The sequence below is a fragment of the Vicugna pacos genome, unplaced genomic scaffold (assembly GCF_048564905.1).
Source record: "Vicugna pacos unplaced genomic scaffold, VicPac4 scaffold_21, whole genome shotgun sequence".
Lineage (NCBI taxonomy): Eukaryota > Metazoa > Chordata > Mammalia > Artiodactyla > Camelidae > Vicugna > Vicugna pacos.
Genome location: NW_027328742.1, coordinates 9,183,505 through 9,255,158, shown reverse-complemented (window position 1 = coordinate 9,255,158; position 71,654 = coordinate 9,183,505). Strand labels below are relative to the sequence as shown.

Genomic DNA, 71,654 nt, shown 5'->3' with positions numbered 1-71,654 from the left:
GGCAGCAGGGAGCCGCCGCTTCCACACTGACAGCTCCGCACCCAGCGGCCATGCTGGTTCACTTTGAGGTGCATGAGCTAGTCAACCCTTTTTTTATGTCAATGAGGTGCATGAGCTAGTCAACCCTTTTTTTATGAAACAGGTTTTGTGTTGGATGATTTTGCCCAGCTCTCGGCTAATGGAAGCATTCTGAGCACGTTTAACGCAGGCTAAGCTAAACTGTGATGCTCAGGAGATCAGGTGTTTTAAAAGCATTTTCACACTATTTTCAACCTAACAATAGGTTGGTTTCTTGGGACGTAACCCCGTCTTTGGACGTCAAGGAAGATCTGCATAGGAGATTGGTGGAAATGAGCTCAAAGAGATAGCATTGGGGATAAGAAATCTCTAAGCATTTTTTTACACAAATTTGGCCCATCTAAGTGTTTTACATATTAAAAAGTAAATTTAATCCAAATAATAAAAAATCTTAAAATTAAATACAGATACAAATGAACCAAGAAGCATATCAGTATAATAATCTCATCATATGTATTACAGGAATTTAGGTAACTTTTAACAAGTATCTTAACTATATCTTTACTAGAACAGAGTCCAAAGACAAAAAGAAATTCAAAGACACCTTGAACTTGACTTAGTAACTCTGCTGATAACTTGGTATCACGAAGGTAAGGCTGACCTGCTTAGTTTTACGATAGGTCTGGCAAATGAGTTAACATGTTACAGTTGCTGGCAATGGTGGGAAAAGAAGGGTGCATGTAGACTTGGAACGAAGACATGTGAGGAAGAACTCTGCGCTTTCAGATTTGATTTCATTTTCAGAATAAAATATTGAAAAAAAAAAACCCAGCTCTATCCGCTGAAAGCACTTAGAAGGAACAAGCCCTCTGAGCAGTGAGCGCCCAGAGCACACACAGGCTTCTCAAGGGCAAATGTCACCTCTGGGACAGAGGAACCTGGAGGCGAGCCCAGGCCCTGCCGTGGCAGCAGAACCCAAGGGGGTCCTGGGGCCAACACAGCGCAGGAGTGGGTTTGGAGTGCTTCCAGTGACCAAGTTTGGGTTCTTTTATTAAAATTACAAGAGAAACACTACAAGAAATGACACAGACAGTTTACACTTCAGACAAATAGAGGAAACATTCAAAACCTCGAAAAGGAAAACTCACGGGGCTAACTCACAGAGAGGCGGGGCTGACGGCGTCCGCGAGCCGCTCCAGCGCGCGGCGCAGTGAGAGCAGCGCGTGAGGTGCCGGGGTGTCGCCAGACACCTACGAAATCACAGTAAATGCAAACAGATTGCATTCGTTTATGAAAAGATGGAGAAATTCAAAATTAAAAAAGAAGAATGAAATTGAGGAGGAAAGGGGAAAAGAAGAAAAGAAATCCAGTTAGCTGAAGTAGAATTTGCTGTCAGAATACATCGCCTTCCCCATGCACTAGCTGTTTGAGCATAAAATGTTCTTTCCTGTCGTGATCCCCAGTATGCTTAACAATAAAAGCGGGGGGCTACATCCATGCAGCACACGCCATCGAGGTGAGCGTGAGCTGGAGCGGCCCTTGGGGGAGTGGCCTGTCACCTGAGCGGACGTGGGCTGTCATCGTCTCACCCAGAGCTGCTGCTTAGCACTTGCCTGCTCTGCCCCTCAACCATCTGTAGCTCTTTGAGTAGCAACAGAATACTGAAGGTTTGCTTTTCCTCAGTGATCGCAGGCAACCCTGAGGCAAAGGAAGAAAAAGAACAAATATGAAATATGTCCTATTTGCTAGTCTATTTTACCCCTGAAAAGAGAAAACTAAGAGGCCAGTCACTATGATGTGCCACGTGCTGGAGTCTGATACCCACTCATTCAAACGAGTACTAGTCATGTGTGTGTGTGTGTGTGTTGGGGGCTGAGAGGTGAGTGGATGTACAATAAATTGCTAAACGATAATTCTAAAATGTTACAAAACTCATCATCATAGGATAATTGACATTTTTGAGGAAACAAGATAGAATAGCCAAAATACGAATTTGTCCCAGCCAGAAAATACAAAAGCGATGGTAGTGCCCAGAGGAAGGGGAAGCTTGTCTCTAGTCAGAAGAATGCAACTTAGTCAAGGCACCAGTTTTAAGAGCATATACATAAGTTAAAAAAACAAAACAGAAAAGTGGCTTCAAGGATTAACTGTGCTGGAAACATGAGCCCATTGTCTTCCAAGTTTGCTCTGACGCTTATTCCCAAGATGAGGTGTTCTTTCTGAATGATGAAAATAAAAGTGATGTGAAATCGGAAATAAAGCCCCCCTCCCCCAATGATCTGACGGTGTCAGACCTCGCCCGGGCAAGCCCAAGGAAAACGACAGGGAAACACACGGAATTCAGAGCGCCAGCGTTTATCAGGGTCAAAGCAGTGTCTTTTAGGACTGCAAGTAAGCACAGAACATCCCACCTGACCACGGGGGGGAGTGAGGGGGGGCACACGAAGGCCCGAAGTGCACGCTTCTTCCCGGGAGGGCCCAGAAGAAATCTTTGAAATCTAAAGTTGTGGAAAGAAATGTGAAGTGGGAATTTAAAGACTTCATGTGTGAGTCTGCATAAAATCTGGGCAGATCCTGAAATCAAAGCAACTGAGAAGGCTCTAGCGGCTGCCCCGCAGCACGTGCTAAACACACGGACGGTGAGGAAACCTGAAACCCGACCGGGCAGGCAGCCTAAGTTTTTTCTGTTGTTCAAGTTAAAGGATTACGTGTTTGGTGTGTGGTAATCTTTCCCCCGATTGTTTTGTGGGAAAAACAGCAACAACGAAGTGAATGGCTTCTTAAGGAATAATTTCAGAGACAAGACCTTCGGGCTTTGATACTGTCAGTCGGTTTTTTTGAGAACTCACTAAGGGACGAGTCCACAGTGGTCCCAGGGTTTACAAAGACCAGAGAAACCCGGAGCTCCAGGTCTTGAATGGGTCACAGTCTGGGCCGCTGGGTGAAGGAGCGGCGGCAGCAGCAGCAAGGCTCAAGGCACCCAGACCCAGCCACTATGAGAACACGTGGCTCGGAGGTGACAACAGGTTAATCCTTAGACCGGGAGGAGAGCCAGATGCTGCCCAAAACTTGGAAGGAGCAGAAGCGAAATAAGCCTGATGCACCAGTTTAACTGTCAGACATCTGGGGAAATTCTTCAGTTCTGTACACTAGGTGCTGAAGGTACCAACATGCCTTTGAACAGACAGCTGAAGGAATGTGTTAAGACTCACGTAGTGCGTCAGGAGGCACCCCTGTGTCGGAGGTCAGGAACACCTCAAAATCAAACGAACGAACGAACGCACAGAGAAAAGGATCAGATCTGTGTTTACAGAGGCGGGTGGGTGGGGGGAGGCTGTCAGCAGGGACAGACTCCCAGTTATTAGATGAACATGCGTAACGTGACCAATATGGTGAACGACGCTGTGTGTCACACATGGCAGAGAGCGAACCCTAAGACGTCTCGTCACAAGGGAAAATCACCGCTTTTCCTTCTCCTTCGTTCTGGCTCTGTGTGAGGTGAAGGGGTCTGCTCGCCTTGCTGGGGGGGGCCTTCTCGCGACGGCTCTAGGGGACGTCATGCCGTGCGCCTCAGACGCACGTGGGCTGCAGGCCGGTTACGCTGCCGCAGAACTGGGAGGAGCAAACAGAAGAAACAAGCAATGAAGGGGGGAATTACTTTATGCCACCCCAGATTTTTGTTTTAAATGGCTTTTTCATCCCTGTCTTTACACTTGCCCGGGGCAGTAAGTGTGTTTCTGTGCCCCCTGCTGGCTTTTGTCCGAGAGGTTTAGTGGGGTCTGGGGCCATCCAGCTCCTGCTCCTCTTTTTGAGTTAATCTCAACATCAGTGGCAAAAAAAAAAAAAAAAAAGCTACTCTTTTCCTGATCAAAAGGAAATCTGAGGCCAGCCTATCATGGAATGGGCGTTGCCACCAGTGAGTCAGGGCAGAGTGGCCCAGGCTTACTCTCGTGGGTGGCTCGGATCATCACGTGTGGACTCGCGCTCCCTCCTGTCCCTCTGTACACATCATGTTAAGTCATCTGAGGATCACTGCCGGGCAGTTCCCATGAGCTCAGTTCCTGCTCATCACCCACGAAGATGTTTGCCCCCGAGCCGTGGTAAAAAGCACAAAGAACAGAAAGCCCTCAAAAGGAGAAAATAAAACCCCACTGAGCCAGCCCGCATAGTTTCCATGTCCCAGTCCCCGCAGCCTGACATTCCGTTCTTGTCGATGAGGGAGCAATATAACGTACACTGCTGTCACCATGGCTATTAATAACTTGGGTGGCGTCCAGAAGCGCACGGGCACAGGGCAGCAGCTGCCCTCAGTCGTCCCATCCGCGTTTAGCTGCTCCCTGTCCGAGGCCAGGCTTCTGTGTCTCCCGCCTGCCACGTGTGGGGCTTCTAATTCTCCAGTCACACAAAAGCCCTGATTAATGGTGATGGGGCTGATTTTTTTTTTTTAAAGAGACTTAGAAAGCCACAAAGGACTCTGAGTTCCAAAACACTCCATTAGCACTTTCCAGTCCTGTTTTAGAAAACCAAGGGGAAAAATGTAAAACGGAGTGGGTTGGAAAGGTTTTCCATCAAAGTAGAGTTGTAATTCTAAGTAGGAGTTTGGCATTTCCACCCCCTAATGGTAAGCGTGGTCAGGAGAGGCTTGGCTTCACTGTTTACAGCAAACCTTGATTAAATACAAACAGGCAAATGAAACCAAAAAAAAAAAAAGGAAAAAAAGAAAGAAAGAAAGAAAAGAAAAAGAAGACCCTCCAGAATGTCCTGTGGTCCTAACCCAGGAGAATTATCTTAAAGGGAAAAAAAAGAAAAGGTTTGTCAACTTGGCCATCTGTCTCTGCCCTCTTCCTCCCCATTTTCTTCAGCCTTTCGTCCATTTGTATGATTTGTCTGCTCTGGTCAGTCTTTTGAGTTTCGCCTTTTCAGAAAGCAGACACCACGCCAGCTTATTTTACGTTCAGCATCCATCACTGGGGGCTTTATTAAATGCTAAGGATCTATAATTGCACTGCAGTTCTTTGGGTTTTTTTTTTTTTCCCTGAAGTAAGGCTGAACGTCATGTGTCTGCATTTTCCTCTGAGCCTTGGGTACCAGAAGGCTCAGGGCATTAAAAACAGGACAGCCTGGGAGCAGGGACAGGTGATTATACACCCTTGGGGGCTTCTCTCCTGCAATTCTTTCCCCTCCTCCCTTCTGTTCTTGCTTCTATAAAAGGAGCAAGCACAGAGAAAACATCACATAAACTGACATCAGAAAAGCAAAAAGAATTCATCTGTCAGGAAGAAAGAGAAGATCTGACTACCGAGCAGTTGTAGCACAGTGACTAAGGGGGAGGATGCTGGCGGGAAACGGGACCTGTTCTCTTTCAAAGGGTCCGACTCTGAGCTAAGGGAAAACGGGCAGAATCTTTGAGATGCGGAAGCATCACTGGGAGATTACGTAACACCATCTGAGAGCAAGCCAGGTGGCATCTGGGGGCCGAGCCTGCAGATAGGAAAGCTGGCCAGGGAGACACGTTCAGTGTCTCTGCATGACTTGGAGAAGAGTCAGTGGGGAAGTTGACTCTCATGGAAGAAATTCTCATATTGTGGAAATCGTTCCACAAGTGTGAGCTCAGCGAGGCTGCAGTTTCTCCTCCTCTCTGTCCTCTTGTTCCATCTTTTTCCCACACCTCCTGTGGTTGAATAACGTTCCGGGGTTGTCATCCTGCATGAAGTCAAGTGGAGATGACCTTCTCAAGCTCCGTTATTGGAAAGCTGACTTGGCGTTAAAGGAGATTATCTCCTCCACTCTTTATTTTTTAACCCAACAGAGATACATGACTCTTATTTTTCATAGTCTGATGTTCTAATGGTTCTAATGTTTTGGGGGGGTTTTTTGTTTTTGTTTTTTTTTACAATAGATGCTGTGTTTCCTTCCTGGAAAGGAAGCCCTGGGAGGCAGGATCAGGGTCTCCTCAGCTTTCCCTCCACCTCGTCCTCTCTTGTTCATTCATCTTTTCTGTTCCTTAGAAATACCTCTAGAGTCACCCTCTCTAAGAAGCTCTCCAATACCTCGCCCTCTCGCCCACTTCCGGGCCATGGGAAGTGCCACCCAGCTGTGTACCGTCATTGTGGCCTCCAGGTAGGTTGCTGTCTAGTCACTGGTTTTGTAGGGATGTGGGGGGCAGGGCATTGTGGGGATGGAGACTGAGATGAGAATGGAGGGGAACTTTTTCAAAAATGACTACAATGTAGTCATACAGGACTTCTATGTCTGTCCAAGATGGAGGGGCAAGGTCTGGATTTACCTAAAACCAAACAAAAAAATAAACACAATATATGAAACAATGGCTTTCAAGACACAAGATGGCAGGCAATGAAGGATATTTGTCCCCGAGAGATGCGGGACTGTCCCTGAGAGGTGGGACAAATGGGATGAGATCTGAAGTAGCCTTCGCTCACTGCTTTGAGAGAGTTCCCAAGACACAGGTCAGGAACACAGAGCCTGGATCCAGATGGACACTGAATAGAGGAGGAGCCGGGGACCCAGTGATCATGGTTCACAGGACGGAGTGATGAGTGGGGTCCGCAAAGAGAGAGAACTCTGGGGAGCCAGAGGGCCCATCTCAGTGATTCAGCTGATCAGTGATAAGCGTGTGCATGTGAGAAACCACGCAAGGTTGGGAAGAATCACCCAAAGGATCGGGTCAACAGCAGGCAGCGCTCGCAAAGGGCCAGCTTTTCCCATGGGCTTGACTAGAAACCTCCTGGTTCACAGGGCACCGACCAGGCTGCGAAGGAGGATCCTGCCCGAGTGGGCAGGAATAACGAGGCTAACTTGAAGACCGCGACAACCCTGCCTGACATCACAGGAGGAAAGAGCAAACGGGTTCCCAGATAACTGAATAGCCCTGAACTAGACTGGAGAAGATCTGTGTGAACACACGAATACACAGCACCCAATGAGATAAAGTTCACCACCTCTGGCATCCAATGAAAAATCACCAGGCGGGGAAATATAGCCCCTGAAGGCAAGAACCAGCTGACTGACGCCGGCTCAGAAATGGCACAGCTGTGAGAATCAGCAGACAGGGACGCCAGTAGCTACTGCGCCTGCATTACACGTGGTCAAAAGTTCAAGCACATACATGCAAAATATAAAAAGGAACCATGTGTCTAAACTTTAGAGGTGAAAACTACAACGTGTGGCATGAAAATACGCTGGGTAGGATAAATGACCGAGTAGACATTTAGAAGAGGTTTAGTGAATGCTAACACTCAGAACAATCCAAAACAAAATAAAGAGAATTTTAAATGTATGTATGCAGTATCTCTGTGCTGTCAGAAAACTTCAAGCAGTCTAAAATATGTGCAATTCAACTCCCTGAAGGAGTGAAGGGGAAAGAAGGAAAAAAACCCCAAAACCTAAAGATATAATGGCTGAAAATTCTTCAAATGCTATGAAAACAAGAAACCTACAGACAGACACAGCAAACTCAGCGCAGCCACAGTATGAGAAACATGGCAGAAGCGAGGCCAGGTCACACCAGGCACAAGCTGTACAAAAACGGTGATTTAAAAAAAAGTGCAGCAGCAACCAGAGGGAAAAAAGACAGATTTTACCCCGAGGAGATCGAAGAGAAGAATGATTTAGATTTCTTATTAGAGACAATGCAAGTGACAGAATGGCCAGGTGAAATCTTTAAAGTACAGGGAAAAAAAAAAAGTCAGTCTAGGATTCAGTAACCAGCAAAATATCTTTCAAATGAAGCTAAATTAAAGCTTTTTTCAATCATACAGAAGCTGAAGAACTTGTCACTAGCAGGTCCCTGCTATGAGAAATGTTGAAGGACCGTGAGAGCAGAACGACACGCAGATCTGCATAAGGAGTGAAGAGCATCAGAAAGAATAATTACAGGGATAAATATAGAAGACATTTTAAATTATTTTTTAAATCTTTTAGAAAGAAGACTGAATATTTAAACAAAAAAATTAACAATGTATTGTGGGGTTTGTATCATTTACGCAGCTATGACAACAGCTGCACAAAGGTGAGAGAAGAAACGGGTGTGTACTGTTGTGAAGATTCTAGTCTGTGCCAAGTGCCGTGACACCATGGATGTTTCACTGTGGTGTGTTAAAACGTGTACTGTATGCCCTGAAGAAACCACAAAATGACATGTTAGATATAAATGGTATATCTGACAAGCCAACATAACAGATGAAATGAAACTAAATGAAATGAAAAAAAAAGACTCAACCTAAAAGAAGGTAGAAAAAAATGAAAAATGTTAAAAAAAAAAAAAACCAGATGGGATGAATTGAAACCAACCAGCAAGACAGTTAGTTTAAACTTAGCTGTGTTGATAATCACCCTAAAAACGAGTCCTCTAACTGCCCCAATTAAAAGACAGTGATGATCAGTTTAGACCAAAAATCCAAGACCTAACTTGATGCCGCATGAGGAAAAAACACTTCAAATATAAACACAAAAAAGTTAAAAATATGGAAAATATGTTATGCTAAAGCTAATAAAACTAGGAGAATAACTTAGTATCAAGGTAGATTTCAGAGCAAAGCTATCAGGGATAAAGAAAGTAATCTCATTAAAGTCTCAATTCATTAAGAGTTTATAATAACCCTAAAAGTGATGCACATCATAGAGATTATAAATACACAAGAGGTGCAAATCACATATTGATGGGGAGCATGAATCCAGAACATATAAGAAACTCTCAAACTCAGTAATCAGAAACCAAACAACTCAATAAAAAACAGGAGAAAAGATTTAAGCACACACTTCACCAAAGAAGATGTACGAAAGGCAAGCAGACACAGGAAGCGATGGCACATCGTTAGCCATCAGGGAACCACAGCGTGGTGCCACACCTGTTTTAATGGCTCAAATTACAAAGATTGATAGTCTGAAGTGCTGGTGGGGATGTGGAGGAACTCGAGCTTTCATGCGCTGCTGTTGGGGATGTGTGATTTTGGAAAACAATTTGGAAACTTCTGAAAAACATAAGCATACATCTAGCATCTTCTCCAGCCATTCTGCTCCTCTGTATTTACCCAAGTGAAGCAGAAGCAGATGTCCATGTGGAGACATGTACCTGAATGTTCACAACAGTGTTATTTCTAACGGCCCCAAACTGGAAAGAACTCAAATGGCCTTGAAGGGAAAATAGATAATGGCAGTATATCCTTACAGCAGAACACCACTCGGTGATGAAAAGGGAAGAACCACTGATCCACACCGCCGTACGCTGACTTTCAAAATGATTATGCTGAAGGGAGGAAGATAGACAAAAAAATTACAAAAAATATTATTCTATTTATACACATTTTTAGAAAACACAAGCTGACCTACCATGACAAAAAGTGGATCGATGAGGGAGGGGCAGACAGAATTACAGTGGGTCGTGGGGACATTTTGGGGGCTGGTGGATGGACTTGCTATTTTGATTGGTTTGACAGTTTCACAGGCAAACACATATGCCAAAACGTATCAAATTAATACACTTTAAACATATGCCGCTTATTGCATGCCAATTACATGGAATAAAGCTGTTTAAAAAGGAAAAGAGAAACACCAGTCACAGGATTTGGAAGAGTCCCTTTCAGGTGGTGAATGAGGTCAAGCTTTATCTCTGTGTATACTTGTCTCTCTCACTGGGGCTCCCTGAAGATTCATCTTTGTGCCCTAGTGCCCTGCGGAGTGACTGTCACGTGACAATTGCTCAGCTAATTCTTTTGGTGGGTCGGTCGATCAAATAAATCCATGCTTAGTCTCTGGGCGGCACCCAAGGTCAGGAGGCAATGCCCGGGGGAGAGGGCATGTGGGCCTAGGGGAGACCTGGAGATGGAAGGGGCGGCATTTGGGCAAGGGGAGTCCCTGGGGCCAAGTGAACCACTTTCCGTAACAAAGGAGTTGTTTTAGATATTTAACCTCCTGCGGCTGTGGGAGATGGCAAAACTTTTCACTGGGCTTCCAGGTTCTGGGTTGCCCCTTGAAGTCAGCCGAGCAGACAGCTGGGAAGGGACAGTGGAGTGAAGCGGAGAAGGTGGAGCCTCCTGGAACCGGCCAGGAGGAGGGAACCCACCAGGATGAACAGGAATCTTCAGTCTCTCACTGCCTCTGCTCCTGCGTGTCCTACCGGAGAAGCTGAGCCTTTGTCTTAGGGAAGAAAAGAAAGGCAATGGCAGTGGTCTTAATCACACGTTCACTTTGATTTCACTTGCAAAGTGTTTTTAAAAAATGCTTTCATCTACCAGAATTTCTAGCTCACTTACTGCCCAACATCAGTCTCCTACTGCACGGTTTCCCTCACCACTCCTTGTCCTCAACTCTTCTAAAGTTTTGGTCTCTCACTCCTGGAGCAGGCCAGGATCCAGGCACAGTGAACTATGATTTTGCAATTTTTTATATTCTATATATTAATGTGTGTAGTCTCATGGGGCCAGAACCGTGCCTTCTTGTTTCACAGCTTTTGCTTAGAAAGTGAAAACTCAGTAGACACTTTTTGTCTGACTGATTGGCTGAAAACTTGGAAAAGTCTAGGGACTTCCCTTCCCCTTGCTATTTGAGCAGGTTCCAAAGTTAGATGACTTCCCCATCTCTGAAGCAGGTGGGATTTATTTATTCAAAGTAATATGGGATTTCTCCAGATCAATATTGCAAAGTGTTCATTATCAAGAATCCCCTGAACACGCCTGCAAGTCTGAACTGCTGATAGGAGGAAGCGAATGGGTTTCTTCCAAGTCCTTTGAATTAATGCCAGCATTACTTTCCAAGTGACACTCCAACCTGGACAGTTCACACGGGCATTTTATGTGCTCATTACACGACATCGGGCACATGTCACCCATGAGAGGTCATTTAAATGAGCGGAGGGATGTAACAGGAAAAGCCTGGACAGTCAGAACCACCAGCTCATGGAGGATTTTCCATATAGGTGTAAAACAAAACTCATACTGAAGATACAATGGAAATCCAACTGGAAAGGACCGTGGAACATTGAGAGATACATTCCTGTCCTGAAATGTCATCCAATTAGTTCTCCTCAGATTCAAAGTATAATTTGCGCTTCAGTTAAAGGGTTTGAAATACGACACCGTGACTAAGAGCTGCCTATTAGGAACCTGATCATATTGGAGAGAGAGAAATTCAGCACTTGGTCTCATTTATATTCTGAACTGTAGCTTTATAAATCTTCTTCACCCTTCACCCAAAGTGCCAAAAAAAAAAAAAAGCTTTATTATGTTGATCAAGAGTGCTGGAGAAGGAACACAGTGTTGCTTCTGTGGGACGGCAGAAGCTGGTCCTAACTGAGACTGCAGAGCTAATGCCAGGTAGACGGCTGGGCTGTCCTGAGAATGGGGCAGGTCATCCTCAGGGGTTCCATCTCAAGGGTTTCAGAACTGGAAGCAAGACTCAAATACCTTAAGATTATTTCTCATCATAGCTGAATGGACACAGTTTGCTAGGTCAAGAATAAAAGGGGCTTTTGTTTAATTTTGGTACAAAGGTTCTCTCAAATTTGCTAAGCTCAGTGGTTTAGTAGTCTTTCCAGAAAATGACCCTTTGTTTGTGGGAAACTTAATCTTTTTCCAAGTAGTCTTAAAAATTCGAGGGAGATGCTCAGGAAGTGACAAAGGAAAGCGTGTTTCCTTAGTCGGCTGCCTCTGCTGAGTGTATCCTGGCAACAGACTAGCGTGTTGCTTTCACACGCTAAGATGCTCTGGGCAGCGCTGGTCCCTGTCACTAGGGAGAGGACGACGGCTGGTTCTGCTGCTCACACACGTTTTGAAACATCTCATTCTCTATTTTAATTATTAAAAATTAATCTGATAAAACCACAGTCAATGTGAAAAGAGTGAAACAATTTTCTAAAACTTCAAAGTGAAATGAGGGATAAATTAGGAGTTTGGGATTAGGAGATATACACTACTATACACAAAATAGATAAATAACAAGGACCTACTGTACAGCACAGGAAACTCTATTCAATATCTTATAATAACCTAAATGGAAAAGAATCTGAAAAAAATTATATATATATATATATATATATATATATATATATCCATATATATACACACGTATAACTGAATCACTTTGCTACATACTTGAAACTAATGCAACATTGTAAATCAACTCTACTTCATTATAAAAATTAATAAAAAAAGCAAAGTAAACAGAAAGAAATTTAGATGTAAAACAAGAGGCATTGAATCTAAAGTAAAAAATAATAATAATTCTCTAATAATCAAGTACTATGTTTGGGAGGATTTGTTTTAAATTTTTTATTGTTGGACGTGCAAACATAAAATAGAATGATAAATCCTTATGTGTCCGCACCTGGCTTCAAAAATCACCAATGCAAGATCGGTCTAGTTTCATTCCTACCCCGCTTTCCATTTATCCCACCCTCCTCATTATTTTGCAGAAAACCCAAGACCCATCATTTCATTTTAAAATATTTTAGCGTATGCCTCTAAAGTTCATGAAAGCTTATTTACACAAACCGATCAAAGTATCATTCTAAAAACCAGCCATAATTCTTTCAATGTTTTCAAATATACAGTTAGTGTACAAACCTCTAATTGTCTCATAAATGTCACTTTTTTTTAATAGTTTATATAAATCAGAATCCAAACAAGGTCCACAATTGTAATTGGTAGGTATATCACTTAAATATTTTATAATCTATTAATTTCCCCTTCCATCTATTCATTTTTCCTTGTAAATTCTGTTTGGAAGAAACCAAGGTGTGTACTTTCTGAAGTTTTCCCCAGTCTGGACATGACCTTTTTTCGGGTGGTTCCCCCAAAGAAGAACCATGTCAGTGCCCTCTGTCGAATTTCAGGAGCCAGGTCTGTTTACTCTGAGTTCACTAATAGTAAATTTTTTAAACAAATTTTCTTTGTCATTAAATAAATATTTTTCACAACATTCTTGCCACCTTGTAGGACAATGCCAATTCTTTTGTTTTCCTTTGGTTTTGTGGCCCATGAGGAAAATATACTCGTCTGTTTTCTCTTGAGAGTTACTCAGAAGGAGCATCGCAGTGAGTGTGGATGAAGAATTGTGGCAGCGAATAAAGAATTTCCCCCGAACCCCACCCCGGGGCCACTCCAGCCTCTCTTACGTATGACGTGTGACCAGATGCCGGCCGGCGGGGTGTGACAGAGGCCACTTCAGACATTTCTCTGGGCTCTCCTTCCCCCGTGTTTGAGATGAAAGAATCCCGGGCCCCTAATACACACTCGGAAGACAGCTGCCTGACCCTCATCAGACCGAGGCCTGAGGCGGACACCAGACGCTGTGTTAAGCCAGGTGGGATCTCGAGGTTTGTTACCTCAGTGTGGGCTGCCCTCGTCTGTCCTGACTGATCCGGAACCCGGGCACTGAGGTGTGTAAATATGTCGTTCACAGTCTGGCTGAGAACGTTACAAAATCCCTATTTGAGTAAGACTTCTGTCTCTAGTGAAATGAATTAATCAAAGCAGGTTTTATATATTAAAAACTCCATATATAGGAGTTCTATATACATAGACATGTGTATATACGTATATTTATAAAACAGTTAAACGTAAACATTTTCATCACATTTACTTTCAAATCTACATATTCATTTGACATCAGTGTATCGAAAGGGAATAAAATGGACGCTGGACACTGGGGCCAGTGTTCCTTTGGTCGACATCCAATCAGCACAGAAGAAGAAGGAGGAACATTTTAGCTAAACGTTTGATTTGAATGCAGTCATTTTCAGCACTGAAGGGAGTTTTCCGCCGAGCCATCTATTACTTTGAAGTGAGTTGCTAAAACCCACAGCGGTCGGCTGTCTCTGGGAGGATCTCCTGGGGCAGGTGGAGTTGGCCCTGGAGCCACCCCTTAGGAGTCAGTCCTTACACTCCCCGGCCTTCAGCCCCCGTACAGCATACTAAGTTATTTAATTAAAGCCTATTTCTGTTCCAGCTTGTTGATTGTGACATAGACAAGCTAAAACGCTGAAAAAGAAGATGCATTTCAGCCAAATGATACAATACAGACTCCCAGAAATTTAGCAACTGGGGCACGAACGTGAAGATGGTGTCAGCTGATTCCTTTATCACACAGATGAAGAAACTGTGTCACCAAAACCCAAGAGGCTTAGACAAGGACAGGACCCCGCATGCAGCAGGGACACTGACAGCTGTACCCAAATTTCTGACTCCTGGCTCTGAGCCCCTTTTGTCCCCATTTAAATAGAACATCGTTTTAACACAACTTGCATATGCTAAGTACACTGACTCATTACAAACCTCATTTAAATATTCATGGGACTCGGAATAAGCTTTCTTGTCACTTATGGACACGGGCAGCCATCTTTTTAAAGATGTAGAATAACCTAACAAGAGACGGGCTATCAAAATAGAAAGAGAATAAATTATGTTTTACGAACCTCGCTTTCCTCGTGAATTCACTGGGGAGGCTAATAGCCCCGTGCAGATCCGAGTCCTGAGCTCTGCGTCTGCACCGTCCCACCGAACACCACAGCCCCTACCCAACAACAGGTTCCGTGTGCTGGCCCTGCCGAGGGTCTCAGAGACGCTCTGTGTAGGACCAGGGGACTCGCCCGGTGTTGTTTTACCAACAGTTTCAACTTTAAATTTTGAGCATCCTGGGAAACCAAACCACAATAATCTATTTATTAAACCACTGATGTAAATGTACTTTCCAGTGAGATCAACACCGTGTGTTTTCTAGAAACACAAGTGGACGCCACCCCATCTTGTATTCATGCCGACTTATCGCCCCGACAAGCCCTAGGAGTCCATTTCAAACCTAACTGCTTCAAGGTGGCAAGAAATGGAAACATACAGAACACAGTCTGCTGAGGCTATTTGCAAAAGGAAACGCAGCCTGTCACCAAGCGTTCTCTGCTGCCGCGGTGTGTGGTTGCACCGCAGGAAAGAGAAGCACTTGAAATTGTGCAGCTTTGAGTGCACGCTTAGTGTGGAGGAGTGTGGGACTCACTGCACACAAAACTCCAGACCCAGCGGAAACGCATGCCTTCACTGTAGGGGGACAGGCACCAGGGCAAGAGGAATTCAGAAACGACACCACACACCCACTCTTTCTCTGCCCCGTACTCTCTTTGCCCTGACTTTTGCTTCCTAGTGACAAGCATAATTTTTAACAGGAATAAAAATACAAAATTATAAAATATGATTTTTATCCCCACTAAAAAATACACTAGGTACACAGGGCACCAATACCAAACATTTTTAGCACTTGATATATTAACACCTACAAAAATGCAACTTGTTCCTCCTTTGAAAACAACACAAGTTTAATTTTGTTGTTGTGCAGAATTTAGGGTAAGCCATCACACGGGCTACCCTGAAGAACAGAAGGGACTGTGTGAAATTCACATGCATGATAGAGGCAATGATGTAACATGTTGCTATTAGATTTTACTTTAAATTATGTTTCACATTAATACTTTTAAACTGTGGCTGATAAATAGATCTGGACAGAAAAAAGCTTCAGTGAAAATTTAGTTTTTGTAGTGTTTTTTGTTTGTTTCTTTGTGTGTGTGTGTTTGTGTTTCAGTTTTGCTTTTGATTGTGTGTGTGTGTGTGCGTGTGCGTATGTGCGCACGTGGAAGGTGGGATGTGGATTCTTGTTTCCTGAGGACCACTGAGTCTGATCCGGATTCGACCACACCAAGGCAAACTGAGACAAGTTAAAATGTGTCCAACCCTTTGACCTTCCAAGTCAGACACCGAAATAAAAAGCTTCAGGATTACATCAGAGAGCATGTGAGAGATTCCTGGGTTAAGGGGCGTTCCTGACGACCGCGAAGGGGCATGAACTACATAAGGAATCTATCATCACCGTTGACAGATGCATGTCATGGAAGGCACTGGGCTCCCTATAAAGAAAGTGAATACCAATGAATTCAAATGCCAGCAACCAGCCTGCTACTGGAGCCGCCCTGGACTCTGCTGCCTGTTTCCACACAGATAAGGACCTGCGTCTATAATGAGACTGAGCGCCCACACTGGCATGTAACTCTGAGGTAGAGCATGTGAGCACAGATCGTTCAGATCCCTCAGAGGGAGAAAGGAAAGCACTTTGTGCAATCTGACACTTTGGAATGTCGACGTGGTGCATGAATCACCTGACAGGCTTCGCCTCTGTCCATTTAAAGACATTATTCAAAGAGATTGTCTGCACATCACTGCCCAAAAAGGAGACTTTTCTCTTTCAAAATAAATAAACTTCTCCACCAACTTCTTGGCAGCACGTGTCATAACTATCGAATATGAGATAATCCATCACGTGTTCGATCCTTGTGGGTCATGAAGGATACGCTCTAGGACACCACAGGTTTGCCAAGGGCATGGTACCAAGAGACCGAAATCCTAGATTCTAGAATGTGCCAGCTGTTCCCCAGCAGGTGACCTTGAGAGAGTACCTGAATCTCTGAGCTTCCATTTCCTTCTTTGTTAAGGACTCCTGAATTTTCCTTCCCATAGGACTCTAGCGAAAATCAAGGGGAATAGTTTACGTAATAATGTTTGATGAAGTCTAATGTACAGGCATCATAATGACAGTGACTACTTCAATATTTTTATTATAAAAGTAGAATCTTCTGCAAAACAAATTTTTAGCTGAAGACATAGGAGTAAATGAGACTACCCAGGAGAGCTTTTGGTGTCATCCAGCAAGTGGAAAAAGAAAGAGAAGCCACGAGAAAGCCTCATGCTCAGGATTGAGGCCCACCCAAGAGCCAGCAAAGGAGGGTAAGAAGTGATGGGAGAAGCAGTGGGTATCTGGGCATGCCTGTCGCTATGGAAACCAGTGATGGAGAGGCACGGTCGTAGGCATCATGCAACAATGCTGGCAAGTAGGAAGAGCACAACTAAATTGAAATCTTTCGGTTTGACGGTTAGAAAGTCACAGCTCTGTTTCTATTAACTAGTTTTTCTCCTGGTCGTGGACCACAGGTCCCGCTTCGCCACGTGCCTAGTAGTTTTAACTGGATGCTTGACATCGTCCGTATCATCCAGCATCGTCTGGATTCCTGTCTTCCCTTCAGGAGCACTGGGCTTTGGCACTTGGAAGTCAATACCTTACTTAAGCATTAACCTGACCCTTTTAGTTGTTTACTGGAGTTTTTAGTGCCTTGTTAGAGTGGGCTTAGAGTTGTTGTTTTCAGGGCCGGCTTAGCCTCACTCCTCAGGGGGACCCTTCCGGAGCCTCTGCTGAATGCCCTGGGGGTTCAGCAAGGTCTCTGCACTCAGGCTGGGCTGAACTCAAATATCTCCCAGCTCTGTGTGGACCGCAGTAGCTTTTCTCGGCTTGCAGTTTCTTGCTGGTCATCATTCCTTGATAGTTGCTCAGACTAAGGTTCAGACAGAGACTCCAGGGAAACTCTCTGGTGGCTCCTTGTCCTCCACTATTCTGCCCCCCAAACTCCAAGCGCATGTTACCTGTGAAATTACCTGTGAACCAGCAGTCAGTTTCTCTGAACCCTGATCTCAGTCACCTCCTCTCAGGGAGGCCCCCTGCTCTGCTTGGGCTCCTCCATCCTGGGCCATGATCCAGAAATATCTTCCAGGCAGAGAGCCAAGGCTCCAAGGCATCACTTCCTACATATCTTTCCTGCCACAGGTTATATTCTGTGCCACCTTCAGTCTGATAACTGGAAGTCGTACATTTTGTATAGTTTCTGTCGCTGTTTATGGCCAGAGGGCTAGTCCAGTGCCAGACTACTGGACCCACGGCCAGAGAACTCAGGGGCCACCTTCAAGAGGCTTCCGTGAGGCAGTAATGGGTAAATCTGAACAAAAGTTTAAGGTTAATAGATGCAATATTGAAGGATGTCCAACATGTTAATTCACATGTGTACAATACAACAAAACTGAAATCCCATTGGTCATATTTAGAGGATGTTCAGAAAGCAACTCCTTATTTTGAAAGAAACAGTAAATAAAAGACATAATCAGAACTCACATGGCCTGTTCTGTAAGAATTCTGCCGCAGGGTAACTGGACAATGTACGAGGGAAACACATGCTTTACAGACACATTGTAGACAACAAATAAAAAAGGAATGATCAAATTAAGATACCACTATTTTGCAATTCCTAAATTATTTTCAGTCTATCTAGATAGTTTATCGATGTTAGTTTAGCCATCTTTACAAAGAGAAAGAGGCCTTGGACAGCCTGTGCCTTCTGATAGAAATATACAGCTCTGCCTCTGAGGCGGTTTTGCATAAAGTAAGATAAAATTAAACGACAATCCGGATCTCATAAAAACTCTGGGTCTAACTACCAATTTGCAGAAAATATGGGATTCAAGGAAATACAGGATTCAAGGCAATGACACAGCAGGGGTTCAGCAAAATGTGAACAGTGAAAAAAGAAATCTCTTCAGAACAAACAACCCAGATCCTTCAATGAAAAAATGCAAGGAGCAAAGCAGGGGCTGCACATTTACTAAAAGAGACTGCAGAGCTGAGTCAACCAATTGCAATGTTTGGACCTTTATGGAAATCCTGAATCAAATTATGAAAAAAAGAGAAAATCGGTAACGTTTAACACCCACTGGATATTTAATAATGGGAAGGAATTACTCTTAATTTGTGGGTGTAGCAAAGGTACTGAGATTACCCTTTGAAAGAGTCCTATCTTTTGGAGATGCATGTTGAAATATTTGTGGAAGAATTGATATGATGTGTGGGATTTGCTTCGAAATAGGGAGGAGGGGTGCAAGCTAGTATTAGAGATGAAACAGGACAGCCCTCGAGGTAATTTTTTGAAGCTGGGTGATTGGTACATGAACTTATTAGAATATCCTCTCTCCCTGCTTCTTATAGGTTTGAAATGTCCGTAACACTTCTTTAAGTAATGTCTTTAAAAGTGCCTTACCACTGATACTGCTTTAAATAAAAGAAGTTGGCGAGATCTGTAGCAATATAATAGATTTGTTCGGAGTAAAATGACAGTCAAGAGTTAGCATCGGCTAAATTCCAGAAGGAAGGAAAGACGGACGGACGGAAGGAAGGAAGGAAGGAAGGAAACCGATGCTTAATGCAGACATATCTTTCCAGTTTGTATAGAGTTTTAAAACGTCATGAAATAGTTTGTCACCCCAAATTACTACAAGTTAGTCAATTTTAAAACATTTTTTCTTACATCTCTGATAAGATGCCCCGAGTGGAATAACCAAGAAATCACATGTAGAGGAAGATTGGGCCCTTACCTCTGATAAGCTCCTCGCCGTTGAGCAGACTCAGCCACGACCGGCGCGTGTCTGCCGAGATGGTCGTCTTCGGGGCGCACAGCCCCCGGGGGCTCCTGCCTGTGCAGCCTCTCCAGGGAGCGAGCTCAGGGCTGCTGCCTGCAAAGGAGCGAGCCGGGTGGGGCCCCGCCGGGCCGCGCTCCCTGGGACGACGCTCACATCACAACCAGGGTGGGCAGGTGTGCTCACCAGCCCGCCTCCCAGCAGAAGGCAGCAGTGTCGTCTTCTAGCAAAGCCATACATCATCTTAGCAGGGCTGTCCTCTTCCAGTTTGTGTAAAGGCCCTGAAGGACTTACTGGCTTCCCTTGCTTTGAAAGTCTCGCACTTTTTACCGTGTCTCTTGGTTTTTAAGAATAGAGGGTTTATTTCATCTCGCAGACCTGGGTTTGTAGATCAACATACAGTGGTTAGCCTTGAATTTTTTCTCCTATTTTTATTGTACTTTCTGAAGTTCTACGGATTAGATATGCATGTGGATTAATAATCTGCTATTTTAAAAATATAATTGGGAAGCTACCACGTGGGTCGATTACAAAAGCCCAGAACATATACACAGCGGGCAAATCATTGGAACTTCCTGATCCTCAGCTGGATCTGTTGCTTAAAAAGGACTGTCACGCTTTCCCTGCCTCTTAAGACTGTTACAATGAGGAGTGTGACCAGGTGGACTCCTGATTGCCGTCAGTGTGCACAGCGCTGGGGACAGATGGAGGAGGATGACAAATGCCCCGTTGGTATTTCATAAGCACGTTTAGAACCTGGCCTTATTGAGCAATTACTAGTTGGCAGGTGTTATTAGCAGGGCTGTGTGCGTATTAAGTCTTCTAATTCCCAAACCATCCTGTGAGGTGAGTGTGAACATCTCCTTTTTAAAGAGGAGAAAACTGAGGTGGTGAGAGTTGAATGAAATTGCCACTACCCTGCTGCTAGCATGAGCCAGCGATAGGGTCAGGATTCCCAGTCCAGGCGCCTGCGTCAAGTGCTACATTCTACTGAGCAATTATTTGATTATTGGTATTTATTTGAAAGGCCTGGTAGGACAGATAAAGGGAAAGGCAAGTCCAGACGGAAAATTTGACCCCCTGTTAGGCTAACAGTTTGGTCCCTTGGGCTATGAAGGTCTGTTAAACACGTATGCAGAGGAGCTGAGTATAGATCACAGAGGAACAGAAACAGAAGAAATGAAAAGGACCATTTCTACTGCCCCGAGCACTTGAGATCCTCATGTCTGCAAGCCCGTTTATCAGAAGAAGAGCCTGAAGCTCCAAGAGGGCGTTTGACTCCCGTGTGATATCACCCAGTTATTCCCCTCAGAGGAACTGCCTCCCATCACCAACCCGAGAAGCTTTATCTGAATATTGTTTCTCACCAGGTATAGGAATCTTTCGAAGAGAAGGGGTGGAGAGTAGAATTTCTCCATCACACTATCTCCCAGGGGTGTTTTGGCAGTCCTCGTAAATGCTACCCCAGGCGGCTGCCCGCCTGACCCTTTGTGTGGCTTGAAAACCAGGGTCCCTGCTAATGGGGCAACTGCAGTCTAGGTCAGGAAAGGGCTATGAGCAGCCGTCAGTTATGTCACATCTCAGAGCTTCCCGAGCCATGGAACTCCTCCCTTGATCACTGTCTCCACAATCACTTTGACGTCATCTTCCTGGCTTCTCCTACATCCAGTTAGTTGCCTCTGGAATCCCACTCATACCGCCTGCCACGTTCTCTTCCCTTCCACTGCCAGTGCCACGGGGTGCATTTGGCCCACCCCCACCAGGGGCCACGGTCAGCTGCTCTCCAACCCCCATCCCCCAGGGGCTGGCCTGAGGCTGCCCACTAAGAAAAAACAACCCAAAGCACATGTGATGAATAGGATTTGCTATATTTGATAACAAACCAAGAAATTACCTGCTAACGAGTGACTGAAATGTTTATACCTGTGGAATTCTGATGACTGATTGCATTTCCAGATCTGATAACTGACTGCATCTCTAGGGAATAGAACATTTTGAGTCTGAATAAAAATACAAGCAAGGTTCAGTTCTGTTTCCGCTTCCCCAGGAGCATCGTGGGGAAGACAAGGACGCATCCTGAGCAGGAGAGATGCGGGGACAGAAAGTGTCTCCCCCTCCAGGCAGAAATAAAGGCATCGGTGTTATCTGCAGCCACGGGTCCTGGGTGAGTCCCCTCTCATGTGGGTGGAGGGACAGCACTCCTGTCATCTGCTCCCAGCAGGGACAACAGCAGTAGCCTCTGTTGGGGCAGGTCCGATGCCTCAGGATTTTGAGGAAGGTGGGCCCGCAGACCCCCTTGTTCGAGAAGTGGCCAGTCACACAGAGGGACACTGTCCCGTGAGAACCCTTATCAAGACAAAGCCCAGAACTCCAACCGCGGCGACCAGTTCAAAGGGAGGATGGAAACGAATAAAATCCAATCAACTGAAACCAAATCAGTGTTACCCAACCTTTTCTGGCAACCAGGAGAACAGCCGGTCTGGATTATGGATGAAAGAAGTCCAGAACGCCAGTGTTTTGCCATAATTATTCAGAGAAAAGAGACTGTGTTGTGGTCCGTCTTTAACTCACAATCAAAGCGGTGCCCCCGGTGGTGAAATCAGCGTGACCAGATGTCCCGCCTTGACCCCGGGCTCTTCCTCCACCTTTCCTAGGCCCCCCTGACAACTGTCCGGATCACCCAGCGTCTCGGGCACTGCAAGGGTGTCTCCTGTCACAGGGCTGATGGAAGAATGGGAGGGCTCTAGGCGGAGGGCGTGAAGTTTCCCTTTATGAATTCGTATTTTGACATTGACATCAGTCCCCCCGAATTCAAATAGTCATGCGGATACTGACAGATTTGTTCTTCCAAGTGTTCAAAGCTGAGGCCAAGCCCCTGGCCGTGGTGACTTTACCTTGGTCATGCCACCCTCCAAGGCCAGCTGGGGTGACTGGGGGACAGACCCCCGGCCCCCCCAGCACCTCCCTCAGCACCAATGAGCAGTGTTAAGGGTCTGGTAGTGTTTTTGCTCTAAGTTTGCCAACTGGTGCCGCCCAGGACTTTAGATTGACTTTCTTCTCTCTCTCTTTTGTTTTCTTTTAAATGTCAAAAAAGCACAGCCTCCTGTAGAACCTCAACCCTGGGGCTTGTTCCTGAGTTTGACATACTAAACTAATGAACGGTTTTCAACTGATGAATAGTGTCCCTCAGTCCCCATTGGACTGTGGGTTAGTTATGCATGAGGAGGTCTGCCAGCATTGACAGGGGCACGTCTCTCAGGTGGTGAGCCACCTGTGACGAAGTGACCCACTGAGAAAGCCTATTTTCTTGCTGCATAAACACAGGCCTGAAGACCATGTGTGAGCTGTCACACACGTACCTCCCAAACGCAATTCCCTGGAAGTGACACGCCGCCATCACTCACGTTAATGTCTATTTGTGCAATGATATTTGAAATAATCGACCAATTCATCAAAAGAAGCAGCAGACTTTGGAGGAGGGGGTAAGGGGGCTTTTTCAGTCCTAATGAGAGAAATGACATTTCTGTTTACCATTTGTCAGCTTGATGTCGTCAACAAATGTTTGTAATGATTTCCAAATTTTGTGATGTGAGTCATTTGTGAAGGTGTGCAGTCTTTAAGATTCATGGAGAGGGTGTTCCTCCCACAAACATTCAGCTTTGATAATTATTAGGAGAACTGTTCATTATGTCTCAGAAGGTAAATGCGTGATAAACGGAAAGCCTCTGATTGGTAGCAATTTTCCGAATGTAAAGAATGCCTATTTCTTTGACAATCAACTCAAATACATTAGTACTAATTATAAAGCTTTTCAGTGCAGCAGGTCGATAGTAAGCCTGAAAACAGAATTGTATGATCTTTGTATTAAGTTTGCTTTTATTATCAAAGCAGACACAACAAAAATCAGAATTATCTTAGGGTTTCCTGGGACCCCACCCAGATAGTCCTGACTGATAACAGCTGACAGGGTGAAACATGCCCCCCTACCCTCAGCTCCCCATCTCCAGAGAAACAGCCCCCCCAACCCCCTACTCTCCACAGCTCAGAAACCCAGCCGGGACCTGGAATCCAAAGAATATGTTTGCATTATCAAAGAACTCGTCTTTTACCCCTTTACCTGGGGGTCCACCCTGGGATTCCATTCTGGTGACTTTACAGAATGCACCTAATTCCTCATTAGTTAGTTCCCAGGATCTGCTTAAGGTCTTGTTTACTTGTTAACAGAGAGGGCGGGGTGTTCTAGCCTTAGGAGGCTCCATCTGCCAACATCAAAGCTAAGATAGACTTGTCTGCGGTGATCACGGTGCTCCGGAGCAGCCGAGCTGGAGGGGCCACCATCGCCCTCTGATTCTCCAAATGAACAGACGGGGAGGTCACCCCAAAGTCCGGCTGGGAAATTTGCCCACCTGGGATCCCATTTGCAGCCCCTGACTGGCCATTAGATGGTCCTTCCCCAGTGTTTGCTGAATTGAATGAAAAGGGCTGAGTTTCTCTCCTTTCCTGTCAGATACCTAGTTCTAAAATAAAAAGAGAGAGAGAGAGAGACCGGTGCCACGCAAAGCTATTAAGGTGTTTCCTGCTGAGATGTGGGAGAAGATGTCTCCTGCCGTAATACAGCCATTAACCGCTCTCGGAGGTCAAGCCAGACTGCCGAAGAACACGGACACACACACACACACACACACACACACACACACACGCAGGCAATCTCGTTTGCAGTCATCACAGCCCACAGGGAGTTCAAAACATTTCACCCACTTTATTAGCAAGAAAACACCTGAGACATGACATCCTCTTGGACTTGGTACAGGAAGACCCGAGGGCAGGAGATGTTCTGTGGTTCCTGTAAGTAAGTCTGCTTTCATGGAGACAGGTTCCTGCATGGGGTCCGAGAACCATTCTGTAAGATACACTCCAAACATAAACATCGTTTAGGGCCTTTTCCGACTGTATTTTTAACGCCCCCAGAGCCGCCAAGTCACAACTGCGCAAATGCTAGTGGGTTACCACGTGTTAAGGCCCCGCTGCGCTTCCGCCCCCTCTACCCAGAAAGGGTGGAACCGTGTCATCTAGGGAGTGGAGAAGAGGGAGAGGGGTGCAGGAACCGGGAATTTTATTCTGGCCTGGATGCTAATTCTCCTGTGACCTCAGCCAAGCCCCGGAAATTGTTACTATCTGCAAAGTGAAGATAATGGGCCGGCCCTGCCGTCCCACAGGAGAGTCTGGAGATTAATCAGGCAGCTCATTTGAGATGCAGAGTGATGCGAGCCCACAGAAAAAGCGATGGGGAGGACGAAGGTGGGCGGCTCTTCGTTCTCGCCAACCCGGGACCATGCAGGACAGTCCCGGGAACCCGTGCAGTGGCACGCCAGCGTTTGTTAATTAACCGGTGCTAGGAAGTCATCACAGTTACTGGGGGTTAATGGAAAGGCTGAACTTGCTAAAATTGGACTGTAGCAGTGTAAATCGAGGGTGCCTTTGTTCTGAAGGAGGACTGGGCCCTTGGCATCACACCTAACTTGAGTTAGGTGTTTTCTGCCCTTCCCGAAATCTTTTAGAAACTGCAGGTAGCCTGCAGCATGAACAGTTTTTTTTTTTCAGTGAAAAATGAAACCTAATTCTTACTATGTCTGAAACAAAAATCCTTAAAAAAATTTAAAGGAAGAGAATGATTAGTAAGCCTTTAGTAAGGCTTAATGCTTTTGTGGAAGAGTTCCATCCAGTGTTCAGACGGGGGGTGCTGGGTGAACCTCACACACACACACACACACACACACAGTGCCAGACAGGAAGTCTAACAAGGGACCAGAACAGCATTCCGGGAGGATCCCGGGGGTCCTCAGCCCCCCCCCCGGGGAAGGAACAAACGTGAAGCACACAGTGCAGAATGAGAGAGAGCTTCCAGCGTTTGCAAAGCACAGCTCAGCCCCAGCGCGACGCCTGATGAATGCGGAGCAGCCAGAACGTGACGGCAGGACTCGAGGTGCGTGTCTTTCTGTCAGAAAAGTGTCTTTTGAGGGTGAACGCTGGGAGCGTTATTGGAGGGCAGGAGGGGTGTAGACAGACCCAAACCCCAGCGCCCTTGGGCTGGCTCCCGCCCCCGCCCCGGGGGAGCCCAGAGTGTGAGCCTGATCGGATTCCCTGAAATTGCAGCCACTCTAAGCAGCTCCAACCGGCCTGCTTGAATTTGCTCAGCAGAAACCGCGCCGTCAGCAAGAGAAGCGGTACTGCAGGGACGGTGCACGCCCGCGGGCGCTGCCCTCCCGCCCCGCCCCTCGACAGCCCCCTGGTCGGAAGCAGGAGGAGAAGAGGGACGAGGCCAGGAGAAGCTGGGCGCGACGCAGGAGGAGCGCCTTCCCGCGGGCCGAGGGGCCGCCTCTGAGCTGCCCGCTGGCCCCCGTGAGGGGCTCATGGCTCTCTGCAAAGCTTTTGACGGCTTGCCAGGGTCGGGCTCTGGCCGCAGAGCGCGGCATCCTTCCAGAGCGCCCGCTGAGACGTGCGATCTGCACAGATGCACACACGCACCACCTCCTGCGGGGAGACCCCTGGCGAGGCGGACCCGGGCCGGCACCACCCTCACCACGGGGACCGCCTCCACCTGCGGGCTCTCTGCCCTGAACAGACTCCGTCTCAGGATTCCTACCACCGGCAGGGAGAGTGCAGTGGCACTCATTTTGTTTTCTCTCTGGTCTTGGAATTTCTATCTGGGTGGGGAGGGGGTCCACCGCCTTGAAGGGGCCTCTGGAGTCTCTGGACGTTGAACCTCTGGGAGAGACGTCGGAGAGAAGTCCGGCCCTCCCGGGGAGGAGCTGGGGGCACATTTGAAGGGCCTTCCCTCCCCCCCAGCTCAGCGAGGCCGAAGAGTAAACATTTAAATATTTAGATTGCTTGAGCAGCCTGAATGTCTGTTGACAGACGTCTGGGTAAAGAAGACAAGGTGTGTGTGTGTACACGCAATGGAACACTATTCAGCCATAAAGACGAACGAGATGGTGCCGCCTGCAGCAACACGGGTGGACCTGGGATGTCCTAAGTGAAGTCAGTCAGGCAGAGAGAAAGACAGTCACGTGTGACGTCACTTACATGTGGAACCTAAAATGTGACACAAATGAACTTATTTATGAAATGGAAAGAGACTCATAGACATAGAGAACAAACTGATGGTTACCAAAGGGGAAGGGGAGCGAGGGGTAAATCAGGAGTTTGGGATTAGCAGGCACAAGCTATGCCATGCAAAACGGGTAAGTGATAAGGCCTCACGGCACAGCACAGGGAACTGTGCTCAACACCTTGTAATAGTCTGCAGTGGAGAACAACGTGTGTGCATACACATGTGTAGCCGAATCACTTTGCTGTGCACCAGAAACTAACGCAACGTTGTACATCAACTGTACTTCAATTAAAAAAAAATTAAAAATTAAATACTTAAAAAGTAAATGTCTGTAGAAGGAAGGGGGAGGAAGGGGCACAGGATGGGTGGTACAGTGTGGACCCAGCAGTCATCCACCCTTTGGAAAGCGTGGGACCCCGGTGCCTCCGGGACCCACGTCCTCTGTTCCCTCCTTGTCCCCCAGCCTCTGTCTCCACTTCTCTCCTCCTCTTTTCTCTGCTGACCCACAGTCCATGGCTCCCATCTGTTCACCTCCATCACTGACCTGCTGCCAATCAAGAATGATGGAAAAAGGGAAACAGAAATTCTCCCACAGCCGAGTGAGCACCAGAGCTGTGATGGGTCCAGGACACGCCTCCGCCAAATACAGCCTCATGGTGACGTGGGGAAGGTCTGAATATCTGAGCACCTGGCAGAAGCAGGACGTGGCTCTGACCCTTCCCTCCCTGAAACAGGTCATGTGGGGCGCCCTCCCCGCGCGCCCAGGACAGGAGCATCCTTAGCGCGGAAGATGAAGGGGTTCTAAGGAGAACCCCCGGGCAGCCGCACCTCCTCCTCCTCCTCCTGTGACCCTCGGCTCTTCAGGGAGCCCAGTGTAGACACTCGGCTCGGCCCCTCCATGTCCTCGCTGCCTGATGAAAGCGCCAGGTCACGCCAAACTCACATGAAGTGAATGTGCGTGCTTTTCCCCTGTTCATCTGCCTCTGTCGGTTTAATTTTCAGACCCAGCCGGGGACCTCAGAGAGCTGAGGAAAACTTCCTCCCCCGCACCCCGACTCTTCCCAAGAAACGTGACTCGCTGGGTCCTCTGGTCTCACAGAAGCGGCCGCCAGGCCCCTGTCCGGCTCCTTCAGGAGCAAGGGCAGCAGCAGCAAGCCCCGTGAAGCCGGCAGCCTGCCTGGGCCGCGCGGCTGGCTCCCGCCGCTGCTCCCGGCCCAGCGCCGCGCGGCCACCGGGAGGCGTTGGCCGTCATTTCCCAAAGTGCCCGGGGGCCTTTTGTTGGTCTCTAGTGACGGCCCCCGGTGACTCTCTGCCCACATGTCCCTCAGCTGTGGCCGGCCTGTCCCGAGTGGGCCAGACCTAGACCCTCCCGGAAGGCCTTTGCTGACTGTCCCGAGGCTTGTGGAAGTTCCTTGGCCTGGACCCCTGGGCCTTTTGTATGTCCGACTGCTGTCTTCCCTGACCCGCTTCTAAAGAAGACAGTGCCCGTCACCCTCCTTACTGTCACCTGGCTTTATGGCCATCATGGCATTCTCACTGTGCAGACTGATGGCACAGTCACTGATTGAACAGCTTGCCGATCTGCCAGGCCCTAGATAAATCCCACGATGGCCTGGACCTGGCCGATCTTGCAGACAAGACGTGCCCCATCATCGAGGGTGGGGCATGAAATGCAGCCACGTGGCCACGGCCACAGCCACGACCACTCCCAGGCCTCACGTGGCCCCGCCAGTCCGAGAACTTCACCTGTCAGCTCACTGAGCCCTCGCAGCCGGCTGCCGAGGGCAGCAATGTCACCCCCTCTGCAGGCGGGGTCTGAGTGTGCGCAGGTCACACGTGCCTGTGCTCCGCTGCTCGTGTGTAGAAGCCAAGATGCAAACGCAGAGATCTGGGTCCAGGCTTCGTATGTTTAGCTGACAGACGCTGCCGTACAGGTGCCTAACCATGACTTGTGAGTGGATGATTCAGGGAATGAAGGTTGTTTCCGTGGCCTGTAGACTCCTGGTCGAGAAGCAGCCTACTTCTCTTGCCCCATGTGCCCCTCAGACCCCAGCAGGCACATAACAGGACCCTCACGTCCGTGTCGTGCCCTTGGCTGAGTGACTCCACAGAGCCTGTGCCGCGGGGGTGCTCTCGCTGCCCCAGGGCACACCTGAGAAGACCTTTCACTGACATCTCACTCTCCATTCTGCAACCCAAGGAAAATCTGAGAACCACTTTTCAGGAAGAACTTGAAGAGCAAAAATGTTGCCTGTTAATAAATACTTCTCTTTTTTTTTCACTTTACTTTTTTAAAATAGATTTTATTCTTTTAGAGCAGTTTCAGATTCATAACAGAATTGAGCAGAAAATACAGAGCTCCCGCATAGCCCTCCCCACCCACACACACATACTCCCCTACCCTCAACGCCCCTCATCCGTGTGGCATATGTGGTGCAGCCGATGAACCAGCGTGGGCACGTTATTACCAAAGTCCACAGTTTACATTAAATAAGTATTTGTCATCTCAAGGAGGCGCTAGGGCACATGACGTGGAGAAACACCATGGCAACGACAGGTCTTGGAGGCAAGGTGGCCTGGGTCCCAGTGCCGGGGACTTGTTACGTGGCCCTGAGTCACGTTCAGGGTCTTTTCCTGTGAACTTGAGATTGCGTGCGTACCTCCTTCTAACCGTGCTGTGCCTCGAAGACGGAAAGACTAACAGATGTGAACCGTCCCTGCCATCAGTCACCACGAGGGGCGCAGTGCTCCTCGGAGGACCGACAGTGAGCGGGCTGAGCATCAGGCAAGTCATCACAAGCAGGGTGCGTTCACCCGGAGATTTTAGGGTTATTTTACCTACAGTACTAAACTGCAGTTCATCTCTTCCCTCCACAAACATTTGCTGAGTGCCTAGGATGAGCAGGGATAGCCCCTGGGAATGCAACTCAGTCCTAATTCCTCTTTTATTGTTGTTTTGACACCAAGAGAACACCACTGACATCCCCAGGAAGGAGCTGTCTGCCGTGTGGGGGCAGAACTGAGGCAGACAGACATCTAGAAACAGAAGGCAAAGTGATAGAGGGAAGGGCTATTCAGAGAGGAAAGGCATCGGCAAACTCAGTGCTGCAGTGGCAGCTAGTCCACAGGCGTGAGCGACGGAAAGCGATCCTGGTCTTGCAAAGGATGTAATTTGTAGAATCTGTGCTAGAAACCTCTCAGGGCTTCATGTATCTGGGGTGAAGACAGTGAGTGGGACTTTGAGGAGATGAGGAGAACGGTGGTGGTCTCCTCCCAGCCTTGAGGAAGCCCAAAGTTTGGAGGAAAGAACCTGGAGGAGTAGAGCACTCCCCGCCTCTCTCCCCGGGAAACTTGCCAGGTGCAGCGCGGGACAGCCGGTTCCATTTGGAAGTCAGATGCAGGGCAAATGCATTGCAGTCTAAGTATGCCCCAGGTATTGGAAGTGGCACACCTGGACTAAGAATGCATTCCTTGTCCATCTGAGATTCGAATTTGAGTGGGCATCCTGTATTTGGATTTGCTAAATCTACCTTGGCCACTCTTCCTAGGATACTACCTGGAGTCTTTAAAACAAAGAAAGGCAGAGCTCAGGGCGGCTGGTACATTAGGTAGCGTCCTCCAGGGGGACAGCACCAGGAATACGGTTCTGGAGAACCCTGACTCAGTCTTAAACCCAAGGAGATGGAGACAGAGAGAGAATTTGTAGAGACTGGCACAGTCAAAGCCTGCAGGGCGGGCCAGCAGGCTGGAGGCCCAGGGGACTGTCAAGTTGCAGTTCCAGCCCAGAGCCAACTGCTGACAAAAGCCTTCCTTCTCTGGAGAAATGAGTCTTTATGCCTATCCAAGCCTTCAACTGATTAGACGAGGCCCACCGACGTTGCAGAGGGGAAACTTCTTTTTTTCTCCAAGTCTACTTTGACACAAACAGTCATCTCACCTTAAAAAGACCTTCATGGAAACATCAAGAATACTATTTAACCAAAGATCTGGGCACTCTGGCCCACCTGTGTTGACACATAAAATTAACTCTCAGGTTGGGGAAGGCAGCTGGCTCAGGCTTTGGATTTGCAAATGTGGTGACTCTGGGGCGATTAACTACACATTCATGGGACGTTCATCCCAGCAGTGTGTGTCGCTTCACATGGCAAAGCCTTGAGCATAGACATCGCCACCGTCAGGGAGCTCTGGGCACGGGGCGCGCAAACAGGGCCGACGTTTTCTTTTTTAAGAACCCGTTGCCTGGAGATGTTTTGTTTTGCTTTGCTTTCTCCTTCTCTCTCGCTCTCTCTCTCTCTCTTTTTTTTTTTCTTTTAACAACATTGATCCTCTGATGCAGAAAGTGAAGGTTACTTTTGTTTTATCTCCTGCTCACAGCAGAACAGCTGGGAGCTGAACGGGGCATTTGAAAGGGCAGAGCTTTCTGAAGCCCGTCGGATCCGAAGCGTCTCCAGATCACAGCGGACAAAACAAGTGCTCACTGCCAGCTCTTACTCACTTGGCCCCAGAGGACCTTGCTTGGCCTCTCGTTCAAAGGCTAAATTTAGTGGGACAATCCTTGGCCAAGTCTCCTGATGAAGGTGAGGGCTCACGAGGGCAGCCGAACTCCGAGCTGACCTACAGAGACTGTTTCACCACCAGAGATTTCAGTCTGGCATCTAAATTATGATGGTTTTGAAGACATCTGAGGAGCCTCTCAGTGAAGAAAAAAGTGAAGAGCTCTGCCGAAGGCGCGTCCTCTGGAGACGGGCGGGCTGGCCCTGGATCCCTGGCACCCAGGCTCCAACAGCCTCCGCTCCACCTGCACCCACGTGGCTCGCAACCCCTCCAGGCTTCCTAGGAATCCACCCATCATCAGATGCATCGATTCTGGAGAACAGAATCGGAACCCAAGAAGGGAGGCGCTTCTTCTGAACTGTCTCCTCCCCGAGGGACCCAGGAATGTGAGCAGTTAGCACCGAGATGGCCTGCCACGCCCAGGTCTCCTTCCGTCTGCCTTCTTTGTGGACTGACGTAAACGCTCTACTCAGACTCTGGGGGGAGACACGGGGCTGCAGTCCCCTGAGCCGCACGGGGGGAGCGGGTGACCCCGAGCGCCGAGGAAAGCTGGCTCCAGGACGCGCCAGGCAGCAGAGAGCCCCCCAGACACCCCGCTTGGGAAAGTGCCCCCGGTCGGGTCCTGTTTGATCAGAAAGGCTTTGTTTTATGACTCTCCACACTTCCTTCTCACTCTATTCACAGACTCACAGAAGAGTAAGAAAGAGACACTTTCTCACTGATTAAGCAACCATCATGTGCCAGGCACCGTCTTACGGCGTTCTCACGTATTAACTTATTCAATCCTGGAAACGCCCCTGTGAGGCAGGCGCGACAGCTGACACCTGGCTTCAGAGCTCACGGTACTTCTCACGGGAAACCGCGTTTTGGTATTTTCATTATAATGACAGCTGACATACCACACGTTTTAAGCTTTAACAAGTGTTTTCACAGAACCCACTCTCCTTCCCCTTCTCTGCGGTGTGTGGGACCAAGCCTTGCTTGTGCAACCAGCCCTGTCATCTCGGCTGGAGGAGTGAGGCCATCAGACCGGGAGAGGCTGAGGGTCGGCATGGCCTCACCTGGACTTGCGGGCGAGCTGCCCGGCTGGGGGCCAGGCGCTCTGTCCGCCGGGGTCCCGGGCCCCTGCTTGTGGCCGTCCAGCGTGGTGCCAGAACCCAGCTTGCTGCCTAGGGTCAGAGTCCTCCCAGGCCCAGCCACGCTGGAAAGAAGCCTTGCCTCCGCAGACCGTCGGCCCCAGTTCTCCCCGCCTTGTCCTGGTGACCATCTGTCTTCTGGTCTCCCTGTTTCAAGGCCTAAGCGTCATCTTTGGCGAGCCCTCCCCTCCTCCCTCTCCCATCCACCAGCCACCAGCGCGGCCCCTGAAACACGTGCCTCCAGCTGGGGAACGAAGCACTAACCTGGCGCCACATTGCGCTCTGAGCAGGGGCCTAGCGACGCGGGGAAAGGATGGCCACGTGGGAGAGGCAAAACAGGAGCACGGGTCATGATCATTCAAGGGCGGAAAAGATGGGGACACAAGAGCGGCCAGATGATTCTGATCCTCACGCACCAGATGAGGGGCCTTGGAGGAGGGCGCGCTCACCTCCAAGGGGCCAAGTCAGCGAAGCGAGGAAGCGCTGAGCCGAGACCTCAGTGAATCAGAGCCTAAAACACCGGGGCAGGGTTGGTGCTCAGAAGTCAGAGGCAAAGCAGGGAGCAAAGAACACTGTCTTTCGGCTGAGTTTTAGGGGATGGGGCATCTGAAGAAGATCTGAAGAAACTAGATCATGAAATGAACATTTCTTTGAAATTCCCTTCTCCTTTCTCTGGTTGCGCTATGACCTGTTGGCTCAGGCTTGTCTCACATGCTGATGGCAGTAATTCCATGGCCTCCAGACAATCGCCGGAACTCCGGGCTCTCCCCCGACCCGGGATGCTGGGGGCCATGCTCACACCACCCTTTCCATCACGGACATTCATAGTTTATCATTTGCTAATAAAGACTGTGGGGAGCACGGCCCGCACGCTCCTTCCTTCCTGCTGCACAGGACTGTCCTGCTGAACCGAAAGCCTCATCTTTCCCCTGTGCTTTGGATCCCACTCATTCACCTACTTAGTCACCAAGGAGCGTGATTACTGATCAACAGTTTTCTCTTGTGTATCCAAAGTCTTCCTCTGCACTCCTGGACCCCTTGTATCTTCATTTCAATTTTCCCAAGTCTCTTTCATTAAAAAAAAAACCTCCCACCACTCCCGTGGCCCCCGCAGGTCTCACAGCCACTTCTCTTCGACCCTCTTTCTGGCGAGCACGTATCTGTCCACACTCACCCTCAGCCTACCAGGGGGCTTCACCCCATCACAGCAGAGCCAGTCTCACTAAGGTGACTGCATCACTCAGGATGCTGCAGGGCTGAGAACAGCAGAAAACCAGAGTAAACACTGGCTTGAACGAACGGCTGGCTGCTTATGGAATTATTTCTGTGTAACAAAGTCCAGGGCTGGCACGGGGGCTGCGTGCTGTCCTCAGGGACCTGGGTGACTCTGTCTGGTGGCCTAGCCTTTCTCAGCATGTTGCCTTCACCTCTGGGGTCATTGAACGGTTGCAGGGTTCTTATTCCACGGTCAGCCGTGCACCTGGCTTCCAGGCAGGAACAAGGGGGTGGGACAAGGGCAGAAGCCGAATAGGGCCTCAAGAAAGTCCCTGCAAAGCTGTTCACAGGGAGACTCAGTGGCCAGACCTCATCACAGGGCCTCCCCGGGGGAAGGGGACACTGTTCACAGAGACGGGAGTGGGTTCTGCTGGAAAAGGGGGAGAGGATGCCTAGTGGATGGGCATGTGGTCCACAGTCACCAAGAACCTCTGTGCTCCCAAAACAAATGAACTTGACTTCTTAGAAGCCCAGGAAACAGGTGACCTTCTCGCTCCTTGATTCAGGCTCTTTTGGTGGCTCCATGACCTTCTCTGGAGTCAGCCTCACCCGCCCCACTAGGCAGCGCCTGCTCCCCTGGGCTGACCGTGGAACCGTGCGCCGTGTATCCTGAATGCACTGTGGGACCCCATCCCTCTGCTCAGACCCATCCCAGCCTCCCCACCTCGGGCTCCTTCTCCTCCACTTCCTGACAGTGACCGTTCTCCTCAAGCACAGGTCTGATCGCACCATCCCCAAGGTCTTAAACACCTCCATTGTCTCGGGATGGGACCCCCATCCTGACTGTGTTCCACTGAGCTCTGTCCCCGATGTCCTCCCCGGGGACCCCAGGGGCACCCCCTGTCCTCAGCCTCTCCCCTCCCCCACGCCACTTCCGGGGGTTCACCTCCCCGGACTACTTCCCTCCCTTCCAGAGCTCAGTGCTTCTGTTCACAGAGAAGAGGTAGCTACGTTCCCCGCTTGGCTTACTTCCCTTCAGTCAGCTTTTAGGCTGGTGATGAGCCCCTGTGGGAGCACGTCCCCAGCTCCCCCAGCCCCACCCCTCAGCGTATCTTCCTTCACAGTAACGTTACTCCGCTCTCCTGTGGTAACGAGCACCGTGCCCCCGATGTAGAGCAGTCGTCAAGAGTCTGTCGTGTCACTTCAGAGGGGTTTGTGTTGGGGAAGGGGAAGCCTGGCGTTCACATTACAGCTCTGAACATTTGAGAGCTCTAATATGTCATCAAGCACAGATACACATTTTTTCACACGCTAATATCTCTGAAATCCGTCTTTCAAACTGCGGCATTTTATATTTTTAATAGGCATCGCTTTTTGATAGTGCAGAAAATCATGGTATGTCTTACAATTCAAAATATTGCACATTTGATTAACTGTATCATGTGACCTTCCGCAGCAAATTACTTGACCTTTCACTGCCTGAGTTTTTTCATCTGAACAGTGTGGTAATACTCAGATCTCAGGGAGTTTGTAACAAGTGAAGAAGGGGGAAACACGTAAAAGCCTTAAGCAGCCTTGCCCAGCACGTGGTCATTGCTCGGGAAACATTAGCTGTAACCACCATGCCTTTGCTAAATCTCAGAGACATGCAGTGAGCTGAACAGCATCTGACCTTCCTCAACAGACTAAGAACTACATCTGCTTGCTCCCCTGTGTCCCGAGGCCTCCATGTAATATCTGCTCTATCCTGGGGTTTATTATGGCTTTGAAGGACAGAAAAACAGACACAGCCTGCTCAGCCTTACCTTTGTGATTTATTAGTAGACCTAGAATAATTTCACCATTTAAAATTCCATCTACTTGATCAACAAATATTTAGTTTAACATATTAAAAAAATCATGGAATTCATGACAATTTCTAAAATAGTTCTAAGAACGCTTTTTAAAAATACAAAATGTGAAGTATTTCATCCTTGCCCAACTCCACCCTCCAGAATAAAATTGCCAAGTCTAATATGAGCCTTTCCAGACTCTTTTCCAGTGCAAATTCTTTGAGCTGAGTGAAGTAGTGATGCTTTGAGAAGTTGCTTGAGATGAAATAAGCAATTATTCCACTCCACAAAAATCGGGCTAAATTTCACCTGCCAGAGACGACACTGCCCAGTTACCACCCCCTCAGTCCCCACCTGGACTTCTCCCCTTGTGGTGTCTGGTTTCAACTCAGTCATTCCTGTGACCCTCCCCCTGCTCATACACACACCACCCTTCTCCACCTTCTCCTTATTTCTTAGTCTTTTCTCAATAATTATGAAATCAGTGGAAAACTGGGGGGGGGGGGATAGAGTGGACTTCTTCCCACGACGACAACTCTAGGACAAGCTGGTCTTGAAGACAGAGCAATTTTAGGTGTTTTTGAGCACGCAAGGGCCAGTGAGTCAGAAGAGTTCTCCATGGTCCTGCCACCTTTCACTTCAAATGCCCCCTCTCCCCTCTGCCTGGAACCAGCAAGGGGCGCTCTTCTTCTGGGGCCAAAGGGTTGTCAGTCTCTCTGAAGTCCCTCTGGTCACAAGAATCAAATTTCAAACGTCAGGAACTTTTGACCCAGTGACTCCACTGGCAGAAATTGACCCAAACAAGTAAGAGGACAAATACACAAACACACGGGTGAGAACGTTCACAACGTTGCTTGTAACTGAGAGACATCAGAAAGCGAGCTGACCGTCAACAGAGGCATAATTAAATAAAATATTATAGACATGTGCAATATCTGTTTGCTAAGAGTGATGAAACGGATCTGCATTTATTGGCATGGCAAAAATTATAAGGCAGATTTTTAAAAGGTTATATTATAACCTTTTAAAAATTATACAACCCAAACACACAAACATAAAGAAAATTCTGGAAGCAAAGGTCAAGCAGTGATATCAGCCAGCAGCGGTTTTCCTTGAGAGATTGCTAGTGATTTTTTCTCCTTCTTTATAATTTATAGTATTGTGTGTGTGTGATTTTTCTTTTTTTACAGTGGTCATGTTATATAATAAACTTATATAATAAGTTACTTATATAATAAAATGAGCTCTTTTAATCTTGGAAGACTTAGGCGCCAGCCTCACCATGCCTTCCCTATTTTTAAGTTATCATCCCAGTTTTGTGTGGGCTGAAGGGATCATGTTAAACCTTAGGTTCCAAGACAGTGGTGCCCCAGTGTCCACCTCCCCGACCCTGGTCATCCTGCTCTTCCGTGCTGACTTGTCCTAAGGGAAGGGAAAGGAGAGAAAGACAAGGTTCAGCCCAGTCTGTCTTTCTAATTATTTGAATTTAAACTGTTGATCTATGTCACCAATAGCACATGTGTAAATTCACATCAAAGCCTGTTATGAAAGAATCCACATGAAAACACTGAGGAGAATTCTGTGGTTGACAAACACCAGTGGCTGTTCTTTCCCTCAATCTACGTCAAGACCAGGGTCACGCCCAGTACAACATAATCACATTCATCATTGCTTTGTAATAAGGCACAACTCTGTGTGTTAGTCTTTTCTTATTTAAGTGCAAGGGCCTGATTGATTTCTAGTAGACGTTTTCATAATTTTTGCACAATCTCTCCTGGATGGGTGTCTGTGTTTGTGTGGTTTCTGAGGTCATCGTTCGGAGACAAACAATCCAAATAAAAAAAACCTTGCAGCGTCTCATATATAGGATTTTTCCTCAAACCCTGCCCATTTCTGTCCCACACGGCTGATAGGCCACTGAGGGCCCCTGAGGACACTTGTGTCCCAGAGAAAAGCTGTTCTGCCCTCAGAGCCATGACAGCTCAAGAGAAGAATCCACTTTCTAGCTAAATTCCAACACGCAGCAGTGCTGACCCCACCCTGAGGAGACGGCCAGGTCTCTAATGAAAGTGAGCTAGCCTCTGTCTCGAGCTATTTTCAGCCCCGCCTCTCCAGCACATTTGGCTGTTTGTTTATTTTTGTTAAAGACAGACTTGTTCTCTTGCCAGGGAACTCTCTAATATCCTGCCACCAACATCTGCGCAGAATAGAATGCTTTGGAGGGTCAGATTAAAAAAAAAAACCTTCCTTCTGAAAGGGGCGAGAAAGATAGTAGCATTTCTGTTTGAAGCAACAGAATGTGTGAGAGAAAGTGCCAGCTCAGCCACACCAAGAAGCCATTGTGCTGGGCCGCTGCCCCTGCATCCCAGGGATCTGAGGCCGCCTAACAAAGGTGAAGGGGACACAAGATGACTCCCAGCTCCTGCGCCATCGGCATCTGCCCTGCGGAACACAGTGCCATTCTGCTGGTGCTCAATATTCTCCTTGTGTGCGGCAGCCTCAAAGGGCACTTTAACATGTTGTTGACTTATTTGTAACTTGTCTCCTCCGCCAGATTGTCAGCTCGAGGAAATAGAGCACGTCTCATAGACTCACCGGTGTAGATGCAGTGTTTGCTAAGCAGATAGTTAACGAGGGGAGGCAGGGAAAGAAGGAGGGAGGGAGGGAGGGAGAGGGGATAGGAGGATGTGCACACTAGCTGAATTACACTTCCTTCACCCCTCACACCAGCCTGCTTGCTGCTCAAAGGCCTCCTGCAATGCCAGGCACAGAGCAAAGTGACCCATAAATGCCTGCTGAACGGGGCATGTCCTTTAGTGCTGATTGGATTAACAATAGGTTAAAAATGACATTATAGTAAAAAAAAAAAAAAGAATGCTAACATCAACATGCTCATAAATAAGTTCTTTAAATGAATTGGTTTTATAAAAAGGAAGCTTTCAAATCCATTCTGATAGCTAATTTTGTCACGTAGTCTTCTAAGCTCCAGGGACATTTCTAAGGTGGAGACAAGGGGTTGTCATCACACCAGGGCAAGAGGTTCCTTGTATTCAGCAGGCAGCCCTCCTGCTTTCCTGATGGACATACTGCAGGCCAGTCAACCCTGGGGCCATCTGAAGGGCTGGTTCTGTGGCCCGGAAGAGATGGTGCCACGGCACAGTTGTTGGAGGATGTTGCGATTGGTGTGTTGTTAGAGGGGAGGGGCGTGTGCTCACACCACACCCTGCTGGGCTCACAAATGTGTCAAAATGGGAAATCAGACTGAGGGTATTGCTGTTCCTCAAAGGCAGCTTTGGCTGGTCAAAGCCCTGCCTCTCAGCCATGGTGGGGCTGAGAAACTTACCGACCAAACACCAGTTTTCACACACATTTTATTTTCTAATTCGTCCACACAAGTGGAAGCAAGGACTTTGCACCTGGGTTCTGGCCTCCTGTCCGAGCTTCACCCACCACAATGTGTAAAGATTTTGACCCGAGGCGTCTTGGTAACACAGAACATCCTGTCCTGGTGACAAGAAGACGATCATTTTGCTGCTGTAGTTCTGTTTTTCTTCTTTTTTGTTCTGCCTTTGCCGTTAGATCCTGGCATCATTTGAGATTTATAAATCTTGCAAGATCTCTGGTAAGGGATAAAAAAATTAGTTACTGGTGATTTCTAATATTGAGATAATTGTGATATCCAAAAGTGGACTAGGAAAAAGGGAAGTCAAATGTATGGGAAACCAATGTGAAAAACATCTTGGCATGAAATTTGCATGTCACTGATGCACTGATGTCTGCAGGACACATGGAAGGTTACACTGAGGCATCACCTCCAGCAACGCAACATATAAATCAGATGAAGAATTCCCTTCGAGAGTAAAATCATAAACCGATTTGATGGTTCAAAGCACAATGAACACAAAGTTACTTCAAGAAAATGGAAGGGCTCCCTTAACTTGACTGAAGGGATTAAATTATGTGAGGGAAAAAAATGTGTCTTTTAAAGAGAAAGAGAATGGAGTAATGGTTACAGAAGAGCGGAGACAGAAGTTGATGTGTGGAGCTGCCCCCACCACTCATCTGTGAAAAGAATGTGATTTCCCACCTGGAAACGGACACCCTTCCACACCTGAGGTTGCTGGGCAAGCCTTCTCTTCCTCAATGTGTGCTCACTGTGCAAGGGTGAGCCTTTACAGCGAAAATCCTACTGTCTTCTGTGACTGTGCCTGGTGGCTGGTTAATTGAAAAAAAAAGATTAATATAGGGAATTATACAAATGAAGCATCCATACTTTAAAGACTTTATCTGAATGTCTTAGAACATGTAAATACACATTCACTCACATTGATGATTTTGCTAATGGTTCCACTAATTGGACTTGCCATGGTATTTCTGGCATTAACCCACATAGATAACAAGTAATGATTGTCTATTAATTCCTGTTTCTATTTCCTGAGGTCAGATCAAGAACTTATTAACCCCAATGAGGCAATTTAATTCAGATAACTTAGCTCAGAAATTTCCTCCTTAGCATGTCTAACGGCCCGATCTGTATCCAATGGGAGAAAATCTTGGAAAAAAACGGGAATCTTGCTCATATCAAATCCTTCCGTGTAAGTCAACTTCGCTGTCCATAGGAGCAGCGGTTTACACGCCTGTTTCACTGCACTTAACCTCGCGGTAGTGCAGTGCCTAACTGCAGTGAGGGGCGGGGCGGGAGCGCGCGGCCCCGCCCCGGGGAGGCGGGCACGGCGCAGGGCCCCGCCCTGCGCGCGGGCGCGGGGGCGCCGCCGGGGCGGAGCATCTACCGGGGGAAGGTGCGAGGGGAGTCTCTCGGGTCCCCTGGGTCTCAGTGCTTCGCAGGCCGGTGGTGACGGGGCGCGTGGTTTCTGACGTCGCCTGTCTTTCTCCTGCCGAGACAGTAAGTCGGCTTCTGGCTGCGCGTGTTTTGATGCAGCCTTTCATTTCGTCACTCGGTCGCCCAGCTGCAGGACAGGTAACGAACTCAGGAAGCGCCAGAATCCAGAAAGTGCATGTCTCCCGGTCTCCCCGCCCGCAAGTTCTCCCTCCCAGGAAAGCTGGTTACCAGCCTTCTGCTCCTTCAGGCGCTGTCATAATCGCTCTTCAGGTCCCTCCCTGCCCCCGAAAACAACAGCTGCGTCTGGACGGCAGCGGACCGAGGAGACAGCTGCCCCGCTGGAGGGCACGAGGGCTTCCGGCCTCCGCTGCGGGCGCCCGGGCTCAGACCCTGCCTCCCACCTCCCATTCTTCTTCATTTTGCCCGTGGATGTCATCGGAAGAAAGAAATGCGCCAAAGATGAAACGATTTTGTGTCGGACGAAAGCGTCGATAGGATTCCGTTGTAAAGTCAACCTTAACTGGTCAGTTTTCCTGATTGGAAGGTGCCTGTTAGGACGGCATTCCAGCCCCGGGGGGAGGGGGGGTTCAGCGGCAGAGCGCGCGCTTAGCACGCGGGAGGTCCTGGGTTCAAGCCCCAGTACCTCCGCTAAAAAATAAATAAATAAAAATAAACAAACGTAAATTTCTACCCCCAAAACATCAAAAAAAGGACACTATTCCATCCCTAAAGCAACCCGACCTTGGCATTGCCCATGAAAGGTACCAACCTCTTTGGCTCAGCCGACACGGGACAAGCTCTTTACCGCCTGCTAACCGCCTGCAAATAGAGAACCACATCCCCTCCGGTGAAGGGAAGTCCCACTGGTATTGGTGTCTTCCCACCAGGAGGAGCGCTATGCCAGCGACCCATCTCATCACCCAGGAGATTCTTATCTGCATGACAAGACTGACTTCCCACCCACCTCCTCCCTCACCTTCTCATAACTTGCCTCCCCCTCTTGGCAGTTCAAACCCCCTTCCCTGCATTTGGCCTCAGTTGTATCTAGGCCTCCATCTCCCTGGCTGTCTCCTTGAGTCTCATGTCTTTCAAAAACTCCCCTGCCTGTGTCCTTACTCAAACTGTTGTTCTCTCCAGTTAATTTTTTCATCAGCCATTGAACCAAGGAGGAAAAGGGGAAAAGCTTTCTCCTCCCCTGTACGCATCAGGTCACATGTGTAGCGAAGTATCTGTCTTCTATTTCCCAGAATTTGTATGGGATACAATTAAGACCAGGAGCCAAGGAAAGAGGCCAGAGGGTAGGTTTTGGTTCCTTAACCACTTCTTTGCCCAGGAATGGGGTGAGCTATTCCCAGGGGCCCAGGACTAATGTGCTAAGCCAGGAAATACTGTGAGCAGCCCCCGGGTGTAGTCCAACTGTTTGATTCAAGCAAGTGGAGTCCTGCCTTGAACCCCACATTTACACACACACACACACAACACAAAGTTATTTAAAAGCACAAGGGTATCTCAGTCACTCAAGACCCAATGTTTTGTGCTGGTAATCACACCTTAAGCATCAGACCCAAAGCAACTCATTTCTATACCTCTTTCCCTGTTTCCCTAAAGCAAGAAGCTACTGTGTCCAGCTCAAAGGTCTGGGGGTGAGCCCCTGTCGTCTGGGAGGTGAACGGCATGGCTCAGACGGACAGGGGCACTTCAGAGGCCCCCGGAGGACAGAGAAGACACATCGGCCGGGACCCGCTCCCTCTGCATGGTCAGATTCCTTTCCCGGGAACGCTGGCCACCTGCTCCTATGCCTCCCTGTCCATCTTGCGGGTCTGGAGGTCCTAGAAAGCCAGGTCAGCACCCGCAGTAGCTGTAGAGGAGTTAGCCATACTGGGAAAGAAAAAACAACCCAATTACTACTCAACGGTTGTCTCTGTGTTCATATTTTATGGCTCATCTCAATATTGAGAACACCTAGGCATTCAGGATACTAATTAAATACCTGGCCTTTGACAGCTGGTTAACACTCCATCCTGAGAGTCACAGATTTGCATGTGCTGTTCATTCCGTGGTTAAGCAGCAACTTCCCTTGTGAGGGAAGCAGGCATGGAATATTTTTTATCCAGTGCCAGTTGGGTGCAGGACTGAGCAATGCTGAGAGAGACCAGACACGTGTCCCCGGGGCAAAGTCAAGCTGCAGTGACCGAGGACCGTGCTCTTCGGAAAGGGGGCTCTCCCCGGCCTTTGCTCAGCTTCTGCTGCTAGAATCTCTTACTTTGCTTGTACCGTTGAGACAGCTGTTGACAGTGACTTTATCGCCCTCCCCCAAGATGCTTTTCTCTGTGACTGAGGGAGACCCCTAGCACGTGAGCAGCCCTCACGGAGCCGGCAGAGGTCAACAGCAGAGAGCCTCCCGCCCGCGGCGGCCGGCACCGCCAGGAGGCCGGGCCCTTTCCTCGCGGAGGGAGCAGCTAGACGTTACTGACATTTAAAAATTGGGAATTTTCATGCCAGTTCTCAAAATTTCCATCTGAAACCGCAGAGCCCACATACCTTCAAGGCAGTGACTGGCAGAAGCTGGGTTCCAGCGGCCTCTGTCGGACAGCAAGCCGTAAGTCAAGGACCCGGCGGCTCTCTATCCCGAGGCGGAAGCAGCTGCCCGGTGCCGCCCTTCCTTGGGGGCTTACCAGCGGCCAAGTCCACCCTCACCCACGCCACCCGCCTGATGCGGGGCACTGGAGCGCGACGGCACAAGTGAGGGCTCTCTCAGACGAGGACCAAGCTGGCGGGAGAGTGGACGTGGGGCAGCCCAGCCTCCGCCCCCGGGGCCTTCCAGCCGGGATGCTGGGACTCCTGTGAGTTCACGACTCACACACAGACAAGGTCTGCATCCGTTCTCAGCGATGCAGACAGATCCTCGTCGCGTTCATCCAGCTGAAACAGAAGCAAGGTGACAACCAAATTTCTTTACTTTTTTTTTCTTACTTTTAAAAATTGAAGTATGATTGATTCTCAATGCTGTGTTAGTTTCTGGTGTGCAGCATAGTAATTCAGTTATATATATATATGTATTCTTTTTAAATTTTTAAAGTTTTTTAATTTTAGTTCATTTTTTAATGGAGGTACTGGAGGTTGAACCTAGGACCTTGTGCATGCTAAGCACATGCTCCACCACTGAGCTATATGCTCCCCTCCATATGTAGCATTTTTCATATTCTTTCTCGTTGTAGGTTAGTCAATCAAATTTGTTTTTGAAACCTGTAATGAATTCCCATTAGTTCAGTGTCAACTTCAGCAACAGGAAAAAAAATAATGGAGGAAAAAAATTGAAGAAAAAAAAAAAAAGAAATGCTTGCCCTCAAGTACTGTGACAAGACCTGGCTGACACGCTCTCAGTGCCGAGCCACACTGAGGAACAGGCTCCTAGGTTCTTCCTGTGCCCCGTGTGAACTTCCGGGTTTTAGTCATTCCCAGTTAACCTTCAAGTCATCCTTGGATTCCATGTTTCCAAGCCTAACATCACTTGTTCCTCTCCCTGGCAAAATCCACCCCCGCTAGTGAGTGCCTGCGTCTGCGATCCGGAGTCAGCCGAAACCCAGTTTGCCAGCTCGCACCTGGGAAATGAGTCAGAGCTTCTATTAGACATGATTACCCTGATCACTGGATGTGACTTTCAGCCCAGCCTCTGGGGTGTTTATCACCACCGGGACTGCCAGGGAACTGGGCAGGGGAGTCAAAGATCCTTATTCTACAAGGGAAATGGAGGGAAAAAACAGTACAAAATACTTCACTGTCATTTTAATGACAACGAGGAGAGGGACCCAGGCTGAAGCTGCCATTGGATGTGACTTTGCCAAGCATGTGATGATCAGACGGATGTCAAGTCAGCAATGGAACTTCGCTGATTGCTAACAGTGAGCAGGGCTCAGCGAACCACCATCTGCAGGTCAGGTCGAGCCACACCTGTGTTTTTCCAAATAAATTTTGTTGAAATGCCACTTAGCTCACTCCTTCGTGGTCTGTCCTGTTTTGTGCTGCAGGGGCACAGCTGAGCAGTTGTGACAGACACCTTATAAGCCACCAAGACTGAAATATTTGCTGTCTGGCCCTTTAGGGAAAAATTTTGCCAGACTAAAATTCCAACTGATCTGAAATAATTGGCTGTGGGGCAGTACATCGTAGGCAAGAACATGTGTGCATTGGAGAACGACGGGCCTCATTTCAAACCTGATTCCTGTATTCATCCAACGAGCATCACTGGAACGTCCGCTCCATGCCAGGTGCCATGCCAGGTAGGACAGAGTAAACGGGCAGGACCCTCCACTCTCAAGGACCTTACATTCTAGGGGCCACATTAATTCATACTGAAAACTAGGGAAAAATTATTTCTCTGAGGGTCAGTTTCCTTGGTAGTGAGAGTGCCACACGAGCACATCACTTGTCGAGTGGCTAAGAGGATGACAGGAGGAAATTTATGAAATGACTTAATACAGTGCCCGGCACGAAAGAATAGCTCAATAAATATTTATATGGTGGTCTTCCTCTCAATAAATAGATGGATGAGATATTATTCTTATGATTTCAAGGTCAACCCATTCAATTGATCTCTTGATTTAGGGTCATGTTGTTACACACTAGCCAATCATGCTCCATAGATGAACCTTAGGAAATCAGGTCGGTGAGGCGGGGTTGGGGCCAGCCTGTGGAGAGATTGTGATGGTTGTGCTCAAAAGTTTGGATTTCACAAATGAGGGCTCAATGCAGAACTTCAAGAAAACTGAGAGGATGGTCTGATGATCATCAGACCCATGGTTTAGAAAGACAGTGTGAGCACGCATTTGGGTGATGGGGTCGATTCAATTCTCCTAATTTTATAGGACATATGACTCATCTTTAAAAAGGTGACCACTGAAAAGCCAGACCTGAGCTGTTACTACAGTAGCCACTAGCCTCTTACGGTTATTTAAATTTAAATAAGTTAAAATGAAATTAAACTAAACATGGTTCCTCAGCCACATGAGCCACATTTCAAGTGCTTGGTGTCCACACTGTGGCTGGTTGCTCCCATACTGAGCAGTTCAGATACAAGACATTTCCTATGAGAAAGTTCTGCTGGACGGTGCTGACTGCACTCTGGAAAACATGCAAGGTAATAACAGTCTACAATTGTTTGGGGTCACAGGGTCTTGCTCAATGCTTCCAGATAGTTGACAATTTTTAGTGGGAAATGAGGGAGATGGTTGGATCAGAAAAGAATGGGAATTTATCTTCTCTGTGAGATCTGTTCTTTCTGCACAGACTCTGCCACACGGCTTAGCCTCGAGTGGGTAGAGCAATGGAGTGATTTGCTGTGAACTTGGAGAGCTCAGACTGGGGGTGAGTGCGAAGCCCAGGTCAGCACTGCTGCCGTCGGCACCGGCTCAGACTTTGGAAGGCAGCCCTGCGAGCGAGAGCGTCTTCAAGGACTGCCGGTATCCATGACAACAGTGGTGGAGACTTCCAGCCTCTGCTGGGAACACCTGCGTTGTGAACAAATTCTTGCAATCGAAATGGCAATAAAGGGATGCTCACCTGTCACTGAGAGCAGTAGGAGACACTTCCTGAGGTCCCATGGGACCACCTGGTGCCCCGCCTCACACGGCAGTGCAGCACACTCAGAGAGACTTCAGCCACGGAGGCAGCCACAGGCCACGAGGCGAGGGTCTGGGGAGGAAAGGCCATGGACAGCTGCTTCTGCACGACAGTGAGTCCTCTGAGAACTTGCAGAAGTAACTGGGCAACGGATTGCAGTGAGCAGATGTCTCTCAAGTGGATGGGTCTTGTCCCACACCACACACACTTGGCTGTGAAACACACACTCATCATGTAGCGGGTCAGACCTGGTGAGATCCGGTACGTGTGACTAAGCATTCATTCTTCTCGGCCGAAGAGAGTCCACTTGAAGGTCTTTTTACATATTAAAATTAACAACTCATAATTTTTCCTAGACTGTAATAAAGTTGCTTCATTGGACGGAGGGCTCTGGGCAGAGCAGCCTAAGCGAGCCAGTGGTCACTAGCAGCTTTCTCTCTGTCTTCCTTTCTTCTCTTTCTCTTTTCATTTTTCCATATCTCAAATCAGGGGAAGAATCTTGGCCATGCTGCCCAGTCCTTCATCATTTCTCTGATAGACACTTACAGGTCTAAAAAGAGCTTGATTTCTTCAGTGGGACTGAATCGCAGGGCGTGGGGTTAAGCAGCGTGAGAGCCATCCTCCCGGAGGCCTGTGAGAGCGCGCAGGCCCCGGGCACCAGGGCTGAGAACCCTGCGGAGCAGGACAGAGCCACTGAAGGACCCTGCTGCTCAGTCGCGAGGTCCACTTTGGGAAGTTTATTCCCCCGGTAACCTGGAGGAACGGGCAAAAGCAGGCAGATTCTGGTGACTCACCTGTGGTCGCTGCCCTGAATTCCTGGGGACTTTAAATAGACCCTTGGGCAAAGAAAGCTATAAAAGGGAAAAGGAGTGAGCGCCAGCTTGTCCCAGGAGCTGGACCCTGCCTGTCGCAGCTCAGTGAGACAGGAGGCTCTGGGAGACTGCCGGCTTCCTTCCTCCTGGGGACTTGGGTTCACAGAGGTTAGACACTAGCCCGAGGGACCCGGGGGTGAATGGGAGGATGGTGACAACGCACGGGCTAGGCCACCAGGGCCCTGCACCCCTGAGTCTCCCTGGTTCTGGAAGTACCGTGTGTGCTTTGTCTCTAAGCAGGAAGCAGAGTTCCCTCCAGAGAGCACGTTCTCAGAGCCTGGGCGTTGCCCCAGCACAGGGAGGGAAAAGCTTTACAAACCCAAACAAGGTTGCACCTGTGCGCTGGGAATCAGGCCTTGCGTCTCCCCGCAGCCGGGTCCCGGGAGGGGAGAGCACCTTCGGGGGGCAGCCCCTCCCCACGTGGCTGGTGTGGACGCTGTGAGCCTCCCCAGGGAGAACTCTCTGCATCTGTGCTGGATCTGCCTGGGGCGCCTAGAAAGGCGTGAGCTCACATTCGGAGACAACACCGCTGGCACTCGAGCCAGAAATCACCGTGTTGCCACCAACTTGCAACGGTCTGTGGCCAAAAGCAATGATTCTGACTGGAGAAGGGATTCGGGCTTCCAGCCAGCTGTTCAGTTGGACCAAACAAATCCTCCAGAAACCTACAGGAGATCAGCCGGCCATTTGTGTCTTTCTCTTTTTTCTTCAAAAGAGCAGGGATCTGCCCTGAAACTTGAGCTCAGTCCCTGCATCCCCCAGGCTTCAGGGAGAGACTCGCTGTGAACCCCTCTCCTGGGAAACCCCGATCCTCCCAAGGGCCGGGGGCGCCCACGCCTGGACCGGCTTATTTTCTGCGCACATTTGGTTTTGTCTGGATTTGGGCAAAGCTCGTACTTGGCTTTATTATGGGAATGCAAGGTGACTTTCAGAGTCTAGGAGGGAGCTACTGGTGGTAGAGAAACCCCTGTAAAAAGTCGTCTGCCCGTTGACAACCGTATTTCTATGTGATCAGCAACAGATTTACCAAGTGACGTGGACTCGTGTGTTCTGTTTATGACTAGCCATGCTGGTCTCAGGAAGGCCTGCCGAGATCCAAGTTGTCTCCTGTGCTGATAACCAGCACTTCTACCCTCTTCCTTCTCAGCATCATTATTTCTAAACCGGCACACGCATCCATCAGAGATATTTTATTATTCTGATACAGGCCATTAGACTTTCATGCCATACTGAAATGTCACTGAGTTATAAGATTTTTTAAATGCATTTTTTCCAGCCCTGATAAAAGCAAGGTTAGATGTCCCAATGTGATTAATATTTATGAAATATAAATTTTGTATAATAAAATTTTTGAAAGGTCTTGAATATATCTTTTCCTTTTCCTTTTGGTCTAGTTAGGTGGGAGAAATCACTGTCCTTAGCATCTTAATTAAAATAGCATTACAATGTTAGCCAAACAACAGGAAAAAAGCATTTGATGCGTTCATGTGATAATTACATTAGAAAAAGACTACTCTCCATGAGTCTTTCTGATTGCAGTAAGCCATCTGTGCTTGTAAAAATAATAATAAACAATGAATTTCATAAGCCATATGTACTTTGCTGTTTAATAGTAATTAAGCAATAATCCTAGAGCCATCACTTGTTAACTATAATTGCTTAAAGGTAATTATTTGGTAACAAATGATAATCAATTATTTATAATATTAACAATGGTTTCTTAATTTTTTTTAACCTTTAGAAATTGCTGTTAGCCATAACCTGTCTTAGCAGCTGTGCTGGAAAATTACTAATTCTGTGGTGTTAATGACAGATTTTCCACGAGTCAAAATTCTAGTTATGGTCTATGAGATTTGCAATATGTGTTTATAGTATTTTCAAAAATGAGATTGCAATAAATATCTCACTCACCTTATTATCACTAATAAATGGCTTTAATAAAACTTCCAGCAAAATGCAAAATGCAGAGTGACAGATATTACAAAGCACAACATGAACACGATAATAACAGAGAGTTAGGGTCTAAGAAAGAGTAGGCAGGCAGAAGCCAGAGTTTGAGCTGGAGGAGAAAGCATAAAATATAACTGCTTATCCACAGTTACGAGCGTTTCAAAGGCATCAGTATTGATTCTAGCTTTAGACAGTCTACTACACCGTTTCAAGAAACGAGGTGTGGTGTCGAAGTGTGGCATTTCCAATGACGGAGTGACTAAAGCACGCCTGTTTGAGCAATAAAACAATCTAGAACATTTATGGTTCTCAGCCATGGTTTTGTTCTATTTTTAATGCAGCAATAAGGGACGTGTGGGACCAAACCACTCTGCATTTCACATCCAGTGAACAGTCGGTCCCCAAGTCATCCCCTCTCATCCTTGGTTTGCTCTCTGTGGGTTCAGTTACCCACCGCCAACCACAGTCCAAAAGCAAGAGATGGGAAGTTTCAGAAATAAACAGTTCGTAAAGTTTTAAATAGCAGCCTGTTCTGAGCAGCGGGATGGAATCGCGCGCCGTCCCGCCCTGCCCGCCCGGGACGTGGAGCGCCCCTTCGCGCTCCGGTTGGTCCCTTAGTCGCCCCTTGGTAGCTACCAGGTCTGCTGTCACGTATCACACTGCTTGTGTTCACGTGACCTCGACCTTGCTTACTGATGACCCCAAAGCACGAGAGGGGTGACGCTGGCCCCTCAGATATGCCGAGGAGAGGTTGTGAAGTGCTGCCCTTCAGTGAAAAGTGCAAGTCCTCAATTTTATAAGGAAAGAAGAAACGCATGCTGAGGTGGCTGCAATCTGCCGTAAGAGTGAGTCTTCTCTCTGTGAAGTTAGCAAACAATCTTTGGCAATGCTGACAGATACATTTTAATACTTAATATTAAAGGTGTATATAATGTCAAAATCATTTGCCCAAAACTAATACATATATTAATAAAGTTATTTGCCAAAATTTAATATATTTGGGGTAAAACCATTTCAAATCCAACTTGCTTTTTGCCTTCTTTCCAAAAGGCGTTCTCTTATTCAGTGCCCGTCTCCTCGTATATCTGGTCATATTTATAGTCAGTGAAATGCTTGACTATCTACTAAATCGCATTCTTCTCTAATTGCTTCTTGCCCATAAATCTTCTCATCCAGGCTTTAGGGTCTTCCAGACAAGGCTGGTGCTGGCGAAGTTCCTTGTACCCTCCACCGCCAGCCCTCGCTGAGAGACGGACAGGGGTCAGCAAGGGGACGAGCAGGCTGTGGAGCTGCCTAAGATCTGCATAACCTTCCACGGTCACCATTCACGTCTGTAATTCGGCATTTCATCAACATATAAGATGACTCAAAGTTTTAGAAAAAGAGGACAACCACGTGATGGTTGGTCTCCTCCATCTTAAAGTACTCCGGACATTGGGCGAAAAGTTGGAGGTTCCAGCTACTTTTACACAACAGGCATAAGACCGGGCTTATAGAGCAGGTCAGCCTTGAAGGCGGGGCTGTGGCTACGACTTTGTCCCTCTCACTCTCTGGTAGCGGCACACTGACCTATGGTCTGCTGAGGGCCCCGTATCCTAGGACTGGGTTTACATCACATGCTGTTGGGGATATACTTGGATTACATAACATGATAAACTATAAAATATGAAAATAATAAAAAATAGTCAATACAGTTACCTCTTGGTAATGCTCACAGATAATTTCGCTTGTTCTTAGCAGAAGAAGAGGGTCAGGGCTTTATCAGCTATGCCACACACTGGCATGCTTTGGAAGAAAAACGTGTAAGTGGAAAAGCTACCTGCCAGAGGCAGCCAATCAGACCCGGGTGGTGCGATGACATCATCGTGACACTGGGTATCTGGAAGGAGACCCCGGCGATGCTCGCCACCTCCCAGCCCCAGAGCCCCGGGCAGAGAAGAGCCAGCATTTGTCCTGACTGTTCTGAGTCTGGCTCAGTAGGAGCTGTCTCTGAAGGCACGAGCAAACAGCGCAGCTCCCCTGATAAGGCAAACTCTACGCTAAGATGATTGTGAACTTCAGAGTGAGCCCCACAGTAGGGCATGTTTCACTGCTAGCCAAAACCGCATGCATCTCTGGAATTTAGCAAACCTCCCCTTCCCTGCATCAGAGCCTGTGGAGAGCAAAACAGGTAGAAATAAGGCCAGATTCTAAATTGGAGAAAAGTTTTGACCATCTTCAGGATAAAGTACGGGAAATTCTCCCACATCAGTACCACATATAATCCTGGTGCTTTACAGAATGTTTAATTAGTGACTACAACCACTGATGGAGGACTGGGATGTGCTTTACAAATGTCTTACATTTTACTTGCATCTCACAACAACCGCAGATATGGAAACCCTGAGGGGCCAAGTGCCCCCTCCTCCAGGAAGCCTCCTCTGACTGCAGAACTGGAGTGGTCATCCCTTGTGGCACCTTCTGTGGCCCCTCTCTCCTTCCCAGCACTCTGCATGCACCTGCCACTGCGTCTTCACCCGCTCTGTAATGACTTGTAGTTGAAACGCCAGCCGACAAAACAACGTGTGCCTTTTTAGGGTAACATGTTACTTAAGTCTGTCTGGAGACTTTCAAGAATTGCCCCAAATACACTTAATAAATGTATGTATCACGTGGCTCCAATATTGTGAAAATAAGACTGCAGGCTCAGAGATTTGGCATCACAGCTTTTGTTGTTTATTTATCTGCTTGTGGGAAGAAGTGAGGGGGACTGACCCCACCCGTGACCCCAGCCACAAAGAGGAGATTCTCACACTTCAGTTCCTCCGTCCTCAACACACGGAGTTTTCAAGTTCTCTTCCTACTTCGAAACAGCTTAAGACCTCTTCTTCTGCCCCAGCTTTTATCTTTCCAGGTGTTGCCATCGGACTACAGGGCAGGAAGACCCTTACCCTCAAAAGTAAACGAAGATTGATAACACGCACTTCGCAAGGGACATGAGTATGCATTTTGGGATGAAGGAAAAAAACAGTAAACAAAATAAAAGATGTATTTGGAAAGAATTTCAGTTCCACATTTTGAAAATAAACAGGTTCATTCTTCATTCCTGTTTCTGAGGAAGGCGTTCCGGACGGCCGGACAGACGCCAAAGGTGATGAACACAAGCTCTCCGGTGGGCCGTCCCGCTAACGTCCATAAAAGGGAGTGAAACAATGAAGCCCTTTTCTCTTTGGCAGAAGCCAGCGCGCTGAAGGCAAGGTGGAATTACAGGTGGAAAAATAAGAGACACAGGTGAACTCCTGGTCGAAAGACCACGGTTTGTCTCCATGGTGGTGCCAGAAACTCGTGCGCGGTCAGGCAGAGTTAGCCTGGCGCGGGGCCTTGTGGCCAGGAATGTCTGTTTATTACTAAAAAGGAGGCGGGGGGGTGGGAGGAGGAAAACACGTCGGATTTATCCGCTCACCACATTCCATTTCAAGGCTTTTGGGAACGGCTCGCTCGGAGCGCTGGCTCTTACCAAATGGATGGCTGCCAGCGGCTGAGGCGGGCGGAGCGTCAGAATTCCCTACCGGGCTTTCCGGCTACACACGCGGGCCCATCCGGATCCCAACCCGGCCGCGAGGAGCAGTGCCCTCTGGGCAGAGGCTCGGCGGTGATGGGTTTGTGAATGACAGATGGATGTCTTATCCTGTGCTTATGTGGAAATTAAAAAAAGAGAAAAAAAACACCAAACACTGAACTGGAAATACTTGAAAAGCAAAGGAAAATTGTGGTGCACTTAAGTCACCCCCTATTTGTCAGTGTTTGTGTGTGTGTGAGGCTAAAATTGGCATCCAGCTGCACTGCGTATTTTGTTAGTAGAAGGCTGAGAACTCTCTGTACATTTGGAAACTGTCATCTCTTTAAATAATAGAGCATAACATGCTTGTTGGGTGGAAGCTGGTTTGAGGCAATACAGAGAGCTGAAGTGACCTAAATTATCATCCCCAAAGCGGCACGTCCCCCACCGAGCTTGGTGCAAACTGTGCTTAGTGTCTGCACTCTGTCGGCATAAAGAAGTCAGCCGGAAGGACCCCGGCGGTTGGAGACCCCGCCGCGCAGGGTGACCTGCGGGACAGCCTCTGAGACACGCGCGGCCGCGATGTCTCTCACAAGCGGCCTGGCGGGCACTCGTTACACTTCTGCATCACTAGATGCAATTTTAAATTCCTCACGTATTTTAGTGAGAGAAACAGGGGGCATCCTCACCCTCGCCTCTGGTTAGTCAGCGAGACTCAGCGCAGAGATTCTCTTTCTCTCCATCACAGACCCGAGTGCCACTTACCACTCACACGGTGAATGTCACTCTCTCACTTGCGACTGTCTCCCTCGCTTCCAAAGTGCAGCAGCCGCTCCGAAACGGATTCCCTTCTCCAAATAAATGCTAACCGCTGTGTGCAGCTCAAGCCCGCCGTGACGAACATTCAAAGCAATTTTCGTTTTCCACTTCAGTTCAGGACAAAAGAATGGGTTTCTTCTCCTTGCTCCAGATTCTTACCCCAATCTTTTTTTTTTTTTAAATGTCTTCAGAATCTGTATTTGTTTCCACTTTGTAGAAATGAAGTTTCAACGAGCATGTCCTCTGAGACTGTGAGGAAGCTGACTCCCAAATTTCAGGAGCATCAACTTGGTTTCTCTGATGAATTGCTCCTGTGGAAGCTGCAAAGGAGCCGGCTGTCTTCTTCTTGGCCTGGGAGCCAGGTAAAGGCGGTCAGGCTTCACCGTCTCCTCTGTGGGACGTGGGAGATTCAGAGAGCGGAACCCTGACATGGGACCGGCTATCCAGAGGCAAATCCTCAGTGCACAGCTGGACCCCTTCATCCTCCACTGCAGAATTTTCTTCCAGTGTAGAAGCTTGGTCTTCTGGGGTCGTCTCTGGAGAAGATGAAAGTGGACACACATTCCTGCAGCCCAGCCATGGACGGCAGTGCATTAAGACAGCTGCACCCTAGCCAGGCTGCTGGGTCCGGCTCCCACTGCGCGTGGCTGAGCGGACCATTGCCACGCAGGCTGCAGCGTGAAAGGGCCCATTACTGATACCTAAGGTGAACTAGACAGAATGACTTTGGAGAAAATGATCCGCCACCAGTGGTCACCAGTGAGAACAGCCGTAGGGGCTATGATTTTGAGAGCTGCTGGGGGTGAGGCTACATCACTCCAGCCTACGGAAAGACCCTTGCATTCTCATACCCAGAAGACTGCGTTTTGCACTTTAAAAACCGTTGGTGGAGGTCAGATTTTATAGCTTATTAAGAGTTCTCCATGTATTTGTAAATTTGTAGGAAAAACTCAACACTCCTGGTGAAAGAAAAAACAAACAGAAGAATGTGGCTTGAATGCGAGCTCTTTACAGGTGCCTTCAGGTTGGGAAATCGAGTGAGATGGTGTAGGTTTTGTTTCAATGTCTGTACGTTCAAAAGGACCCAACTCTGTCTGCCTCTAAGAGCTGTTGGTCATTTTGGCACATTTCCTCTCCCTGTTGTCTGTAGTAAACCATTGTGAATGTAAAAGCCGTTGGGTAAACCTTTCTCCTCCCCGCCCAGTCACGCCCTCTCCCATCATTATCTCTGAATTAATTGCCGTAGTCATGGAGCACAAAGAGATGCAGTCACAGGGTTCAGGCTGAGTAAGGACAGAACCACTGCCGCAGCTGGTCTCCAGGTGGGGCTCGCTGTCCTGCATCTGAAAAATACCAGGTCAGCACTCAGGCCCTCAGAAAAGCATAACTGACTGTGTTCAGATGGGCTTTGATGCCAGGCTTACCCCTGCCGTTTGCCAGTTGGGTAACCGGGGACAACACAGGCACGGAGGAACAGTTTCTTCATCTGTCAGACGGGGTCAGCACGGGTTCCTGTCTCACAGGGTGCTGTGACGGGCCGGTGACTCACGCCAAGCTCTTAATTCTGTGCCTAACGTGTAGGGGACAGGTTTTATCCTTGATGCATTGAAAATTCACCACCACAAGAAGGCTTTTTCCAGCACATGTTTGAAAACGTGAACCAGGCTGGGGCAGGGGTCTGGGCCAGTTCAGAATCTGACGACCCACCAAAATGCTCACAGACCTTGGAAATAAAGATCACCAATCTTTTCAAGGTCTCTTCTGTATTTGTTATCAGGTGACCCTTAAAAAAAATTAACCAGGAAAACTAAGAAACCAGAACTGGAGCTGTTCTCTTGTCAACATGAAATAGTTTTAAAACTAAAGAACTCCAAGCAAGTATCAAAGTCCTGGTCAAAAAGGCAGAAATTCAGACCAGCAGAAGCGCTAAGAGCAAAGGCGTTAATGGTGAACTAGCCGTTCCCAGGACGGGAACAGTCCGCTGTCGGCGAGTGTGTAAGCCAAGCCCTCACTGAGTCTGTGTCAGGATGTGCTCGGTTCTGCCGCGGTAACAAGCAGCCCGGGAGGCTCAGAGACTGAACGGCGGTGTGGCTGATTTCTCACCCTGTGTGTCCTTTGCCCACCTTCTCGGGGTCTTGTCTTGTAAATCGTGGTCCTTTCTCTGCACCGGAGGCCGAGGGAGCAGGAGCGCTGCTTGTGAAGGTGGCAGGAGGAACAGTGTGCTTTTCTGGGTGATCGACGCTCAGCCCGACAAGGACCAGGGCACGTAGCTCATAACTTACTGGCCACCTGTGTCACATGGCCTTTGCTCCACAAAGGGAGCCAGAACATATGAGGCTTCCAGGTACCCAGAAGTGGAGCGACTGGGAGGACTGGCAAACAGCACAAATGGGGCTGCACCATCTAGCTTGACGATGTGTCCACCAGCCTCAAAGCCAGTGCCGTGGGCTGTGGGGGAAGTGGGAGCGAGGGCAGAGGCCGTGGCAGGAAAGCTACATGCCTCTGCCAGTTTGGGGTTAAGGCTTCTTTTTTTAATTGAAGTGTAGTTGATCTACAATGTTGTGTTAGTTTCTGGTGCACAGTGTTGTGATTCAGCTGTACACATATAAGTTCTTTTCTATATTCTTTTCCATTATAGGTTATTACATGCTATGGAATATAGTTTCCTGTGCTGTACAGTAGGTCCTTGTTGTTTACCTATTTTATATACAATAATTTTGTATCTACTAATCCTAAACTCCTAATTTACCCTCCCCTGCCCTTTCCCCTTTGGTGACAGGAAGTGTGTTTCCTATGTCTGTGAGTCTGTTCCTGTTGTGCAGATAAGTTCACCTGTGTCATTTTCTAACAGTCCGAGCTTCAGGGCACGCACATGGCACCAGGGAAAGGGCCCATGGGCTCTACAGCTGCATGTGGGTGGCTCCTCCCTCCCGGGGGCGGTGTGAGCCGGGCTGCAGTGCGGGAAGGGTGAGGGTCCCAGGGCCTCGGGGTCGGGCAGATGAGTGAGTCCCAGGCAAACATCACGGCAACAAAACAGTGCCAACAACGGCTCACGTGCTGTATGGCCGCCACCGCGGTGGGGCTCACCTCCTCCACACGTGGGTCAGAATGCTGTTGTCACTCACCGGACGTGCTCCAGACTCGGCAGGGTCGAAGGTGAGCTGTGAGGCTTGCGGACCATCAGCCGGAGGCCTCCAGGGAGTTCCCTCAGGGGACTTCATGCTACCTTCCTGCCCCCTGGGCTGTGTCACCAAGAAGCAGCTACAGAGATGGAGTCATTTGACGGGGTGGGGGGCAGGTTCCATCATGAGAAGTCATCACCTTGTGAACTACAACTTCCAACTACCACGTGTAGTATCATTTTTAACACGTATATTATTAAATTGTGGACTCATTTTCTGTTACCCATCAAGATGTGTATTTTTTGTGTAAGTACAACCTAGAGCAGAGATTCTCCAAGCTGGGTCCCGACATACCAGCATCAGTGCTACTTAGGAACTTGTTAGAAAGTCGAGTTACCGGGCCGCAGCCCAGGCTGCCAAGTCAGGGGCAAGGAGGGGCCCACCCCGACCACCTGCTGAGTAACAAACTCTCCAAGGGACTCTGGTGCGCTCTCAAGTGTGGGGGCCACCGCCCTAGGACACGCTATTTTAGAATTAACAGAGATTTTTAGAGTTTAGCTAGGAATGCTGCAGTTCTGAATCTTGGGTACAATCAGGGTTATCTGGAGAGCATATTAAAAAAAATACATCTGCCTGGGTCTCACTTCCAGAGCTTTTGATTCAGTTTTTCTGGACTGGGACTCCTCCATCACCTGGGCTGGGACATGCTGCGTCACTGCTAGTAAGGACAGCAACGGTGAGCCGAATGCTCGTTTTCCTGACACGTGCGAGGGGGCAGGGCGACCCGCGTCCCCTAGCTCCCAGGCAAGCTCAGCAGACCGGCTGCCGCGCATTTAGCAAACACTGCGTGCTGTGTTATCGCATAATATCAGATCATCAATGCATAGTTTCAAGCTTCATAATCTGTTTTTGACCCGGATGAGTCATAACCACTCATCTCTGTTCCTGCCTCCACCCTTAATTAACCATCGCTTTGCTTCCACAGTGATCCCAGATTTTTTTTTAATGTACAAATTTGTTCATCCAGCAAGAGGGCAAATGGTTGACGTAATAATGACGCAAGCAATGGACAAGCCGGTCATCATTTTCCCATTCAGTTTAATCAGGATTCCTTCCTGTATGTGTTGTGCAAATCAGTGACGATGGCGTAAAGGTTATGTTTCAAGCACAGAGAGTGTGTGGTCTTTTAAAATCAAAGACTGGGTCTGTTTCTGAACCAGATGGTTCAACCATCAGTGTCAGGTGTTTAACTCATCTGAGACAATTAGATTTTACAGGAAGTGCTGGACACTCTTTCTTCGATCCAGATGTCTGGGTGGAAGGGCCGTGGCAGCTCAAGTGCTACTCCGTGGAGGCCACTGCGTCACCGGGCACCCCTAGCACCCGCGCTTTTTCTGACTCCGCCTCCCTGATTCCCAGCCGACTGCTGGCAGCGCCGCCGGCGGGTGCGCCTGCGAGGGCTCCGAGCCGCGTGCTGAAGCCTGCTCCGGGAGGCAGGTGGAGGGGGAGGGTGGGGTTTGTCTAGTCTTCCGTCTAAACACAAAAGAATAATTTCACAGATTGAATTTCTTCTTCCCAACATTCACCACGTGGGAGAACGGCTGCGAAGAGTCAGAAACTGACTCAACACCTCAAGACACAAGCACAGTTGGAGCAGGGATACAGGAGGATGTTGGCGATCAATATTTGCACACCTCTGCTGTATCAGATGTGTGCTGGGAAACTGGGCGCTGCTCAGCGGGCACGGGGGACGCTGGCCTTGTAACCTGACCCCTGCTCATTGTCCTGCGCTCCGGAGGTAACCAGCAGTTCTCGGAACCGGGCTGCGGGTCGCTGTAGCAACGCTGCCCAAACCGCTGTGAGGAAGGAGGCTGTGGGCTGGGAAGTGCTGTCAGTTCAACCCCTGACTTTCAGGCTGTGGAACCTGACTCTACACCGCATCTCAGAGTACAAGGCAGCGGCGTCCTGGGAAGGCGCGGCGCGCCGGGTGTTAAGTTTCCTGACGGGACTTAGAGGCCGCCCGAGAAATCAGCGCACTACAAAGGCCATAAAACCCAACTTCTGAAGCAGTTACAATTTGTAAAACAGGTGTCTGACCTCAGCTTGAAAGCACACGTGAGGGGGCTGGGCAGAGAAAACAGGCCGGTCAGGCCCCATCGTGGCACACTGCGGTCGGGGCCCCCGCAGGGCAGCCTGGGGGGCGGCAGCCTGTGCTGGGGCCGGGGCCTCCTCCCCGCTGGCAGGCAGCTCCCCGTTCCCAGGGCTGCGGGCCCCTGATCTGTGCACCCCTCCGCCTTCTTTCACGGGCCCCGCCCCCTCCTTTCTCTCTTGTTCCTGCCTTTCCAGAGCTTAGTCTTCCTTCCTAGACTGTTAGCACAATCTCCACCTTCAGGCGTCCATGGCTGCCTCGCCAGCCTTTACACAGTGTTTACTCAGGGCCCACGTCCTGGGTGTCGGGGAGGGAGGGAGGCAGGCCGCCGCTCTCGGGCGAGGCACTTACAGCTGTGACAGCGCATTCCGCCCCTCCCTTCCCGTGCTTGGAGCGATGCCCATCTTGCAGGGGGCGCAAGGACTGCAGCAGATAATGAATTTGAAGTCTGTGACCAGGGCACAGACTCCTGGCCAGAGCTGTTCCTAGAGTCAAGCTTCCAGGATCCCAGCAAGTGAGGACCGGCCACATGGCTGTCACTCTTTGAACCTGGGTGAGGGAGGACCCTATCCTGCACCTCGGCCTTTACAGCCCCACCCTGGCCCTCCTCTGGCCTTGGCCTTGAACTTCTAAAGGGCCAGACGTGGAACAGGCCCGGGACCTGCCCTGGAGCCGTGGTTATGTTTCTCGTCCATGCGATCCTTGCCCAGGAGCCAGGCATCCCAAGGAAACAGTCTTGCAGGCTAGGCACCCACCTGCACAGTCAAGGCCAAGGTAGGAAGCCAGGTGAGGGGCTGGCTCCTGTCTTCCCGCTCCTCCCGGTTCTGGCTCAGAAGTGGGAGGGGCCTGAGAATTCCAAATTCAAACCTGGCCATTCGGGCCATTATTTAGATATGCGTGTCCAGGTCGGCAGACAGAACATCCTCCTTCCCCTCTTCCTCACCAGTTATCTGGGATTTGTAATCCCAGAGGAAATACGGGAGCAATACAAAAAAACCCCAGAGTTTCCGTGGTTTCACAAGAAGAGTGCGGAGCAGTCTAGCTGGGAGGGGCGGACGTTCCGTTTGATATTAGAATGCGTTTGCTTCGTTTTCCGCCCTGACCTTAGATTGTCTGCTTGTGATACGGATTCACGGGCTGAGCTGAATTAAGTCGTGCCAGGGACGGATTTCACAGGAAGAGCAGGTGGTTGCCTAGGGCAGCAAAACGTTTTAGTGACTCTATTATGGGAGGGTCGGGAAGCTGTGAGGGGGTGGGTGGGCTTGTGGCTTTTTTTTCCATCTTGCCTACGGCAGCACATTCCCAGCACCCCCCGGGGCTGCGCCAGGCGGAACATTTGAATATATTTGCATCTCTAATTGCAAGGGGGGCAGGGAGAGGGGAGGAGAGCGTTTGTTTACTATTCCCTGAGCTTTGGATGAGAATTTAACTTTCTGTATCGCCATGCAGCTCCCGCATCGCCTCCTGTCTGGGAGCGAGGATGCAAAGCCAGACGTTTATGTGGGTGCTGACATGAAGGCCACATCACCGTCATCAGGGGTGTGCCAACCCAGACAGACCAGCGGGACAGCTGGCACCCCTGCCCACTCCTCTTTTCTTCCCTGTCCCTCTCTGGAGAGCGTGTTCGTCGATGAAACAATACAGTCGACGTCCTGAAGCTGGTCCAAATCTGCACCTGGTTCCCACAGCTGCCAACACCATCTGCACAGGTTGTCACAGCAGCTCAGGTGGTCAGGCCCTGAGGACGCCCCGGTGGGACAGAGCCCATGCTCAGAGCAGACCTGCTGCTTCTGTGGCGCTCCTCTGTGCTGTGTTGGAAAATCTTCACGTGTGGGTGAACCAGAGTCCGTGAAATGCAAGTGAACTGTAGTGCAAGGTAACACGCCATGGAAGGAACAGGGCAACCCAGATGGACTCCGGCCAAAAACCAGTTCTGCGCGACGTGGACCACGCTGTGTGAAATGCTCCCTCAGGCGTTCCAGCCCACCGCTGTTACCGCGGGGCAGCACGGAGCAGGCAGACCAGCCATCCAGAGGGCGTTTGGAGGCCTGGCCGTTTGCTGAGAAGTAACACTTTTAGGAAATACCAGAGAAGATTATCTTAAATTAGCCAAGATCCTTGGAATAGTCACTGGAGTCCATTAAAAGCCACAAGAGACGTCTTTTGAACAGAGGTTCCACTGAGGACGTTCACAGTGAGCGTACACTGTGTGCACAAAGGGGCACCATATGGCCAGAGGAGGCTTTGTCTGTCACGGGCAGTGCAGCTGCAGAGAGTGGTTTTGCCTGAGGCAAGTAGGAACCGGGAGGAAAATGAGGACACTGGAGCAACTAAGGTGCAGTTCCTTCTGGGAGACTTTTATTGGGAAGAACATCCCATAATACTGGGGAGCTAGACTTCAGCATCCTCTCAAGCCAGATCCTTCCCACGTCAGCAAAAGATTTTTCCTCTTTTTTTCCAAAGTAATTTAATTTTAGGTTTTTCTTTTTTGATTTGTGGGATATTTGTTTGTTTTTTAAAAGTACTTCTCAATTAAAACCTGTACTCTCCACATAGAGCCCAAGGGATCTATTCTTATGTCAATATGGCCATATAACTCATCACTAATGGGAACTAAATATGCACATCGCTGCAAGAAAAGAGCCCTGCGTGGCCCCAGTGGGCATGCTTCACTAATGCAACATCGACATCACGGGTGACTTCTCCTGAGAAGATGCATTTAAGCCTAAAGGTTCAGGATAAATCTGACAGCGAACGGTAGATACAAACTCAGCCCAAAGGGATTTGAAAGATAATAGGGCCAGGACTGCAGGGACTTTTGGGGGAAACTTTGGGACATTGAGTCAATAGCAAAATGTTCTGAGGCTGGTCTCCCTGCAGAGGAGGAGTGATGAGGGGACGACCTTGAAGACCAAAGGTGGACACCTAACAGAATGCTTAATTTTGCTGCAAGAAAACAGTAATAAGCCCACAATGTTAAAAAAAAAATGACAATTTCTGTGCCATGACAAGATGAATGTCTTTTTTGTAATTTTATTTTTATTGAAGTGTAGTTGATTTACAGTGTTAGTTTCCGGTGTACAGCAGAGCAATTCAGTTAAACATATACATACATATATTTTTTTTTCTTTTCAGATTCCTTTCCTTTATAGTTAATACAGGAAGTTGAATATGGTCCTCTGTGCTGTACAGTAGGTCCTTGTTGCTTATCTGTTTAATATGTAGTAGTGTGTATCTGTTAATCCCAGACTCCTAATTTATCCCTCCCCTCCCCTTTCCCTTTTGGTAACCATAGTTTGTTTTCCATTTCTGAGAGTTTATTTTTGGTTTGTAAATAAAATTTGTATCATTTTTTTAGATTCCACATATAAGTGATATCATTTGATATTTGTCTTTCTCTGTCTGACTTACTTCACTTAATATGATAATCTCCAGGTCCATCCATGCTGCTGCAAATGGCATTATTTTATTCCTTTTGATGGCTGAATAGTATTCCATTGTGTAGCTGTACCACAGCTTCTTTAGCCAGTCATCTGTCGATAGACATTGAGGTTGTTTCCATGTCTGGCACTCTTAGTAGCGTTTCCTAAGACAATTGTTCAGAACTAGGGGATATTACCAGATGGTAAGGGAAATTGGGTTTTTAGCCTTGACAGTAAAAATGTCTATGGCTATTTGGAGAGTGAAGGACAGTGTAGTCAAAACCTCCCAGGAAAAAGCAAATCATGGTGCTTGTAGCCATAACACACTTACTGAATTCTGGGCCCTGAAGAGCTGGCCTTGAGGAGGAGCCAGTTCACGGGCTGAAAGCACAGACGAAGGCGCTGACGTGAGATGCTAGCTTAATCACTGTTCTCATTCTGCCTCTCCTTCTTTTTTTATTTTCCAATTCTAGTTGCAGTGATTCCATTCTTGGAATTCAGTTATTCAATTCATAAAAAGTCATACTCTTGAGCACAGAATTTTTGTTCTCTGTATGCTCCCACTGCCCCTGGGAAGAAGAAAAGTAAACAAGAGACAAATCAAACAATTCATTCTCTTGTGTGTTCTAACTTGTACAAACGTCAGTAATTCACAAGGAATAAAGAAAACGTGCAAAATAGTTTCTCAAGACGTCAGGGCTTTGATTGCCGAAAGCCTTTCTTTCATATGAGCCCTCACTCCTGCTCAGTGTCTCCATAAAGACTTGCTGCCTTCTCCAAATGGTCTGATTTTACAGATGGTCACACCGATGGGCTGAGCGCGTTATGTAGGAGATCTTTGAGATGATCTCATAATGAAGTTCCTGAAAATGGCTTTGAGAGGTAGCCTGCCATGGGAGTAAGGGTCCTGAGGGGCAGGCTTCCATTGTGACTGTAAGATTTTGTGTTTGTGTTAGCCTTTGCAGGATCACTTTTATCCACACCTAAAACAAAGGAGGGAGGCTGGGGAATCAGGAAGGTCGTTTCCAAAGTGTGTTCATTGGTACATGTGATCTGGAAGATTGTTTTTGGAAAAAAGATTCTTGTTTCTCAAATTAGAAAATACTGTTTATTGTATTTTCTTGATGATTTTCAGTGATTCTTTTTTAATCAAAAGATCCGAGATATCTTCAGTTAAAAATTAATTTTAACTCACATTTCTTCCCAATCTCCATCATTGCTGAGAAGACATTAACAAAATTCAATACCGATTCATGATTTAAAATACTCAAGAAAATAAAAAGATGGTTCCTTCATATGCATGTGCATACTATTCACACACAGAGAGAGAAACAGAAACATACAGATACAGTTCAAAACCCACCTTGTTATTTAATAGGGGAAACTCTAGTGACACTAGGGACATTTCCCCAAGGAGCAGGAAGAAAGCAAGGATGCCACTCTGTCCACTACTGCTCAGCTTTGTACTAGAGGAATCGACCAATTCAATCATACAAGATAAATCAATTAGACACATGAGAATGGGTAAGAAAGAGTAAAGCATTTTTTTATTTACAGATTATGTGACACTATACTTGTAAAACCCCAAAAAATCAATGTTAAAACTAATTCAAAATATAAAAGAAATCAGTAATGTAGTAGAATATAAAATCAACACATAGACTTCATATCTACAAATAGCAAGCAGTTAGAGAAAGTTCTGTTTACAACAGCCATAGAAATTTTAATACTTGAAAATAAATGTGACAAGAAATACGCAAAAGCCATATAAGGAAGATCTGAGTGTTCATGAAAGTTGCAAAAGTTGATTTGACCAACTGGAAAGTCAGTTCCGTTTTTTGGATAGGAAGGCTCAACATTATGTCACAATTCTCTTTAGGTTGATTTATAAAATCAATGCAGAACCAGTAAAAATGCCAACAAGTTAGTTTATAGTGTTAGACGACTTGAGAAAATTTGTATGGAAAAACTAACATGCAAATACTCCTATAAAAATACTGAGAAACAAAAACAAAGGGCGGGGCTTGCTCCATCAGATGTTAAAGTGTACAATGTATCACTTGTAACTGAACAGTGTGGTACTGATGTGGAATAGACAAGCAGACCCCTGGAAGAAATTTATAAAATACAGAATTAGACCCATTCACGTGGGAATTTACGAAGATGGCTTTTCAGATCACTGGGGAAAAGATGGACTTAGTAATAAATAGAGCTGGGACAAATCAGTGGTCATTTGGAGAAAGATAAGAATTAGATTCATATCTCACATTATAATTAATATATGCCAAATTGATTAGTGAATTGATGTAAAAAAAATCACACAAGTACTAGAAGGTAAATGGGTAAATTCTATTTAAACTTGGTGAAAAGAAAAACTTTCTAACTATGGCTCAAAATTCAGATGTAAGAAAAGATTAGAAATTTGACAAAATAAAACATACAAAAATTATATGTCAAAGACTCACAATAAGTAAAAGAATTGAAAACTGGGAGAAAATATTCTAAACAAATAACTCAGACAAAAAGTTGGTATCTCTAATATATAAAAATCTATTAGAAATTGAAAGAAAAATGGCAAAATACGATAAATGTGAAAAAGGCATAACAGACCTCTTTCTTTCTCTCTCTTTTTTAATCCAGCTAGAGGTTTACTTTTCAAAAAGCCAGTTTTGTTTCAGCGATGATTTTCTTGATTGTTTTATTGACTTCCATTCTTTCTTTTTGCTTAATTCTGTTTTGGCTTTGATTTGATCTTCTTTTTATCTCCTTAAGGTGGAAATTTAGGTCATTGATTCTGAAGCTTTCTTTCCTTCTTACGTACCTTTTAAAGCTAAAAACTTCATTTCAAGCATTGCTTTAGCTGTATCTCACATATTTAGCTATGTTGTGATTTCCAAATTTTTTCTCATCCCCTTAATTTTAACAACTTTTGTATGTATAACAGTTTTAGGAACATAGGAAAATGAAGGCACTGGAGAGAGCAGGCACATCCTGCGGCCACATGGCATGCTCGCTGCAGTGAGGGAGCCAGTGCTGGGTCTCTGTAATGGGCTACACGCGTGTTGTCTTCAGGTTTCCTCAGTTTTGCCGAATGCCTCCTCCTGCTCCAGGACCCCACGCGGGACCCCACTTTGCGCTCAGCCGCCATGTCTCCTGAGGCTCCTCCTGGCTGTGACAGTTTCTCAGACTTTCCTTGTATTTGACTCCCTTCAAGTATTTTGTAGAAAAACTGCATAGAATTTGGTGTTTTCTCGTGATCATATGGGGGTTATTGGGTTTCTAGGAGGACTACCCCACTGATAAAGAGCGTTCTCATCACAGTGTATCGTGGATACGTACCATCCACATGACTTACTGCCTATGACGTTGACCTTGGTCACCTGTTTCAGGTAACGTTCGGTTTCCCCACTGCACCGTGGGAGGAACACTCCCCATCTTCAGGGTGAAGAGTCTGCAAAAATTATCTGGAATTCGTCTGCATGGGAGAGTTGCCTCTTATCCTCTATTTACTTAGATGTTTATTTAATCATTTGTTTATATCACATGGACTAGTTGATATCTACTCTATATTTGGGTTACAATAATTTACATATTATATTTTTCATGTTATCTTGTCAATATGTAAATATGTTAGTAGAATAAATTTCTAAAAGTAGACATGTAGAACCAAAGTTTAAGTACACTTCAAATTTTGATAAAGAACCAAATAGCCCTCCTTAAATGTTGCTCACCTTTATGCTCTCCTCCCTAAAGTTGGAAAAGGGCTGTTTCACCGAGGCTGCCCTGCTAAAACACGGTGGTACATGCACGGAACTTTGCTGAAAATCTAATCTCGTGAAGATCTCATTGTGTTTGCTGCTTTTTAATTAGCTCTAACTTACCAACATGTATTTGTATGGTTCCTCTCTCTGCCACTTTTCCCCAGAGCCAGACTCATTCTGGGGTCAAGACAAATGGGTAATTTCTCATTAAGCTTGTGTAGAGAAAAACATGCAGGTCTTGTGAATGTGAAGTTAGATCCTGGATTGCCATTTACTGTGAACGTGGACATGCTGAAGCTTTCTGGGACCTGAGATCAGAGCTGTCCGCCTTCGACTTCTTCCGAGTTTGACATCCGTCGCTTTTGACAGACTATCCTCCTATTTTTTCATTTGTTCCCTCTTTCCTTCCTTCCTTCCCATCAAAAGTGAAATTTATTGTTTTTACTTTGCCTCCTATTTTGGATTTATTTCTTAGAGGAGGAATGCCATCTTCTTTTCACCATGGTAGAAGCAGAAGTCCTCACCGACTGCGAGCTGGTGGGCATGTACCTCAATTTGAAGGATGTCCACGGGAGCAGTTTCTGCCGCTTCCTTTTTCACTTCACGCTGGCACATCTGGATCATTTGAATCTCGATGCAGTCATCTGCCAAAGTAGATTCTTCCCTCCTGATCATTAGACCACTTTAATTTGAGAAGCATGTTTCCTATGCCTTCAAGTAAGTGAATGATAAAAGCGTTCTTCTGGGCTTAATCGCATCAGAGCCCTTGGCTCACTGCTAATGACTTCCTCTCAGGTGGATATCAGCACATTAATCACCACTTATTTTTTTATTTACAGCCATCCACTTCTTTACATTTCATCCGATTTCACTATCAGTCGGATCATGTCATCCTGTTGTGCACCGTGGACACTGAAAAGGCTCCATCATGTGCTTTGATGAGACCCAGATACACCGTGTCCCTGTCATCCACGCGCTGCCAGCCCAGCAATGGAGTCAGAAAGCCAAAGAGGAATGGCTTGCAGGCAGGGAGCCCACGTTGACTCCTCGAAATCATTAGATCTTTTCCCAAAGGGCTTATAAATCTATTGTCTAATAATTCACTCTATGATTTTACCAGGAAATGTCAAGTGTGTCTATTTGAAGTTTCCGGAACTCATGGCTTTACCCTTTTACCTTCTTTGTGATTCTTCAGAGAGAGCTGAAATTTGTTTTGTGACCACAAATTTCCATCCTGCACACCTTGGGGTGAAACTCTTCTGGACCCAAGACTCCACCACTGTCACAGAGCCAGCGAGCCCCCACCCGCTCCTCAGCTCCCTCCCTGGGACCTCACCTCCCATTGCTCCTGTTTGCTCTCCCGGTTCCTCTGGGAAGACTGATCTTGCTCACAGAGAAGGCTGGAAAGAAACCGGTAGGAGACGAGGAGTTTTCCCTCTGTCATCTGTTGACACTGAGCAGCAGCTGAAGTCTCCTGCCATTACTGATAGCGCTTCTTTTTAATTTTTTATTTTTTTCATTGAAGTAGAATTGATTTACAATGTTGTGTTCATTCCTGGGCTACAGCGTCATGAACAATAGATCACTGGAGAAATTCTTGTTCAGTGAATAACTTTTGTGAATGGAAGGAGCCCTGTGAATGGAAAAGGCAAGTTCCTCCTAGAATTAAAGTTTTCCAGGAGAACTACGAGCAAGTTGACCTCATCCTTTGAATGATAACGTTCCAGCTGTAAATATTTGTTTCTGAACTCTTAAAAATCGAAATCCTAATGTGAAAATAAACCAGGAAAAAAGAAGAGGACGAAGAAGAGAGAAATACCCAGAAACTGCATGAACACGTCCAGCTATGAAAGCGTATGTGGCAGAAGTAAATGCCTTCAATTTACCAAAGAAATGGTAAAGCGTGTACTTCTGGAACTGTGCCAAGCGTGCTTCTGTGTCACTCCATTTGCCACTTGCGGTTGTGTATCCTGATGATTTCTTTTTAAAGATCTCTCCTCACACTCTTCTTGTGTCTAAGAAACAGACACAAAATTCAAGAGAGGCAATCTAACAGGAAAACCCGCAGAAACACCTGCCGTGGTGCTGCCGCACGGAAGAGGACACGACGAAGCCACGTTGAGCTCTGTCTGGAGGCACGAGCAGAATGTTCCACGTGGACAAGTGTCCGCAGAGGGTCTCGCAGGCAGTGGGCACAGCAGATGCAAAGGCCAAAGCAGCCCTGGTGCAGGCCAGCCAGCAAACCGCGACCATCCGGAAACCGAGGGGGCCTAGCTGGGAAGAAAGGGTTGAAGCTGGAAGCCACCCAGGAAAAATAAAAAGGCCTCATCTTTGCTAGAGAGGTTTATTCCAATCAAGACTATGCAACATCAGGACTTCCCTCAAAAAAGGGACGGAAATTCTAAGGTTAGAGGGGGAAAAAAATCACCTGAAGCCAGTAAACACATATTAGTGTTTAGAAATACACATTAAACCCTGAATGGGTAAGTATCACATTCAGAAGGGAACCAGCTTTCTCTTGGGCTATGACCTGAATTCTGTCCCAACCCTGCCACTGACACCTCGGCACAGACAGAAGTTCCTGTTTTTATGGTCTGTGTAGATCACAGGGCTCGCTGCTGAAATAAATAACACTGATTGTAAACTTGTTAAAACTACTTAAATGCTAAGCATGTAAATTGTTGTTTTTCCAAAGACCCTTAAGAGCAAGAGTAACCACTCAAATATTGGCAAATCTGGATAGCTATGCCATTGATAACGCTGAGATACTGCTTGACATCATGCTCAGAGGATGTTTCAAGGCCCACAAAGGAATAGTCACAACACATTTTGAAGATGCAGTACACACAGCTAAAGACCAATACAGGTTTGCCTGCTCCCACTCACTGCTGGGTCATGGTCAGAGGACGCGGCGGAACAGAGCACGCTCCAGGCCAGTAGGGAGAAGACCTGGCATCAGGCCTTGCTGGTGCCTCTCTGGATGGTGACCATGAAGGGCTGTGCCGGTGCTCCAGGCCTTCAGACCGAGGGGCCCAAGTAGCTGCCCTCCCTCACCAGAAAAGCCAGGGGCCCTGGATCATGTCCCACACGCCTACAAGATTCCAAGACACCCTCGATTTTCCCTCATGTTTCCATAACCAAAGCACGTGGGAGCCGGCGTGTGAAAATCCGTATCTTCATGAGGCTACAAGTGCTTTACCTTCTTTTTCTTTTTTCTTTTCTTTCTTCTTCTTCTTCTTTTTTTTTTGAAGTACAGTCAATTACAATGTGTCAGTTTCCAGTGTGCAGCACCATGTCCCAGCCATGTACACATACACACATTCGTACATTTTTGTTTTTGTTATGATTACATGCCAACCACCGATCACCTGCTTTTCCTCAAACATGCCGCCTTGCCTGGAACACTGCTTCTTTCCAGGTTGCCAAGTCCTGTTCATGGTTCACTCACAATTCCTCCAAAAAGTCTCGCTCAATGACCCTCACAGAGGAAGACCGCTTCCCTCTCTGGAAGCCCTGGCACAGATCGTGTGCTCTGTGCGGCCACGCCCAGGGACCAGCCGTCCTCCGCCTTGTGGGCAAAGGCAGCCCTCTATGCCTTCCGTCTCCAGTGAGATTGTCACATACAGTGTGCGCTTGATTCCCACAGAGCTGGGGGCCAGTATGGCGGATACAAGGGGGCCTCAATGTTTGAACTGAAAATGCTTCCTTTGGTTGCACACATGGTTGGCTCAAACCCAGATACAGCGAAATGGTGAGGAAACCAGAGGAGATAAGGTTTCCGCACAGGCTAAAAAATTAACTGGAATTAGGTGGAAATTAAGATGAATAACATTGTTTATCCTTTTTACTATAAAAACTTTATTTTACTGTTTTAAATCATTTAAGTTCCATATGCAATATAAATAGAGAGAAATGATTTGTCTCTACATGTGGAAATTTTAAATTACTTTATACTCATTGAAACCTGTGGCCAAACATAGGTATTTGTAAAGAGCCAAAGCCATTTTGACTAGTGAAATTCACCCGTGATGCATTTAGTTAAGCCTTATCCTTAAAAAAAAGTTTGTACTTTAGCAAAGACACATCTTTTGAATTTTAGAAAAGTTGAGGCTTAAAGCCTGTAAGATATTTAAACTGTTCTAAAGACGTATAATCGCAAACATTTTATGTAAAGAAATTTAATTGCCAATGACGCAGTCTTTTTTTTTTTTTTAATCATTGCCTTCCAGTTTCTCAAATAAGAATCAAAGAATGCCGTTTCTCAGGACCAAGTTTGTCCAGTGTGGACACCATTAGATCTGCTCATCTATCGAGATCCTAAAATAAGGGTGGTGAAGGTTACAAGTGCAGAATAAAAGAAGAGAAGGCACAATAGGTCATTTACATTGTCTACGTTGATTTTATGTTGACAAAAACATTTTACATCTGTTGGCTTAAATAAAACACTGTTAAAGCTAATTTCACATATTTCTTCTTACTTTTTAACAAGTGGCTACTGACAATTTAAAATTGCATAAGTGGCTCACATTCCATTTCTACTGGGCATCACTCTTCAAGACAGTAACTTCCAGGCAGATTTTATTCAGCCTCTAATAAAGAGTCAGAAATGTGTTATTCGCAAAAAGACTTGATTTTTCTGAAATATACCAGCACAGAGCTTCCCTCTGTCTGATAAGAAGAAATGAGGAGAGTAATTTGTGTAAGTCCAACAGGAAAAAAAAATAGAAAAAAAAGAAAAAAGCCATTAGAGTTTAATTCCTTTCAATTACTTTTAATATATGATTTTTAAAACATACCACACAAACACCCCAGCTTTTAACTTTCAGTGGAAAAATTGATTTGTGGAAAGGATTGATCCCCTGTCTACCAACCTGGCAGGTCCAAAAATAAATAGATTTACCATATCAGCTAATAAGGATGCAAGTCCATGGGCACCCTGGGGCAGACACTTTTTTCTGTGCCATGTTGATAGAAAAACTGACAAGGGGCATTTAAAATTCATTGCTGGGAGACTCCACATTGTAATGAATCTCATTAATAGTAATTAGGATTTTTTTCTTCCAAGCCACCAAATCTGACACTCTCCCTTTTATAGGTCAAAGGAGCTTAAATATTGGATGGCGCCCTAGCAACTGGCAATATCATTTTGTTTCTTAAGACTGTGTTGTAAGCTTTAAGCAACTTGTAAGCAGAAAACGTCTGCACCGGCCTGACCACGACCACATCACAGATTTTTTTAAAAAATCCTGACCGGAAGTAGAGATCCCATACTTGTCACAAAATCACCAGTGACTTTTAATCACAATTACAGATCGACCATAAGTGGAAGCAACCAGTTCTCTTTCCTTGTCCAAAGAGTTCTCTTGGAATTCATTGTGAGAAGCCGTGACCCTCGCCCCACAGGCATCCCCTGGAAAGAGCAGTGGGGTGTTTATTCATGTAAATGGGCAAAACGGACTGTTTTCTTGCACAGATTCACCCCGAGACACGCAATCTAATTAGCCCTGGCTTTCACTGACGTGTGCAGACGTTTGCTCCAAAGATGGGGGCGCCTGCCTCTTTTGGCAGAGCTGCGACGTGGCGCCCTCCTGCACCGGCGGGTGGTAATGCGACCGGCGTGCTGGCGCTGTGACAGGGGTGCGGGAGGGCACGCTATCAGATGAGTGTTTCTGCTCTGTTCCCAGACAGCCAGCCCCTCACAAGAGCCCCAGCCACTGTGCCCCCGACACTGCACTGCCATCGAATGTTCATGCCAACCTAATTGTGTATTTTGGCCTCCGTTTTCAAAATAGGCTGCACTTAAGCAAAATTTAGTACCATCTTATGTGTTCCTACAGCTGGATAATTACAAGGCATTTTGGTTTGGGGAGCAGGAAATTAATGACACAAAGATCAGCAGCTATTTAAAGACAGTGGTTCTCTGCACTGCCAGGGCCCACGGCGGGGAGCACGGTGCGCACCCTGAGCTGGGCGCAAGGAGAGGGGAACGCGGTTTTGGTTCAGCTTGAGTCCCAAGCATCTGTTATTCTTCGGGTCAGTGCACTGGGAAAGACGGTTGCTACAGAAGCATGTCTCTCTTGTCACACTTGCACCTAAATTCCTCCTGGTAAGTGATTCTCAGGTGGGGGTTGGCTGAGGAAGGTGCTGGCGGAGCCAGAAGCTGGGAAAAGAGAACTTGCTCTTCAGAATGCCCTGATCACGGGCACAGAATGATAAAGTGTCATGGACTAGAAGAAACCTTAGAAATCATCCAGTCAAGGAGTACTGAAATGCTTATTTTTTTCATGGAAGTATAGTTGATTTACAATGTTGTGTTAGTTTCTGGTGCACAGCATGGTGACTCAGATAGATAGATAGATAGATAGATAGATAGATAGATAGATAGATAGATGATAGATAGATAGATATTC

General features: G+C 47.5%; 3 long non-coding RNA genes across 5 annotated transcripts; 2 read left to right on the top strand and 1 right to left on the bottom strand.

Moving 5' to 3' along the window:
* Positions 1 to 36,380: 36,380 nt before the first annotated feature.
* LOC140694458 (uncharacterized) lies at positions 36,381 to 39,829 on the bottom strand. 3 transcript variants are annotated; one of them, XR_012070099.1, is made up of 4 exons: positions 39,478 to 39,829; positions 39,264 to 39,367; positions 38,569 to 38,771; positions 36,381 to 36,574 (listed from the first exon to the last, which is right to left on the bottom strand). It is a non-coding gene; the product is annotated as an uncharacterized lncRNA (long non-coding RNA). The 3 variants fall into 3 exon arrangements; XR_012070098.1 differs by lacking the exon at positions 36,381 to 36,574 and having other exon boundaries at positions 38,507 to 38,771; positions 39,240 to 39,367; XR_012070097.1 differs by lacking the exon at positions 36,381 to 36,574 and having other exon boundaries at positions 38,507 to 38,771.
* A 494-nt stretch (positions 39,830 to 40,323) lies between these two features.
* Positions 40,324 to 41,904, top strand: LOC140694457 (uncharacterized). The gene is made up of 2 exons (XR_012070096.1): positions 40,324 to 40,515; positions 41,601 to 41,904. It is a non-coding gene; the product is annotated as an uncharacterized lncRNA (long non-coding RNA).
* A 1,675-nt stretch (positions 41,905 to 43,579) lies between these two features.
* LOC140694529 (uncharacterized) lies at positions 43,580 to 45,632 on the top strand. The gene is made up of 3 exons (XR_012070145.1): positions 43,580 to 43,926; positions 44,021 to 44,272; positions 45,279 to 45,632. It is a non-coding gene; the product is annotated as an uncharacterized lncRNA (long non-coding RNA).
* Positions 45,633 to 71,654: the final 26,022 nt, after the last annotated feature.